Source organism: Taurulus bubalis, assembly GCF_910589615.1.
Source record: "Taurulus bubalis genome assembly, chromosome: 2".
Taxonomy (NCBI): Eukaryota; Metazoa; Chordata; class Actinopteri; order Perciformes; family Cottidae; genus Taurulus; species Taurulus bubalis.
Window position 1 is genome coordinate 15,802,728 of NC_136590.1, and position 60,806 is coordinate 15,863,533.

The 60,806-nt window shown below is 42.8% G+C and overlaps 6 protein-coding genes across 7 annotated transcripts; 3 read left to right on the plus strand and 3 right to left on the minus strand.

The window, feature by feature from the left end:
• The first annotated feature begins 1,833 nt into the window (after positions 1–1,833).
• meiob (meiosis specific with OB-fold) lies at positions 1,834–8,201 on the plus strand. The gene is made up of 13 exons (XM_079214240.1): positions 1,834–1,951; positions 2,157–2,214; positions 2,400–2,531; positions 2,885–2,957; positions 3,145–3,340; positions 5,934–6,034; positions 6,241–6,293; positions 6,481–6,576; positions 6,739–6,831; positions 7,073–7,217; positions 7,414–7,600; positions 7,724–7,810; positions 7,896–8,201. The coding sequence occupies exons 1-13, from the start codon at positions 1,895–1,897 to the stop codon at positions 8,007–8,009; spliced, it is 1,392 nt and encodes a 463-aa protein (XP_079070366.1). The 5' UTR covers positions 1,834–1,894; the 3' UTR covers positions 8,010–8,201.
• Positions 8,202–9,048: 847 nt separating this feature from the next.
• Positions 9,049–11,763, plus strand: mlst8 (MTOR associated protein, LST8 homolog; the record flags this gene model as incomplete). Of its 2 annotated transcripts, none has more annotated exons than XM_079236160.1 (8): positions 9,049–9,177; positions 9,607–9,658; positions 9,766–9,928; positions 10,019–10,094; positions 10,370–10,522; positions 10,609–10,733; positions 10,838–11,001; positions 11,628–11,763. In XM_079236160.1, the coding sequence occupies 8 exons, from the start codon at positions 9,049–9,051 to the stop codon at positions 11,744–11,746; spliced, it is 981 nt and encodes a 326-aa protein (XP_079092286.1). In that variant the 3' UTR covers positions 11,747–11,763. The 2 variants fall into 2 exon arrangements, with proteins under 2 accessions (XP_079092286.1, XP_079092287.1); XM_079236161.1 differs by having other exon boundaries at positions 9,610–9,658.
• A 1,067-nt stretch (positions 11,764–12,830) lies between these two features.
• bricd5 (BRICHOS domain containing 5) lies at positions 12,831–16,164 on the minus strand (the record flags this gene model as incomplete). The annotated part of the gene is made up of 6 exons (XM_079236180.1): positions 16,054–16,164; positions 15,627–15,764; positions 15,398–15,547; positions 15,204–15,311; positions 13,839–13,989; positions 12,831–12,925 (listed from the first exon to the last, which is right to left on the minus strand). The coding sequence occupies exons 1-6, from the start codon at positions 16,105–16,107 to the stop codon at positions 12,831–12,833; spliced, it is 696 nt and encodes a 231-aa protein (XP_079092306.1). The 5' UTR covers positions 16,108–16,164.
• A 544-nt stretch (positions 16,165–16,708) lies between these two features.
• Positions 16,709–19,380, minus strand: pgp (phosphoglycolate phosphatase; the record flags this gene model as incomplete). The annotated part of the gene is made up of 2 exons (XM_079237686.1): positions 16,709–17,754; positions 18,786–19,380. The coding sequence occupies 2 exons, from the start codon at positions 19,378–19,380 to the stop codon at positions 17,429–17,431; spliced, it is 921 nt and encodes a 306-aa protein (XP_079093812.1). The 3' UTR covers positions 16,709–17,428.
• Positions 19,381–20,219: 839 nt separating this feature from the next.
• zdhhc4 (zDHHC palmitoyltransferase 4) lies at positions 20,220–22,895 on the minus strand. The gene is made up of 6 exons (XM_079237696.1): positions 22,561–22,895; positions 22,358–22,431; positions 22,034–22,212; positions 21,107–21,232; positions 20,750–20,994; positions 20,220–20,652 (listed from the first exon to the last, which is right to left on the minus strand). The coding sequence occupies exons 1-6, from the start codon at positions 22,681–22,683 to the stop codon at positions 20,353–20,355; spliced, it is 1,047 nt and encodes a 348-aa protein (XP_079093822.1). The 5' UTR covers positions 22,684–22,895; the 3' UTR covers positions 20,220–20,352.
• Positions 22,896–26,118: 3,223 nt separating this feature from the next.
• Positions 26,119–59,666, plus strand: grid2ipb (glutamate receptor, ionotropic, delta 2 (Grid2) interacting protein, b; the record flags this gene model as incomplete). Its single annotated transcript, XM_079214512.1, has 26 exons — positions 26,119–26,194; positions 27,060–27,313; positions 27,455–27,784; positions 28,364–28,518; positions 39,832–40,110; positions 41,908–41,993; positions 44,080–44,149; positions 45,866–46,018; positions 46,216–46,371; positions 47,238–47,389; positions 47,668–47,802; positions 48,693–48,778; positions 49,053–49,203; positions 49,777–50,078; positions 50,302–50,346; positions 50,864–51,640; positions 52,100–52,252; positions 52,626–52,713; positions 53,267–53,356; positions 56,932–57,128; positions 57,213–57,368; positions 57,446–57,532; positions 57,620–57,749; positions 58,054–58,172; positions 58,809–58,973; positions 59,567–59,666. The coding sequence occupies 26 exons, from the start codon at positions 26,119–26,121 to the stop codon at positions 59,636–59,638; spliced, it is 4,464 nt and encodes a 1,487-aa protein (XP_079070638.1). The 3' UTR covers positions 59,639–59,666.
• Between the last annotated feature and the right edge of the window lie 1,140 nt (positions 59,667–60,806).

The window sequence follows — 60,806 nt, forward strand, 5'->3', positions numbered from 1 at the left end:
TATCTATAACTGTGTCGTTGCTTACAGACATGAGGATTTCCTTCTCTGTGCACATTAACATGAATTAGGCAGTAGGCCAGATTTGTTGGAGTGAGACCTCATGGGGGCCGTCATTGTCATGGTCATTATCATTTTATAATGGCGATTTACTCCTTTACTACCCCCACTTCTGAGCAAACAATGCATATTGGTTCATCAAGTACTGTCATATACTACTCTTTCTTACAATATATAACTTTAATTCATATTGTTTCCTCTGTTATCCTCTCTACCTGTCCCTGTAGTCATGGCCTCCTCATTGCAAATGTCGGGCTCATCATTTTCAGCAGGAGACTTATCTGCTGCTCCGAAGCTACAAAGAAAAATTAAGAGACATTTTACTGCATACTTCAATATCAATATCAATATTATATAGCAATATTTGCAAAGTCTATGGATCGCCATATTTTGGGTGATATAAAAAGGCTAATATTTAATAATTCAATTTAATATTTTGCTTGGGAATAGGTTGACAACGCTACAACGATATTAATCAAGGCTACAACGTTAGCCGAATAGTTACTTTGCTAATCATTAGGCCTTTGTCTCTCTTTTCCAGTTGCCACTTGTGTTTGTCCTCTTGAAAATAAATCGGTAAGCTTGGCACATTTGGCAGCATCCTCCTCTAACGCCTTTCTTTTTTTCAACCTGGCTTGTTCAGCCCCTGCTGCCCTCTTCCTCCCGTCCATCCTCCCTGACGCGTATCGTTGCGGTCGGGCCGGCCCAGCTATCGGTAGCCTATCTGAGAAAACTTTTTGGAAAAGACGAGCTATGGACCGAACCAACTCTATTTGGGAGGGGAGAACTTCCTCGCATGGTACAACCCATGCAGAGGCTGCGGTGTCAGAATGTGGAACGTGTGTAGCCCACTTTAAGAGAAGATTGACTAACGTGACAAATGTCAACAAATAAAATTCTCGACCGGCCCAGAAGTGAAGCGGCCCCCGGGAACTCTCCCGATTCTCCCGATTACCCACCCCAAGCCTGGTCTGGTTTAATTTTACAGAAAGAAAAAAAAAACCTGAGATGCAAATTACTTTATGGTGTGTTATGGTTAATTAATTTCTGCCTGTAAAATATTTACACTACTAGCTCCTAATAAAAGACCAAACGAATCAAAATGATTTTAACCATTTAAATAAAAAACAATAAACTATGTTACAGCGTCTCAATAAGGGCAATTAGTATCATGCTTTTGAATGGGTTTTGACCTTATGCCTGTTAGAATATAATTTCATCTGATCTTTGATAGTAATGACACAACATATAGTATATAGCATTCACAGCATTTTATAACACATATTGCAGTAGGTCCATCATCCTCTATCTATGACATTTTACTTCAATAGCGTTACTTGTTTCTTATCAGCCACGACTTATAATTTAAGTTTTTTCCGATTGTATTTGAAGGCAGCATCTACGTGTCGCGTGCATATACGGTTTTGCCGCGAGAAACCCAACAAAGTGAGGAAAACTGCTGCAGGTAAAAGACAAAACAGATTAAAACAGAACACGTATAAGGTAGTACCTACATTTAATTATATAAATATAATTATAATACTCCCACCATGTTGTCAGTTAGAGGTGTGACAGCAGTGAGAAAGTCAGCTAGCTAAAATTAACATGAGCCTTGTTTCACTATTAACAAGCTAACGTTAACATTAAGACTAATAACAACTTAGCTAGCGTTAGCTACTAATGAAATAACTGTGTATTTTTTTAACCTTTTAACCAGGTGGAATTAAACCCCAACTGTTAACTCTCGTTGTTTTATTTGTCTTGCCTCTTTGGACAGAGTCTGTAAATGCAACAATAACTGGACTATATTATAGGGTGAAAGGAATGAATATAAAAAATGGCTGCTCACACCTTCATTGCCATCTCTGAGCTCCACCCCAACTTCTCCCACCTGGTGAGTTCAGATGATTTCATTTCGTGCTCATTATGGCAATGTGGTATATTTTTGTTCCTGCTTCAGCCCTAAAAACTAAATCAATATCTAACCTAATAGCCAGGAACAATTTTCAGCAATTGTGCAATGTATTGTAACAGCGTTAAGCTGTAAAAATAATAAAATATTAGCTACACACTGTCATTGCCCTTGTAATGTTTTGCAGACAGTGGCAGGTATCATCATTGGGAAAACTGATGTCAAAAGCTTTCCTGACAGAAAAAGTAAGTGATCTTTTTATAGTTGTGCACCTAAAATGTTAGTCAATGCCACATCCTTTTTTACAGCACTGCACTACAGTGTCTTGTACACCAGCCCCCTCTTCTGGAGAACAGATACATATATACATCCTCTAAGCCCCTTATTATTGTAATGCAACATTAATTGATCCCATCCATCTGAATTTCAGATATTGGTGTAGACAGATTCACTTTTAGCTTCACCATTAAGGACTCACCTGACTTCTTCATTAATGTGACGGCCTGGGGAAACGATGGATACATCAACGGGCTGTCCAACAGCTTCAGCACTGGAGACTGTGGTGAGGAAGTCACTCTCAAAGCCCACCTCGAAGCCTTACAAATCATTGAAATTAAACTATATGTATATATGTACATTTATTTATATATATATATATATATATATATATATATATATATATATATATATATATATATATATATATATATATATATATTACTCATTAAAATCAGTAATACTAAATAAAGCTTTAGTCATGTCCAACTCGTGATTATTTCTTTACTTGTAGAATGAAAATCAAGCTTAACTATAAGTTGCAATAATAATATATTTTTTATGTTTCATGACTTTCAATCTATAGCAAAAAAAACATCACTTAATGTCGACGCACAAAACTGTTTCTTATTTTCCCAGTTATCATTGAAAATCCTTTAGTTACCAACAAAGACCCAGAGAAAGGGGACAGATTCTGTCCCACAACACCAAGGTAATTAACACTTTCAATATATATATAGTAGAAAAATTAGTCGCGCTCAGCCTGTTGTGCTTTAAATAGCTGAAGGCTGAAGGATAGTGAGGTTAAATCAATGTAATACTGTGTGAAATATAATATAACACAGTAACGTCAAAGTCTTCGGACTTACTGGTTCAAAGGTCTGTCTCTGCTGTCTCAGCCTCTACAGGCTGCTGGTGTCGGAGGCTCATTCCCAGGTTTGTCTGTGTGCTGACATGAGCACCATCGACAGGCTGCTGCCACTGATCCACCTGCCAGCGAAGGACTCCGGAGATTTCTACTCTCTGGCAGACATTGTGGCCAACGGGCAGAAGCTGGATGGCACAGTGATAAATATACTGGCTGCAGTGAAATCGGTAAGGTCACAGTCTTTCAGTATTTAATAGTACTTTGAGAAGTTTGACTTTGAGTACATTCATGCTTTGCTGCATCAGTTATGTTTTTATTTGTTTAGTGTGACCACATTTCCATCTACTTTCATTTAGGTTAGTTAGTTCTTACATGTCCCAGAATTTTCTCGGTAGATTAGGTTCTGATTTACAATCAAATAATATTGCTTGTTGAATCATTCATGGTTCACACTTGTGATGAAATCATTGATTTTCGAGAGGTATTTTGCAAACAGGGAATGAGTAAAAAATGTATGCTCTCATTGAGAAACCAAAATGTATTTTCACTCACTGGTTTCATTAGATGGTGGTTTCAGAAACTATGGTGGAAAGTAGGCTGTCGGAGTTTCCTGAGCTTTAAAATGACATAAACAAGAGGGAAAGGGTTGTTAAAAAGTGGTTGTACGTAAGTCAGTCTGGAGAATAGCATGGTACCTGTCACAGACTTGCATGGGAAGCCTGATAAGCATGCAGGAGGATGTTGCTGTAGATCAGCGGTTCCCAAACTTTTTAGGCCATGCACCCCCTTCTACATCCCGACCGGGTTCACGCACCCCTAATCCCCCACACCTTAAAAAAAAACGCAACAGAAACTATTTATAGCCGCATACAATCGGACCAATGCAAGAACTGTTTGCTCGCGCGTGGCGTTTGTTACAAGATTTAGTCCGCTGTATACATTTCAGTTACACAAGGCGTCACTTTTAAAGAGCAATAAGGGGCCGTTCACACCAGACGCGACTCTCAAAAATGCGTCGCTAGCAAAACCATTGTTTTCCTATGGTACGGCGCGCCTTTCATGCTCGCTTTTTAAATGCCGCGCGACGCGTTTTTCTAGCGTTTTTTCGGCGCGCTTAAAAGTTGAAATATTCTCAACTTTACGCGCCTTCCGCGGAGTCGCACAGCTCAAACGCACAGCTCAGTCGCACAGCTCCCTGGATGGCGAGGACACACGCACAGGCTCAGAGGCAGATTGCATTTCACATGTATTTACTTAAACACAGTAAGCCACGAAAAGAACAAAGAGTGGCACATGCATAGGCTCATAAACATATATTAATAAAAAAGGAGGAGTCCATATGAGGATGTTCACATGCAGCGCAGCCTGCAGCAAGAGAGATAGAGAGGGAGAGGGAGAAAGTGAGAGACGTTAGTCTCTCACTTTGAGAGACTCACGTGAATGAGACTGCAATTGTTTTTGGCTGTTTTGTAACTCTTCCAATTTGGATCTAAAAAATGTAAGGGGCTTCTGACTTGCACTGGCATGCTTGGTGTTCAGGTGGCGGCGCAAATAAGAGGCTTCAGACAGCTGTTAGCCAGAACCTCACTGCACAACACGCACTGTGGCTTCGGGCAATCTGCATTGCCAATCCAAGTGAAGCCCAGACCCAGATAATTGTCATCATGTTTCCTCTTTTTTTTCCCAGTCTGATGCTCATTCTCGTCTCCTCTTTCTCCGACTCCCGGTCGATTTCTTCTCCCGGTCTCTCCCCAACGCACCTCTCCGTTTCTCTCCCTCCGGTTCCTCACTCTCTCTCTGTCCCTCTCCTCTTTTATTACGGATAGCTTCAGATGTCCCAACTGACAGCTTCCCCGATTTCAGCCAGTTTCACATATTTTCATGAATGTTGCTGAATGAATGAAATGACGTTAGGTGCACAAGCTAGCTAGTGTGTATGTAAAAGACAGTCTGGCGGCCGGACCGGAAGTGCATCTATTTATTAAATTGTACGTTTTTAATTTTAAATTTAAATCTTACAAAGGAACATTTTATAATTAAAAAATCCTACTTAATTTTTTTATTTTTATTATGTTTAATATTAATTATTACACCATTGGACCACCATTATATTTTTCCTCTCGCGCACCCCCTAGAGGCAGCTCGCGCACCACACTTTGGGAATCCCTGCTGTAGATGAACTGCACCTGGCCTGGAAAAAGGACGAGATCAGGGGCCAGTAACAAAGAGCTGTCTTCACAAAAATATTTACAAACTGTTAGATCATTGGATTTGATCTTTTTTATGTCTGTCTTGTGAAGCACTTTGCAATTGCTGTTTGTTTAGATAAGTGTTATATAAATAACATGTATTGCTATGTCAACCACCATGTGTTACTAACAAATGAAACCTTAATTTCACAATATGAGACTTATGGTCTACAATATAGTGTTAAATATTACAATTGCATAGATAATTATGATTTTCTAACAAACGAGCTCTACAAACTGATTGCCTTGATCTTGTGAAGTTGTGGTTGCCAAATCTAACCGGCATGCATTGTGCGATCACTTCTGCACAGGCCTGACTTATCTCTTACGAGCCAAGCGAGTGTGGATGCGGAGCAAATATTTATTTGCTTTCAAAATGTACTGAATTCATATCTTACGAATTGCCTCATGGACTGTCGGCCTGGGACAGTCCAATGCACCCTAACGGCTCTAAAGACTCGCCTCAGTGTTCAGACAGAGGCCAGACCCTGCACTTACTGCCACTACAGTTTTTTTCAGGAAGGGAAGATATTGTGATAGGAACTTCAGAGGATTCTGTTTACATTTTCAGATTGGAGAGCTGAAGCAGTTCACCACTTCAGACAGACGCAACGGGCAGAGGCTGGAAGTGAAGCTCTTTGATGACTCGGTCTCTTCCTTCCCTCTCGTCTGGTGCGTCTTGCTGCTTCGTTCATTCGGAAAATTTAAATGAATTACTTTTGATTACTTTTCATGCATACTTTCTATTCCATCTTATTGGCCCTTTGGATCACTGCTGTGCATCTTTAGGTTCCCACAAATTTACTTTGGTGTCCTGCTGAACTCCATGTGTGTTTGATTTTCACCGAGTAACTCCCCGACCTCTGTTTCTCTCACAGCTGGGACAGAGAAGCCATTCAGCTTGTGCAAACTATGATACCCAAGGAGACTGGTAGGTAATAGTTGCTGCTCATTCTCCGCCACAAAAAAACATCTTTATTTAACTGTTATTCCTGCCTGACACGTCCCGTTAACACACTGTACCGAAGAAAAACATGCAGCTGTACATCTGAGACGTAACTGTGTGTTTATGTTTAAGATGGCTTACTGTTGTTTTAACTTTTATTCCTCATTAAAAGTGCTCTTCATAGCTGATGCAAAGATTAGCTTTGACAGCTTTCGCAACGGCATGACAGCAACCGTTAACTCGAAGACCATTATCACCGTCAATCCTGGTAAGATATCACAGCAACGCATACAAAAAGCATGGGATCTGATATAACTATGTGAGTGCAATTAATCAAAAACAAGGTTTTCAGTCATGGTGTGTACAGTGTTAGGAGGGGAAAAAAGGTATCATCTTACTGCTAGGCAAGTCATTCATCATCTTCCCTCAGACACCAGAGAGGCCAGTCTGCTCTTCAGCTATGCTAAGGAAGTATCCGAGTCCGGTGCTCTGGATCAAGATGAGAAGCCAGAAGACGTGCCAGGTAGGTTATAGCGAAGAATTCTACTCACCGGGTAGAAGTGTCAAGGTAAAACTCAGCTCTTTCTCTTATGTTTGACTTTTCTATCTCTCTTTTAAATGTTCCTCATAAACGCGCCGTTCGCCTTGGTCTTTTCATGGTATTTGTTGACAATAAAAATCAGAATTATCAGATATGACAAAGTGCCACCTGTGTGAAAAGACTGCCGGCATGCATAAGTGTGTTGCTGCTTCTGTGTCCGCAGTGGACTCCATCACTGACGTGTACACAGTGAGCCAGCTGAAGCAGAAGGCCCAGGAGAACCCTGAAGCTTTCTTTGGCATCACATACAGCTTCATGTCCAGGCTGGACCTCGACTCCTCTGTTTCAAAAGTTATCAAGACGCGGTGGTAAGTTCACACAAGTGCATAGAGTTGATGCATTATTAAATAGTTGCTGCTTTTCATTGTTTTTCCCCTTACAACTCTGACATTCTACTTCAAATATTTAAACATGCTGAATAACATTGTTTATTGTGTCTGCTACTCATTATGAGCTACAGCGGATAAACAGATCTTTGATCGATGTGTTTTCTTATCATCTCAGCTCCAGGTGCAAATTTCTGGTGACTGAGGACGCACAGAGCTGCACCAACCTGTTGTGTCCAGGGAGGGATCAGGCTTTTTTAGCCACCACAGGCTTCGACCTGCTGGTGGACTTCACAGACCACACCGGCACCCTGCAGGCCTGCAGCCTCCGGAGCCCAGTGGCAGAAAAGATACTTGGCTGTACGGTCAGTACTGTTTCACAGGAGGGCGATCATTCAAAGTCACACGATTGAAGGGAGATGAATGACCAATACATGTTGAAAGTAATAAGAGTAACACTACGCTACACTATGTTCCATCTGTTGTAGACCGAAGAGTTTACCAGTTTGAATGATGGCGAGCGGACCGCGATGAAGTGGAAATTTCTTTTGGAGAGATGCAAAATATATGTGAAGGTACAGTGGCTTTTAAATGAATGTCTTATGTGCGTTGGCTACAAAAGCAATTCATAAACTGAAAGATTCTTATAATATGTTGTAGATAAGTCCTTCCACAAAACTGAGGTCTGGGACCAGGGGGGTGGTGGTGGCCTGCTCAGTGGCGGACCCAGGAGAGGTAAAACAGCACATGTCTGCCCTGCTGCAGCAGCTGTGATCAAAATGCACACTGACAGAGCAGGAAGGCACATAGAAAGGAAAATCTAATCTAATAATCTAATATGTTGTGATTTACTTGCTGCGTGGTACTGTTCTGAATAAGATGTTAACATGGGTGCTGCATGTGCGGAATTTGTGTTTGGTGAATAGATACATTCTCTGTATTATTTATTTATTTATTTAATGTGGTTAAATATATATTTATATATAATGTGTATAAATATATATAAAAAAATTTAATGCTGGGTTGACTGCTTTTTAAAACTGTTAAATAAACTAATTTTTGTGTTTATTATGTCACGTGTCAAATGCTTCAATCAACCTTTATTTTTCCATGACAAAATGCGTTGATGAACAACCAGGTTTTAAAATATACTCAATTTTTCACAATTCAGTTTACTGACTTCAGTTGGTACTGGTATTTGTTTTATCAATAGGATCATACAGTATCATTTGTGACAGCACAACTAACTACAATGTATTCTGAATAGTTCAAGGAGTCTATGAGTTGAATTGGTCATTTTAAACCTACATGGCTGTGGTCCATTGGTCCTGCTATGATAAAACATGCCAGTAGATGGCAGCAAAGCGCTGGTTGTCAAAGCGGAACATTTGACACATCGTATGTTTCTACGGGACACTTTACGGGGACGTACAGATTTGTCGTCAACACAACAACTCAAGGTAATCCAAAGTTGTCAGATGTATTCTTCTAAGAAGTTGAAATTGTCACACATAGTATCCTATAAATACAAATCTTTACAGTCGCATGTTCTTAGCATTTGAAGTTTAAACGTCAGCCAGTTAACGGTCTGCAGGGCCCTTAAATAGCGAGGCTGCTTTGCTAACGTTAGCCTGCACGTTAACGTCCAGGTGACTTATATTTCCACAATAAATACACGTTAACCCACGTTCCTGTTAAAAGACGACATTTAACTGTCGGTAAACCCGCAGCCGCTGACTGTCTCCTCTGTGCCCGTGCAGTCACTCCTCACGTTACGTGCCTCGCTCCGAGCGGTGACGGACACCAGTCGAGCATGAATGTGAACCAGGGGACGGTTGGCAGCGACCCGGTCATCCTGGCCACGGCTGGATACGACCACACTGTCCGGTTCTGGCAGGCCCACAGCGGGATCTGCACCAGGACAGTGCAGCACCAGGACTCTGTATCCTTACTCCGAATACCAAACAATGCGCTCTGACCAATGAAACCTGGAACATGTGCAAATATTCAACATTCAAATATACATAATATGGAGCTGATAAATTGACAGTAGAGGAAAAGGTGGCAATATGATCTTATACATGGTGTTATTCTGCCAAAAAAGTTTAATGTGAAATATAACTGATCCTGAATCAGAAAATACCCCCAGGTCTCAAATCCGCATGGATGCTGTCAAAGGAGCTGTTGTTTACGTCTTTGGAGCAGCTCCAGGATTTGTCTGTCCTGTGGATGACCTCATCGCTTCGAGTGTGTCCTGCAGCTTTTTAGTAGGAGGAGAGACGTGTTTCAAGCTCACTATTTGAAGCCAAGCTGTACAATATTCTAAGAAATATAACCATAACAATCCACTTCCTTAACATTTTGCTCCCAGCAAGTAAACTCACTTGAGGTCACACCTGACAGGAGTATGATTGCAGCTGCAGGTTGGTTCAGAATGTCTCTTAAATGTTCCCCATTTCCCAGATTGCATGATTTAACTCATAGCGGCCACGCCACATGTCTTCCACTTATTTTCACTCTTGCTTTTTAGGTTATCAGCACATCCGCATGTACGACCTGAACTCCAACAATCCCAACCCGGTGATCAACTACGACGGTGTTAGCAAGAACATCACGTCTGTGGGCTTCCATGAAGATGGACGCTGGATGTACACGGGAGGAGAGGACTGCATGGCTCGCATATGGGACCTCAGGTACCGCAAAGGAAGCTTGCGGCGCTCACTCTCACTCACTTTCACTCTGCGTTCGACGAACCTAACTTTGTTCCCCGCTGCTCCCCCCAGGTCAAGAAATCTACAGTGTCAGAGGATATTCCAGGTCAATGCTCCAATCAACTGCGTATGCTTGCATCCCAACCAGGTGAGACACACACACACACACACACACACACACACACACACACACACACACACACACACACACACTTTGATGTCACTTAGTGCTGTTCCACCTGAGCCTTACAGGGAACCGATCATTACCCGGCTGTATTGATCTCCAGTCATTGATTGGTGCCAATACTACTATTTACTTTTTATTTTAGCAGTTTATATGTGACTGTTTTATTAAGTAATTTCAAGTATATGCCTAGTGTCCAAAAATGTCAGTCAACACACTCAGTTTGGGATGTTTTTCAGGCAGAGCTCATTGTTGGAGACCAGAGTGGAGTGATTCATATATGGGATTTGAAGACTGACCACAACGAACAGCTGATTCCCGAGCCGGAGGTCTCAATCAACTCGGTTCACATTGATCCAGATGCCAGTTACATGGCAGCGGTCAACAGCTCGGTCAGTACCCAAAATGTCTGCTCGTTGGCACGGTAAATTATAAAAAATATTAAAGCATCCTTTAAAAAAAAAAAATGTATTTCCAGGGAAACTGTTATGTGTGGAACCTTGCTGGAGGAATCGGAGATGAGGTGACTCAACTCATCCCAAAGACCAAGATCCCTGCACACAAACGCTATTCCCTCCGCTGCAAGTTTAGTCCTGATTCCACGTGAGTGCCCTTCTCCTCTACACACTATAGAGCTTTCTTTCTGATGTTGTTGCGGTTGATGCAGAGTTTTTGTTGTTGTTGTTGTGTTTGCCCTTCGCGGTCAGTCTGTTGGCCACCTGCTCAGCAGACCAGACTTGTAAGATCTGGAGGACGTCCAATTTCTCCCTGATGACGGAGCTGAGCATCAAGAGTAACAATCCTGGAGAGACATCCAGAGGCTGGATGTGGGACTGTGCTTTCTCTGGAGACTCCCAGTATATCGTCACTGGTCAGTATATGATCCCTGCCAAAGGGGTTATCGTCCCAGCATTGCAATGTCCATATACTTGCATCATAACCATTCTATTATGAGATCCTAAATGATCATGTCTAGATAAGAGAAGTGTTACTTGCAGTTAGACCTGGACACAAGGATCCCAAAGCAGATTTTCTTAGATGTAGCATTTAAAAAAATAAAAAGCATTCCCTGAAACTGCATTAATGCCTGCCTAGGTTTCTGGTGTTATATGCATTAACTGCCCGTAAAGGTGCAATCTATTGATGATGTGCATGAGAGAACAATAATAAATAATAATGGAAGAACAATTAAGGGATGCATCAAATACGATTTTCTGGTTCAGTCAGGATAATTTGGTTTAGGAATACTGTGGGAGTTTAATATATAGATGTATATAAATAATATAAATTTGTAAAGCTTAAAAAAAAAAAGCTATGAAAATGCCTTTCCTATATATTCATCAATCAAGTTGTTTTTCCCCCTCTTAAATACTGCTGTATATTTAGGCACAGATTAAGAGCTTTCTAGAGAGAAGTAGGTAGAGGCTTGGTAGCTTCAGTGTAAATATACCTACGGGGGAATTTCAGGGTCTGACTCTTCTATTCTTCCATCCATAGCCTCTTCAGATAACCTGGCCCGTCTGTGGTGCGTGGAGACTGGGGAGATCAAGAGGGAATACAGCGGCCACCAGAAGGCCGTGGTGTGTCTGGCCTTCAATGACAGTGTACTGGGATGAAGAGGAGGAACAAGGACATAAAAGCAATGGACTCTTTGGAAGATGTGCCTCAATTGGGAATTATGAAAACTGTTCCCAGAAATGATCTTGATCAAGTTGAGGCTTGTGTTTAAACATTACAATGAATCTCAGCTGTGTGTTCCAGGATATCTACAGTGTTCTTCCGTGCCAAATGCAAGTAAGTATTCAGCATGGCAGCAAGGCCGGCCAAAATTAAATTCATAAAGTTAAAAAAATCCATCGTAAAGGGCCAACCACACTATTTTGCACCAAATTCAATCGGTTGTGCGTACCAACAGTGTAGAAACTGGTACGTCTGATTGAACCATGTTAGCCCTCATTAATGAACTATCACTCTGTACACAAAAAGTAGATACTTTCCAACTCTGTTTTTAATCGTGCACCGTATTTATTGTATCAGGACCAGACGTTTCACGTCATCGTGATTTTTATTTCTCATTTGTGGCATGTATAATTAATTTGATGCTCTTTATTCAAAGTTAAATTGCGCTACCCTTAATGATCACGTGGATTAAGAAGTGTCGAGAGAAATGATGTACAGAAAATGATTCTGCTGTAAAGACGCCGTTCAAAGAAGTGAGTTTTGTCATTCTTCTTTTTTTCTATTCTAATGAAGACAAGTTAGCCACAAATACACAACAGTCTTTTATTTAACAGATCAAAAAAAAAATCTTATTTCGACTGGCACGGTTACACATAATTATACTGCTGCAGTGGGTTACAGGAAATACAGTTTGAGGCATGTAAAAAAAGGGGGGCAGGGGGGGGATCTTTCTGCTGTAATCTCTTTAGAGTCCCACCAGAGAGGATATTATACATGAAGAGAGTGACGATGGGGCTTTGGCGATAACCGCGACAGCCTGTCTCCATCTCTTCTCTCTCGGAAGGATGGAAGTGGACTGGGAGGGTTGGCTGCTTCACTGGTTTGCTAACGGCTGTATGGCACAAAGGAAACAGTCAAAGCTGGCTTTTTTTTTTTTTTTTGGGGAGAGTGAGCTAAAAAGACAACTTTGTTTCCCTGATCTTTCGCTGGGAGGAGAGGAAGAAGAAGAAGAACACACAGTCACTCTGGCAGGTAGTAGAAGCACACAGACACGCAGATGTTGCTGGGAAAGCAGATGTCGATGCAGAAGTAGACCAGCCGTTGTTTACCCAGGCCTGAAAACAAGATCCAGACCACGGTGACAAGATACAGATCATCATAGTGGAAACAGTGCGGCATAGTCACACATTTAATGATTAATTGGCAATATCTACAACAGTTTATGGTCTGAAAGCAGCCTGATTAAAGTGTGACACCACCACCTGCAGACTGAGTGAGTATAAGTATAATGTTTTTTTTTGAAAGGTCATTGCTGGACGTCATAGATTAGTTTTAGGTTTCAGCCTGACACATTGGTTCTTTATGGAGTTGCCAGCTGGCTCCCTGTGGGTACTGACAAATGAATCCCCAACTTCTGCTGTGTGTGATATGAGCGTGCATACTTCAATAATATCTAAGATAACATGTCATTAGATACTTTTGTCCAAATGTCAGTATACAACTACCATTTTGCAATTTCCCCTCTGATGTTTGTGTACCCATTTAAAAGAGAAGGTTGGCATTAGTCTATATTTAGCTTATTGTCAGCAAATGCCATTAAAAGACTAAAACCAAAATTCTAAGTACTTTCTGACTTCTCTACCTTGTCTCTAGCAGGCAGCGTGAAGTCCATGTTTTTCTACTAAATACACAAATAAAAAAATATTTAAATATAAATAATATTATTTACAAAGGCTGAAGGAAAAGCTTTTAGCAGACTGTTTAGTACACATTTGGTTCGCTTGTGAATATTTAAAGTACAGCAGCAAGCCAAAATAAACTACAGTGTCTGTGTTGATGGTAACGACGTGACATGTCATCGAGTGCAATGGGTGACATTGTGGAATCACCGATGTGACACAGAAACTCTTTATAGCCAGGGTGGTGTTTAACACTTCCCCCAAACCTGATCCTAGCATTTCATAAAGCTTTTTAATAAAATGACATTTGATTTATTTATTTTTTTCTGTCTAAAATACCAGTTCTCACCCTCGACTCTCCGGGTCCAGTGGATGGAGCTGTCCTGACACAGCGCCTGGAGAGGCTCCCCCAGCATGGATGCATCCACCTGACTGGCCGCCAGCACTCCCAGGAACTCAGTCTGCCTCCGGGTCTCATTCCCGGACAGCTGGAACTGACTCTGCGGAGGACATTAGCGCAACAAATCAACGGGAAGATCCACAACAGGCGAAGAGTTTCTTCTCCTCGTGCGGCGCATGATTGCTGTGCTGTGTCATTTAAGAAGTGTAAGAAATCATATTCAGCTCACAGGAACATTGGGGTCAAAGCAAGGGAGAAAACCGCAAGATTGAAACTGAAGCTGCTTTTTCGCCTGATATCTTTGCTGATGAGGTCATGCACATTTGTGTGTAATTGCGCCACGATTTGCTCCGATAGTGAATCATTTAATGTGTTGTTGTGCTCGAGTGTAACAACCATTTTCCCCCCTCAGCTGCAAAAAGACCAAGAGATCCATTGTGCCGCGTAACAGAGGGACGGAGCACATTTACTCTCCATCCACGAGGGGCCCTTTACCCTCCTATCGTAGATTAAATGACCGCAGTCAGAACCGAGGAGCTGTGTGAGAGATATGTGACACCACGAGACGGACACTGGGGAACTCGATTGAAAGGTGGAAATTGTGCACAAAAAAAAGATGTTAAGGCGAAGAAACAGAAGTCTCATCTCGGTTTACCTGCGAGGTCCCACATCATCGAGGCCATTCAAATTCTCATGTCAAATTACAATTAAGAATCAGACCCACAATAATCATATCTGAAGGCAACAGGGCTCAATTCAGAGCTGACAATGGACATCAATATTAGCCAACCAATGCACCAGGCTGTTTCAATCCAGTCTTAAAAGCTAAAAAGCCCTCACACAGTGTGGCCATTGTACCCGCTCCGGGGCTCAGGCTCGCTGCCTCCTGTAAGAGGATCCTGGGCACGGCGTGGGGCCCCGGAGGGATCAGATGTGCTGAGGAATTCAGCCGTGGAGGCGAGAGAGGGAGACTACACGCCTCTTCATGCGGCCCTGGCTGCCTTACCCCTCGCTCTGTGCGGGGCGGCGGGGAAGTCATGCAAAACCTATATGAAACCCAGCAGGTCCTGGCTCAGCGAGGGCTTCTGGGATTAAGCTGGGAGTCAGGGTCAGGAATGCCAGCTCGCACATTAGCGAGGCGGCGACTTTAGAAAACACTTGGCAGAGGTAAAAGGGCAAACTTTCCTTTTCTTTATTTGCCCAGGTGCATTTTCATCTTAAGTCTCGCATATCCTGAACGCGACGAGGGATAACCGATCATGTTACACGAGCCCGGGCCGGTTCTCACGTGTTGAAATGTCGCGGCCCCGTTACCTTGTGTGTTGACTCGTGGAGGAGGGAGTGCACGTTGTCGTAGTCGGACTTCTCCATCTTTTGTAGGAAGCAGCTCTCCTGCTCGACGGGCTTGTAACATATCAAACCCTGCAACGCGACAGCTGACAATCAGACATCCCACCGCCAACAGTACAGATAACACATGACGTCTCGTGCATATCACCTGGACGCACATGTTTGACGTCAAAGAGCACGGTGGACGTCTGATTCACAGGCGAGGTCACAGAAAAGGTCACCAGGTCCTTCTGCTGGTCCACAACGGCTGACTGGTTGATCAGAGCTCCAGTCTGATCTGGGACTGTGATTCGGACGATCTGTAGAGACTACAAAAGCAGACCGATCAATGTCAGCAATGAAGCGCTCAGGTTGGATTATATGTAGATAATGGAGTCAGGCGCGTACCTCGGTGTGAGGGTGAGAAAGCCCCAGGTGCCCCGTCAAACCCAGCGCAATGACGACCAGGAGCAGGGAGGCCGAGAGGCTGACCCAGAAGGCCTTGTGCGGGAAGTGAGACTGGGTGGACGCAGCAGAGCCCCCATCCTGGACAGGGGTTTCCACACACAAGAACCAGTGACGAATTATTTTACTTGACGTAAACATCAAACTGTAGCAGGCTGGGAAACTGTCTGCTGGCTGAGATTGTATTTAATTTACATAGAGCAAAACCTGGAAGTCCCAACCCATCATGCAACTATCACTTGTTATGGAGCGAAACTGGATTTTGCATATAAGCAAAAAAAACGACATGTCCTGCCTTCATCCCGCAACCAGCAGAAATGCATATATGTCCTCAGTCAGTAGCGGTTTACACTAAAAGCCGTCTGCTTACCGTGCACTGGGCTTCCACCAAACGGGTTTCTGAATGTTTCCAGCACCTCACCATCCTGTGTCCCTTGACGGCTCCTCACTCGGTCTGCTCCCTTCTCGTAGCTACCGGCCTGGAGCTGTGGTCATGACTGAGAGGCAATACACCGGGCCAGCTTCTCTTTGTCCCAGCAACCCCCTCCTCCCCCCTCTTTGCTTCTCCTTCTCCTCTTCCTCCTCCTGTGGTCTCACCGTCTCCCTCCCAAAACAGTCGCCCACAACTCTGAATCTTGCCAAACTCAATTTCCGAGGTCTTGTCTTCCTGCAATTTCCTCCCTTCCTCTTTTCTTTTTACGTCTACTGTGACTTATTATGCGTCTCCAACATTATCCATCTTTCTGATGCACGCGTTCCCCCTCACTCAAAGACACACTTAGATGAGAGGAATGGAATTGGCCGCCCTCCCCAGCCCAGACAATGAACAAAGAGGGTGAGGCAGGTGAGCTTGGAAAGCCTCTCATCAGCTGAGAGGTGATACGCAGTTCTGACTGTTGCAGCATCCAGCCGATGACAATTCAAGGTGACTTTAGGGATGGGACCGAGAGGGATGTTTGCTTTGTTCACGTAGAACTTAAAGCCACAGAGAGCAGACGCTGATTTAGTAAAGATAGTTTGAAGCATTGCTTTTAGTGATTCGGGGAGGCAAGGACAAATCAGAGAAAACAGAAGGAAAAAGGAAGATTGGGGAACCTTTTAAACATGTATGCCATTCTACTAACGGACATGACAGAGCCGGGTAGCATTACACCATACCATGAATACTACAAATGCTTGCATTTTCTGCTGAGGAGTGAAAATACATAAAAAAACTGAACGCTCAGGTCGGACCCGTATAGTGCCTTTTGGCCCCCATCTGTGCCTGTTATTTATAGACTTTAAAACGGCTGTAAACCTAGATACACACACTACAAAACTGTGGACACATTGTGTGTGCTCATTTCCTTTCTCAAGTTTGACTTGCAGTTGCTTAAGGGGGGTGGGGATTGCATCACAGGCTGGGTCTTTTAAAGTACACTCACTTACTCCCTTCCCCAAAAAGGAACATACACATATTTAATTTAAATACTGATAAATCCTTGTTCTTACGTTATTAATAAATCAAATCGTTAATATCATGTTAAATTAATTTTAATAGTGGTTTAGTTAAATATTGGAGTCTTTGTCTCTTCTGTCACGCATCAGCAAGCTGTTCGGCTGTGACTTAGTTAAAGAGATGATTAATCATTTTAATCCAATCACAAATATTCCCTTTAGAAGACAATGTCTGGCATGCGACAGGCGAGACAGATTCCGTTGGTTTAAAGCTGCTCGGCTATCACGTCGCTACACTTGCTGCATTTTCATCCCTGCAGAGCTGGAAGAAGGTCTGCGATGCTGTCCACGTAATAATCCGGCACCATCCCCTGCCTCTCCACGCATCCGCTCTTCTGATGGGCCTCGGCGTCCGCCACCGTGCTGACGCCCGTGAGTGTGAGGAGGGTCTTCAGGCCGCAGTTGAAGCCCAGCATGATGTCCGTGTCCAAGCGGTCGCCCACCATCAGGCAGCGGTCGGGGTCCACGCCGAACTTGGAGGCCACGCAGTCGAACATGAATCGGTTGGGTTTGCCCACCGTCTGGGCCTGCCGCTGGGCTGCTGTCTCCACGGTCTGCAGCAGGCAGCCTGTACCTGGAAGGAGGAGTGAAGGGCAAAAGGTTAGAAGACCTTGAACTAAATTTCCCTTCAGATACCAGCTGTTTCACTTCCCTATGTTATCAATAGGCCCTTTTTACTGCAGCCATTTTGGCGTGACCTTTTCCATTTAGGTTGACCAGGGTCCTGGTATTGTGCGAGCTGGCCCATTGGAATGACTGTGACAAACTAAATTGAATGGGAGCATAATTAACTTAATCAGTTACACCTGTGCTTACCCGCTATGACATGTCAAAATGGCTCCTGTGAAAAGGGCCTTTAAATGGTTCCATTTACTGTCGTGGAGGAAAGTGGTCCACCAAGATAACAATGTTAGTTATCGCTGGGCTTGAACTTTATTACAACTTAATAAAATGGGCGATGCGATGCTTACTTTGCCTTTTGATCTCAGCATCTTCATCAGGTCGGCAGATAAAGGTTCAACTTTAAGATACAAGCTTTGAAACCAATTTGGATTATGGTGCAGACATTTGTCTCATTTGCCTCAACTATGAAAGCCAAGCGTAACATAACAATTCCCCCATACTCCTTGAAAGCACAATGTTTGGGGATAAGGTACGGCCTTGTTTGGTTTTGCAATTAAAGCTAGAATGATGTGTCAACTTTGAGACCATTTCGCATGGGTGGAGCTTGTCGACAGGTAGGTTGCGAAAAAACTCTCTCTCCAGGAAGAAGCCTTGATAGTTATTGTTCATACAGTTCATGCTTCTGACATGTTACAGTTTCCAGCATGCTTTTCGAGTCTGTGCAGGTTTGAGTGATTTTCTAAATAATACGCCTTAGCTTACACACACTAATATATATATATATATATATATATATATATATATATATATATATATATATATATATATATATATATATATATCATAACCTGACAAATCCAACAATGAGGCCTTATATTTCACTAAACAAAACTCATTTGAGTGGTGTAGCCTAAAGTAATGTAGAATCTCCACTAATGAGCCACCTAAATGTGTGTGCGCGCGCAGAGTGAGTATCCCTACCTGGGACGGCCTTGCCGCCCTCCAGGGGCAGCCTGGAGTCCCTGTTGGTCCCCACGAACAGACAGCCCGGCTGGGTCAGGTACTGCATGGCTCTGTTCACTTTCATGTAGCTGAAGTGTTCATCGAAACCGACCACCACCGCCTTCACGTCGGGGTCCAGGGGCACGTTGGCCCAGTCGTTCTGCTTCCCGAAGACGTGGTCCGGTCCCACGCCGGTCTGTTGGATCCCCACCGCCTCCAGCTCCTCTCTCATCGCGTCGCTTCCTATCAGGTACACTTTCCCCTGCAGCTCGCACACAGTCTTCAGGTACATCGCGGAGCAGTACGCCGTGCCGAACACCTCGTCTTCCCTCGCGTTGAACCCCAACGTGGACATTTTGTCGACGTACATCTTCCTCGTCTTGGTGCTGTTGTTGGTGATGAAGAAGACCCGTTTCCCTCTTTCCTTGAGCAGGGTTATGACCTGCGCGGCCCCGGGGACGGCCTGGTCCCCGCGCCAGATGACCCCGTCGCAGTCGAACAGGACGCTGTCCACCGAGTCCAGCACCTGCTTCACCAGCGCTCCGCTCAGCCGGCTGCACTTAGACCCAGACATCGGGGCAGAGTTGAACCGAGCCGTGACGCGCTGTCAGACTAAAAAAAATAAGACTGGTCCCGGACAGCAGCGTTAAGCAACTGTGTTACCGTCACTTCAGGAAGTCCCGTAGAAACAAGCTGTGCCTTTGCCGCCGTTGTTTGGTTAAACAAGCGTAGCTAACTGTTGAAATTCACGGGAGAGGAAAACCCTGACCTTCCACTGAATGTTGCGTCGATTTTGCCGTTACTTCCGTACCGGCTTAAAGAGACAGGAGCCACCGGGGACGTATTTATTATAACGTCGTTTTTAATCCATGGTGACAACACGGTGTCAAGTTCAGTCCCACCGGGTCAAACTTCTGTCACTAACCCCCGTTCACAACCTGTATTCGTCTTTTCAAAGATAAAAGAAGTATACTGCGTAGGTGCATCAGAGCTATTAGCTACTAAAAGCTAAGCGCGCTGTTCTTTTAAGTAATCTTCTTGGCATCAAACTACACCTCCCGTGAGTCTTTAGGGCAAGTGTTCGCCACTCCTACTGTTGGCTTTATTTACCCCCTGACACTGAGTTTTAACTTATGAAATTATTTAATTATGTATTTTAAATCCTCGTCTACCAAAAAAACAATGCCAACCAATAAAAACAAAAAGTACAACATTTTCAAAAGCTGAGTGCCAATGCCATAATCATGTACTGAGCAAACTACAGTGACAAGACATAATGTTCCAGCTTGGGAAGCTTGAGGCTGATGGTTTAATTTAATTAACAAACAATGACTTTATGCAGCAAGGTTTACTTTTGTGTTTGCTGCCAATATTTTCAGAGCTTTTCCATATGTGACACATTATGGGAGATAAACAGCAGAGCCCATATAGAAATACCTAAAGGCAAACTTTATTTCTTCAGTCAACAGCAGTTCTTAGGGACAGCAAACCACAGGCGACGTACAGTAAATGCAGCATAAAGACACAGACGGCAGTATCTTTTTTTTCAGTTGTCTTTCTTCTGAACAGGTTGTCGGGGGAAGAAAATTTCTCCCAGGTTTCGGAGTAGCCCTCTGCCGTAATAGTATCTTTTAGAGTGGTCTGGCGCTGGGCTACAGAGATGGTCTGCTGTTGTAGTTGGGTGGCAGTGCTGACACACGTAACCTCGACTTTTGTACCACTCGTTGGAGGTCTGGTTGACGAGAGCCAGGTAGGAATGAAAAAGGGCATAACCCGCCAGGAGGAAGAAGACGAAGACCAGAAATCCCAGCATGAAGACGATCCGGGGGAAGGTCAGGAACAGATGCTGAAGAGAAAAAGAAAATATTTTTAGATCAACGTGCTGTATTAAATTGGGAATGTAGCATTATGAAACGCAGCATGTCAGCAGTACTGAGGCTCACCTGTACAACAAACAGAGGCCCAGCTGGCTGCTGCTGACCGTACTCGTCTACATAACTGGCCCTCAGAAGCCCTGACCGCAGTACGGCATGAAACAGCATGTCCCCTGTTAGGACAGCAATGTCGCCCGCCATGGCGCACACGCTGAAGAGGTAAAGCAGGAAGTAACGTGTGTTCTGAGCACCTATGCAGTTGTTCACCCAGATGCAGTGGTGGTCAAAACGTTGGACACACCTGTTGCAGACCCCTGAAATACAGACGGCGTTTACAGTGAGCAGAGTATGAGTCTGTGTTCCAATGTGTTTGATAAAATAAGACACAATATTTTCTATGGTACATATTTAATACTATTTACTCACTGCAGTGTTTGGAGCGAGCCGGTTTGATGAGCTGGCAGGTTTCACAAGAGACTCCTGGGTGAAACAGCCTCCTGTCATAAGGATAGATGCTCAGCTGGCCAGCGATTTTCTTCTTCGTCACTGTGCCTGCCAGAGGAGAGAGTTGAGGAAAAAAATACTACAGTGTACTAAAACAAAACACATAGTAGTACTTCAGACCTTGTTTACACAAGGAGAAGTCTGGTGATTTTTTTTTAAATTTTTATTATCTACTTTACTCTGAATTAACTGGAGTTATATAAAGTCTATACGATTTGATACTTAACAAAACAGCTTTTCTGCACGCCCATAGTCTACAAGGGCCTTATAACCAGCAGTAAGGTAGAGCAGCATCCCTCTTCGAGATGCAATTTAATGATCCTTGTTGGGAATGTAGAACCAAATTTAACACACGGATGCAATGCAAACAACATTTTATTTCTAATGTGAAAAGACTGATGATACAAGTTGAGTTTGCTGCCCAGAACTAAAATGTTATTTTACATTCTAGTGGAAATAAGAACAGTGGCTGCATCTGGTATTCCCAAGACATGGACTCATGTGAGGCCTGTTTTATTGTACCATGGGTGATGCTGTCTGTTGATTACCAGACTCACCCAGAAATTTATAGTTTTACCCTACAGGTGACAACGTGAAAATACTGATGTGCATGGGTGATATGCCATTATCACCATCCCTAGTTATTACTCATGAGACTCCAAAATATGCCAGTGTACTGGCAAAGAATAAATCTCAACAGTGTACTGGCAAAGAATAAATCTCAAATGAGGTGTACAAGTGTTACATATCTCGCACTTCAACATGTCAGGGTTCACTTCGCCTTGCCTGACTTGTGAAATATGCTCGAATGATAAGTATGTCTGAATGTACTTCGGGTAACATACTAACCTGGATCTCTCTTGATGCAGCGGTAGAAGAAGAAGGTCTTGATGGCCAGCAGGACGTAAGGCACAGACAGACTGTTCAGAGTGGTGTCCATCTCCCTGCAGAAGCCAAACACCTCATAGGTGAACTCTGCATACACAGCAGCCTCAACCAGGACATGCACATAGATGAAAGTGTTGTTCCTGCAATGAAAAGCACATGAAAGAGACTGAAGACAAAAAAATACAGTGGGATAATTGTTTAGCTCTGGAATTAAAAATACAAAATGAGCCCATATAAACACATAAGTCTGGAACGTGTATTTCTGGGAAAACTTAAACCACAAACCGTTGATGAAACAGCCTGTGCAAGGTCCACTGTGAAAGCTTTTGGAGGCATTTTGGCGTAAACGGTGCAACGACCTGTGATGAGAATTGTCGGCAGCTTTGATGTCAGTGATAATGTTTCCTCTGTATTCTGGTCAAAGTAGTCAAACGGCGCCACGCAGTGTCCATTTGTGGAAGTGCAGTCAAAAAATACTTAATTCTTACCTTTCCTACCGAGTTGAAGAGGACACTAAACGGGGTTTGCTGCTGGCCGGAGTACTTGCAAACGAGGACTATACACGTCAGCACCACTACGACGTAGACCGCGAACAGACTGAGGAAATCCATCTCTCCATGCGGCTTCAGAGAAACACAAAGGCAACAGGTGTTTCCTGCTGTTTTCTGGCACAAACTCGCCGCGTACAAGTAGCAAACTCGACAAGAAGCTACAGCTGCGTTACTGTTAAGCTTCTCCGTTTGTTCTCCGCGACGAGGAAGACTTTTAAATTAAATAATGTGGGGTCCGTCTTCTCAATCTAAATCTCAGGTGAACACATCTACGTTAGCATTTGCTAGCGTAACCTACAGTTCGCTAGCAAACCTGCACATCTATTCCCGCTCTCTTTCCACCTTAAAGCCATTTAACTTAACCACTCATGCCTCCCCCCTGTACCTTCTAGTAGAGGTCACACATAGCTGCCTTTCGGTGTTTTCTCTCACGTCAACATAGCTGTTATTGCTAGCGCGGTGGCCACCCGGCGTCACTCTTGGTGCAGGTCTGTAAACGATGCTACTTCCTTAGCATCGATGGAGCTACATTCCAAGCTAACAGCTGAGAGGTTGTTTCTAACTTGCTGAGGCTGACACTGTTGAGTGGGGGGGGGGGGGGGTCTGTCAATATCTCAATATCTAGCTGCATGTCTATATAAATGTGAAGTTAATCCACTTGTTTTCATTTTACATAATGCTAACACATAATACTAACACTTATAAATACGTTTTCACAATGAATAGCCAGAATGTAATGTTATACATTAGTGTCTTTTTGTGATCACATGTTTATCGATTTTATAGATATACATTAAAAATGTAACAAGTTACAGTGAAGGAAAAGTAATTGAATATATATATATATATATATATATATATATATATATATATATATATATATATATATATATATAAAGCTGCACATAACAATAGACATACAAAAAAAACAACAACAACTCCCATTTGTCTTTCTCCTGATGAAGACCCCTTATTTTCAACATTTCCTTTCCTGTTACTTAGTGTTGTTTTCTCTCTGTCGCTGCCATCCAGTGCTCCACACAATGCCACGAGGCATCACGAGACACCTGCTGGATCTGGTTGCCGACATGGCCCAACACTCATGTTACAGCTCGCAGTCCTGGAGAGGGGAGCATTACTCTGGAGCTCTGCATGGACATGTATGGATGCTGTTTAAACAGGTACACGATGTGTGGATGTGCTGTGTGTTGATACTTTTACATGTTTCTTATGTCAGATATGTCGTCGGTCACAGTGCATAGAGTGTATTTGCCATTCCAGTTTTCATCCTGATAATGTCAGAGTTTTGATTTTCATGAAGACACACTATTTCAGCTACCTTGTTTTGTTTTTTTTATTTAAAAATGTGTCAGAAAAATAATTTATGCTCAAATGTAAAGATGAGGAAGAATTTACTAGTTTTACTGACTGAGTGAAAAGGCTGAGACCATTTTAACAGACTCAGTTGCCTGTGAACTGTCAGCTTTCTGCCTCATCTTGTCACACACACACACACACACACACACACACACACACACACACACACACACACACACACACACACACACACAAGTAACTGTCTTTGCTGTAGTGTAAGAAGAGAGTTTGATTGGTGTGTCTGTCAGGAGAAACAGCCATTTGTGGTTAATTATTTAGTTGGTACCGGACTACCTGTTCGTTATTGATTTATGACAGTTAACCTGCTGGCATCGGGTTATAATCTGCAGGCATCCTCAGTTCTTTCTCTTCAGCTTCAATTTCATTGAATTCAAATTGATAAAACATCCTGTTTTTTTATATCTTCCCCCACTACATAATTGCTGATATTCAAGATGGGAAGTAACTAAGTACATTTACTCTTGTTATAGAGTAGGTTTTGTGTATTTTTACTTTTCGGTCTCAATTTAAAACAATCTGATGGGAACTCAATACTCACAGCTGTTGGCAGTTTCAGTGGGGTTTATTTGAGCTGAGATTCACATCGCATTCACTGCAATTCATGACCAAATAAGAGTAATAAAGGTGGGAGCTCTTCCTACAGCAAGTGCATAAAAAAAAAAAAAAATACCATCAGGCGTCATGTGAGGAGAAACAATAAGTATTCTTTTTTTTTTAAACAGCTGAATGGGTATACAATGGATGGGTAGGGACTTTAAACAAGTCAAATATTTACTCTCCTAGCTCTGTTATGGTCTTCACCAACTCGTGAGAAATACATCTGGGTCTTCAACTGCTAAATCTTTCACCATGGTTACCAGCTTGTTACTAACTTTGCCATTTGTTGTTAATGTTGTAAAACCCCAAAAGTGAGCTCAAAGATGCTAAAATGAAAGGTGCTAAGTTCCCCATAAAGTATAAATATTGATATGTGCCGCTTCAAATAAAATATCAGTGAGGTTAAAGCATTCTGCTTGAGTAAGACAATGTTCCACCACAGCCCCAAATCTCATTGGAACTCACTTCTTTTTCAATTACATGATGATTTTACAGCCACGTGGACATAGCGAGGACTCTACAGCTTTAACCCTTTTAATCCTTATATTTAGACCAGTGTACTATTTGGTCATTTGCAACATTAAAGCCAGAAGGATTTCACATTCTTTACAGATGGCAATGCACACTGCTAGCTACTCACAAATCCAACCCTGGGCTTAAACCAATACGTAGACCATTTGAATGTTTTCACTTCAGCTCTGACCGAAACTCAGCCTCTGATACAGACTGTATCTTCACACTGAGTGTTCTACCTCACACTGACTTATCGCAATAATAATAATAATAATAATAATACATGTCATATGCACAAGTCTAGTATGGTTCCAAGATATTCAGTGTATGTGTTCATTAAGGAAGGGGAGCATGTGTTGCGTCAGTATTAATGACAGGGGGGGTGGAGGAACGCTGAAGATTCAGGTCATAATCCTACTAATCCTACAGGCTAAAGTCTTAAATTGCCCCCACTGCTTCTCGCATCACACATAGACACACAGAATCCCAGGCATGCAGACGCTCCAATTAGTACTCATCAGGCTTCCTTGCATCGACGCAGAGTGATTCTGGGCCAGGAGCGGTCCCTCGGAAAGCCACCTAGCTTTGGAGGAGGAAAAAGACACATTGGTGTATTTATAGAAAATGAGGCCTCACAATACCCTTTTCGGAGAGAGAATTATTAAGGAACAGAGGTGCCCGGGTGCATGCGTCCCAGTTTCCTGATTAACACTGTGCAAGCGGGCCGGTCCAAGGATGAATCGGGGATGAGACGCAAGACTAACTCCTTGACACACTCGCAGAGAGACTGCGCTCGCTTCTCCTGCACACTCACCCTTTTGCTCATGAGGACACCGCGGTGGTTTCAGGGTGGACGAAAGGGTCAATGTTTTGAGTTTGTCGCCCTTCCTGTTTGACTTTGGGTTGGTCCCTATTTTTTTAACAATACATCTGAGGACAGATTGGATATCAGGTCGCCAGCAGGGCGCCTGCTATTTGACATTCAAGATGAAGAAGTTTTTGCAAAACAAAAAAGGCAGATACTCTTTCCGGCGGGGTTCTCGGTATCCATCTAAGGATTTCTGTAAGTGTTATCAGCATTGTCCATGTGTGTAAATGCTGCTGCGCTGTGGCTTTGGAGGCTATGGAGCACATCATTAGCTCCCAGCTGAGCCAGAGGGTTTATACTTGTTTATCTTTAGCAAAAGCAAACCAGTCCATTTTTGTAATTCTGTATTTTTTTTATAGCAGAAATGCTGTTACATGTGGATTAGCTCATTCTTATTTTAATATTTCACTCCAACGTCTGGCCTACATGTGCCTCTCTATTTGCAAATTTACCTCATATGTTTATTTAATGCCACTTTGTATCTCCTCTCTCCTTAGAAATGATCAGTGCAGTCAGTGGTGTGCTCTCTATTGCATAATTACTATTCAACAGAATAGACTTGCATGTGCACTGAGTAAAAAAAAAAGAACTGGAGGAACTTTTGTCTCTCAAGCTAATTAAGGTCACAATCTCTGCGATGCCTTAATTTGATTGGCTGCGTTTGCGAACCAGGTCAGGGACCGCTGAGTGTGTCATGGTTCAGGGTAGAGGGTTACAGAGCCGCACTCGATAGTACAACTTGAGACACTGGAGATGGCAGGCGGGAGAAGAGACGGGGCACGAAGGCTGAGAATTGGAGCTCTTTTCAAACCTGCAGGGGATTATTTGATCCAACGGTGTGTTTGCAATGTCGATAGACTTGAATATATTGGCCACAGTTGGTAAGTGCTTGTGTTTTGAATGAGTATTTATTTCTTCATTTATTAGCATGCAGTCTCATAATCTCACAGATGTTTGTTTGCAGCTCCAAAGAGGAGGACTCTGTGAAGTCCTTGGATTATGAGTGGTTACTTTCTTTTCTCCCACCTCACCATCGTGTCCCATCCTCTCGTCCCTAAAGTCCTCAGCATGCCGTCGTCCAACCAGGGCTGGCCTGACGAGTTTGGCTTCCAGCTGGGCGGCAATGGACCCAGTTACATCCTGTCTGTGGAGGAGGGCAGCAGTGCCCACCTGGCGGGGTTGCAGGCAGGGGACCAGGTTCTGGAGATCGAGGGCCACAATGTGTCGACGATGGGCCCTCAAGCTGTTGCCGCCATCGCCCAGACTCAGAAGAACATCCCTCCCAGTATCGGAGTGGTGTCCCGCATACAGCAGGTCTTACTTACAGCTTTTTAATCCATCACAGCAATAAAGCATACTGTGGTTTGATGTACTTCCAGACTGATACGGAGCCTTTTGGGTGTTGTGTTATCAAATTGAATAAAAAAAAGAAAAAATGTAATTTCTTCATTACAGATGGACATCATCCCAGGTCCGGACGGTCGTTTTGGGTTCACCATCGTTGGAGACTGCCCCCTGCTGGTGGAGGACTGCTCGCCTTGCTCTCCAGCCGGCCGTGCAGGTCTGAGGGCCGGGGATTACGTCATGGAGGTCAATGGCATCCCCGTCAGGCAGCACGAGACGGCCGCGGCACTGATCAAGGCGTCCCAGGGGAGAACGCTCTCTCTCGGGGTGCTGTGTCTCGGCCCGAGGCAGAAACGCAGCATCAGTATAGAGGACAGTCAGATGGGAGGAGAGGGAGCGCGAGTGGACCGTAAACATAAAGCTCTGGAGTTCAACAGGATGGTATGTGTGAATACACAGTGACGGCTAAGTCTGTTAATTCGGTTAAATCACTTTCTTACCTTGAACAATGGAGTCCTTTATGAACAAACCTTTCGGCCAAAGTTAGACCAGTTTGGTTATTTTCGCATTGTGCTCTTAGTGGGCGGGGGTTATTATTATTGCTTATTTAGTCGTGGGTATTTTAATGCCAGATAAATACGTTTGTTAAAAAATAGGTGTTCAAAGGCTTAAAGACCAAAATATAAATCTAAATAAAAGTTATTGCAATGTTTTGTTCTTAATAACGGGGCATACAGTGGCTCTGCTAAATCCTTCAACATCCAAAAATGTATGCGCAGATTTACATACAATGCACAGCTGTAAACCTTGAGATAGTTTATTATTCCATGAAAAAAACAGAGGCCCCCAAAGTTGAAACTTTGGAAAAGAAAATATACAAATATAAAATAAGACCACGATAAACTCATTAAGGCCATATTCTTTTTTTAGATCTGCAGATGAAGGGACAGCATCGACCACAGTACAGACTTCCCCTCAAACTCTTCCCAGTCTCTAACATCATTGTCCTTTCATCATCAGGTCGACCAGATTTTAGGAGACGAACCTGAGGTGAAAGAGAAACTCTTCACCGTGCTGAAGCACTACGCAGCCGAGAAGAGAGTTGAGTGGTTGGCCTCGGTCTTGCCCGACATACTTGCCACCGATGAGCATCGGCAGCTCATCTCCAGCATCAGGTAAGAGCCCGGCGCTTCAGCTCCGGTAGCAACGGATTTCAAAACAGTGTTACGGTGTGCCTAGGGCAGGGGTCGGCAACCCGCGGCTCCGGAGCCGCATGCGGCTCTTTAGCCCGTCTGTTGCGGCTCCCTGAGGCTTTGACAAAAAAAAAAAAAAGGCGTTTTTATTTTATTCTTTTTTTTTTTTGCTCAGTGGAAAAACTTTCAAAGCGAATTCCTCTTATCTTGGAGTTTTAGGTAATATTGGGTCACTAAAAATCAAAATAAAAAATGTTTAAATATTTCTTTAAAAATGTGCGTCACATCCTGTCACGTAGCTGTCAAGCCTCTTTCCCTGCAGGCGGCTACTCGTGATTCAGAGCCCCGCCCTCGCTAAACTATCAACGGATAAATAAAGAAAAAACAAAAGTCACGGAGAAAAGTGGAGCGTTTAATTCTGCGTGGACGTATTAATTTGCTTTCACTGCCAACGATGCTGCTGACCTGTCTGCTTGATATGTGGTGAGAAATTAGCAAAAAACTAAAAATATAATGCTGCTGGTTCTGTGGCCGCTCATGAGACACTGAGGCGTCCGCTAGGAAAGACGGATCCGTCCTCCTCCGTTTGCGGAGTTCACGTAGCAAAAGATATGCGTTTAAAATGTAAAACGCACGTGAAGACAGGGATCAAACCTGCTACCTTGTGATTACAGGGTGAACACTCTACCACATGAGCCACATAGACAGTGTTCAAGGTTTGCGTAGTTGTGCTTTTAATTGATCTCAACGTAGTCGACACATGACTTTTTTGTCTCCCCTCCATAAGAGTTTGATAGTAATAAACAGGTAAAATAGCAATACAATGTCATCAATTGTCTTTATTCTATAATTTCATAAATACAACAAACAATAGTATTTTGTATATATTGTGACTATATAAAACTTCAGAAGCCGTGATAAATAGCTTTTGCGGCTCCAGACACTTGTGTTGAAAAAAGGGCAAAATGGATAGGAAAGGTTGCCGACACCTGGCCTAGGGGTACACAGGCCTAATACACATAAAAAGGGGAAATAGCCTTGGCAAAGGCGGAACAAAGAAAGGAAACGACAAGGCAGGTGAGATGTTCAAGCGGCAATAAATACAGGACTGTCTCAGAAAATTAGAATATTGTGATAAAGTTCTTCATTTTCTGTAATGCAATTAAAAAAACAAATGTCATGCATTCTGGATTCATTACAAATCAACTGAAATATTGCAAGCCTTTTATTGTTTTAATATTGCTGATTATGGCTTACAGCTTAAGAAAACGCAAAAATCCTATCTCAAAAAATTTGAATATTTCCTCAGACCTAGTAAAAAAGAAAAAAATTATAACAGCAAAACAAAATCAAACATTTGAAAATGTCCATTAACGCACTCAGTACTTGGTTGGGCATCCTTTTGCACGGATTACTGCATCAATGCGGCGTGGCATGGAGGCAATCAGTCTGTGGCATTGCTGAGGTTGTATGGATGACCAGGATGCTTCAATAGCGGCCTTTAGCTCATTTGCATTGTTGGGTCTGGTGTCTTTCAGCTTCTTCTTCACAATACCCCACAAATTCTCTATGGGGTTCAGGTCAGGGGAATTGGCAGGCCAATCGAGGACAGTAATGCCATGGTCAGTACACCAGTTACTGGTGGTTTTGGCACTGTGGGCAGGTGCCAGATAATGCTGGAAAATGAAATCCTCATCTCCATAGAGCTTTTCTGCAGACGGAAGCATGTAGTGCTCTAAAATCTCTTGGTACACAGTGGACCAACACCAGCAGCTGACATGGCACCCCAAACCATCACTGACTGTGGGAACTTCACACTGGATTTCAAGCAACTTGGATTTTGTGCCTCTCCGGCCTTTCTCCAGACTCTGGCGCCTTGACTTCCAAATGAAATACAACACTTGCTTTCGTCTGAAAAGAGGACTTTGGACCACTCTGCAACTGTCCAGTGCTTCTTTTCCATAGCCCAAGTCAGACGCTTCTTCCGTTGTCTGGAGTTCAGAAGTGGCTTGACCATGGGAATACGGCTATTGTAGCCCATTTCCCGAACACGTCTGTGAACAGTGGCTTTTGATACCTGGACTCCAGCTTCAGTCCACTGTCTTTGACGCTCCCCCAAATTCTGGAAGCGACTCTTCTTCACAATGCTGTTAAGGCTGCGGGCATCTCTCTTGGTTGTGCAGCGTTTCCTGCCACATTTCCCCCTTCCAACAGACTTTTTGTGGATGTGCTTTGAAACTGCACTCTGAACAGCTTGCTCTTTGAGAAATTTCTTTTTGTGTCTTACCCTCCTGATGGAGGGTGTCAATGATGGTCCTCTGGACAGAAGTCAGATCAGCAGTCTTCCCCATACTTGTGATTTAGTTTACTGAACCAAGCTGAGTGTTTTTCAAGGCTCAGGAAACCCTTGCAGGTGTTTCGACTTAATTAGACGATTCAAGTGATTAGTTGAATACCCTACTAGTATACTTTTTCATGATATTCTAATTTTGAGATAGGATTTGAGTTTTCTTAAACTGTAAACCATAATCAGCAATATTAAAACAATAAAAGGCTTGCAATATTTCAGTTGATTTGTAATGAATCCAGAATGCATGACATTTGTTTTTTTAAATTGCATTACAGAAAATAAAGAACTTTATCACAATATTCTAATTTTCTGAGACAGTCCTGTATAATTTATTGGCAGCTTGTCATTTAGTAAAAAGGTAACTCAACTTAAATGGAAGCAAAAGGCCTCAGGGTCTCAAAGACCAAAACAACAAACAAAAAACCCCACACGAGCTAGAACACAAAGTATTTCTTGCCTATCGTAGAACAAAGGAAAAACAATACTGACCACAAAACGGGAGAAAACAGAAGTGACAACAAAAATGGCAGAGAGCCCCTACACAGCTTCCCCCAAAATGATATCAATAGTAGCCTGCACTCAGGCACCATACAACCCGCAGGTCCGACCGCTCGGAGAGGAAGAGAGCGAGAGCACTGGATCTGGGTGTCTATATCGCCAACCCACTGATTGTCGGATCTCTCTCAGGTGGCGCTGCTCCAGGTGCACCAGATCTGCAACAATTAGACAGCAAGAGGGTGGAGTTAAATCAGGGGGCGTAACACATAGATAGAATAAACCGCTGGAAAAAAAAGTGGAGGAAAGATTTGTGAGATGGCTGCAAATTCAGTGGAGAGCATGACTCTTTAATCCACCCTTGAAACCATTAAGGCCAAGGACAGTTTGTGCTTCTGCAAAGCTTTCAGTGTTGTTCAATTCCTCCTCCCATTTTTTGAAGCACACACACGTTCCCACCTGTCAATTTAAAGCCCCGGTGAAAAAGTAAAATACTCTGCAGGGATTTGAGTCATAATGAGCACATAAACAGGCATTTCCTGTTGCTCATTCTGCAGGATGGATTAGAGAGGGTCTCGACCGCTGCCAGACATTTCCGAGCTACGCTTTAGGTTTAGGTGGGTCCCATCTGCCACCCGGAGTAAATCCACAGTGACCCCTCCACGTCGCTTAAAGTGTCATCAGTGTCCGTGAAACTGAGAAACTAAACGAACATGAAGCGGCCCGGTCCGAGTTTTTAGCTGTAAATGAGGATTGGCAATGAGAACCGAAATTCACATCATGGCGGTGACTGATAATGTGTCACAAACAGATTTAGTGGAGTACTAGCTTTGTGAAAACATAATTTATTACCGGTGGCCATGCCGCTCTGTATCTACAGTTCATTAAAAAAAATTTAGCTGGAGCTACACCCAACAGGTTTCTTGAAGGTAAGTGTTTCCATGAGTTGGACTAAAGCCAGAGAACTAAACGTGAAAACCCAATCAGCTAGCCAGAGTTGTGTGGTTGTCTACGCGCCAAAATGACCAGCACTCCTGCCTTTCTCTAACTCCCCAGACAGTTTGTCCACAGATTGCACTTCTTCCACAAGCAAAGCCAATCAGACCTTTTATTCTCCTACTACGCTGGCTCCCCTCCACTACTCCACCACTCGGAACCCTTTTTAGCGGTATTAATATACCGTCAGAAGGACTTCCAGCAGTATGAGGTCAGTGTTGGGCTACTTTAGCAACCTGAAATGAGTTTAGGCGACTGAATTTGTGTCCCTTAAATATGTCATGAATAATTCAAACATTGAGAACTCCTCATTGGTATTTGTTCAATAAAGAAGCACGAGCACCAATAATAATGATTTGAATGTCATCTCTTTGTGGTTTTTCCCTCCCCCACCGATCTCACAACTCTCTTACCTCCCCTCTCTCTCCCTCTCTCTTGGGAGGGGTTTATGTGTTTTCATCTGATGGATTTTCTCATTATTCTGCTCAGAGCTCGGGCTGTTCCCCCCTCTCTCTTTCTCTCTCTCTCTCTCTCTCTCTCTCTCTCTCTCTCTCTCTCTCTCTCTCTCTCTCTCTCTCTCTCTCTCTCTCTCTGTGTGTGGTGACAGTTTTCCCCTAACACTTGGTAAAGAGCCTCCCGCTTGCACCTTGGTCCCACCGTATCTTTTATCCCCCTCAGAGAGGCAGCACTGATTAGGTGTGTCTGCCATTCTGCTCACTATCACGTAGATGGTGCAACTTAGTTTGTAGTTGAGCTATGGGTGACAGCTAAAGCGATGAATTGTCTGGGGTGAGTACACCTTTCCCATCTTTTCCAATGGAATTGTCTTTGCCACCGGTGTAATTACGTATTTGAAGTGGGAGGTGAGTGAATATTTAATGCAGTCTGATACAGAACAAGTCGATGGCTGCTGTTGATGTTTGATATCTGATGTTTTTAGCTCCGAAATCCTCTATTCCCTTGTTGCTTTCTAAGCCTTCTTCAAGGCAATTTCCGGGCTTTAAATCTATAATTCATGAAGTCAAGCGAGCCGTCAACGGGGTGTTCTCGTAGTTTGATGTGATGGGACCACATTCGGATGGACGCAGTTGTTTGTAACACAGTCGGGACTACAAAGGCATTCTATTGTGCCTGCCTCTTATGTGAGTGAAGTCATTAGGTTGAGTGATGCTCTGCTTTTAGGATGTAATCCCTCGCAAAAGCAATATCTGCCCGTATTATACTGAATGTGTGTGTCTTCCCTGACTATAGCGGGCACATGTTAGCTTTTGTCTACCACATGATGTCTGCTAGTAACTGGTACAGTTCTATCTTTTTTAGCTATGTATAAATCAACTGAAATGTGTGTTACTACAGTGATAGTTGAGCACTTTAATATAATTGGAGTGATTATTGGATGATCATGGGTGAGAATGATCAACACATCTGCATTCATCTGCTCCTCTTGACCCCAGTGCATGTGTGAGAAAGCTTTCTCCTTCGCTAGTGCTGATAATGATAGTGTTTAATCTTAACTGCAGGGGTCAGTGGAGCTTGTTTGCGACTACTGCTGTGCTGCTACACTGCACAAGATGAGAAACATTAGTGGGTCACAAGTGCCAAGTAAACTGTATTTATAAAAACGGCGAAGAGCACAAACAGCGCTAAAGTCAGGACCCCCGTAAGTTGGAGTGGAACAAGTTGTCTTTTTATAGTTGTTGGGCAGATTTTGGAGCTGCTTAAATGTGACCAACTTGTTCAGGAAGAACACTAAAAAAACGGATTGCTTTTTCGCAGAACAGCTCAAGGGAAGCCAATGCCGTCATTACGGCGGTTCAGACCAGTGGTTCTCAATTTTTTTTTTTACTCCTTTGAGAGTACCCCCTGACCAGCTCCAAAACATTTTGGGCAGTCGACAGTTTACAGCAGTTAACGATTTAATTGGAAATTTAAATATTGACTTTGAACTTGCATTTTTTTTATTGAACCTATAACACAATCATTATTTTAGGAATCATACATGGCTGTTGTTGTGTTTTAAATTAAGATTTTTTTATTTTTTATTTCACACACCCCTTGCAGTACTCCAAAGGACACAGATGGGGTAATAGTACCCCCACTGGTCCAGAATGATGTATCTTGACTACTGAATGGATTGCTATTACATTTTTACCAGCCATGGTATAGTCATCGTAGCTACTGACTTTGGATCACAGTCCCAGTGTGTTCATGTTTATTCAGAGGATCAGATATAGCTGACGTTTCTTTTTCTTTTTTACAAGAATCATTTTTAATCATTTACTTTTGACAAGTTCTTGGACACAGACCAGGCACCCAGTGACGCTCACAACGATAATCATATAATTATCTTTTAATTCCACCGGTTTAATCCTTAAATACATGACCCACCACTGTGCCCTTTTGGCAGTGCCCAAGAGACTCAGGACAAACGGATCATGTCAGGCAGATGTTCTTTTCAAAACGTTCTCCATTATTTTTGAGGACACGTGCTGTTCCTCACTCCTTGTGTGTGATAGAACACGGCATCAGTCTCACTTGTTAGCCTCACCCGCACCTTAAAGCCACATCTGGCCACTTGAAATGAAATGAGGTCTCCTCTTTGTAGTCTTGTGCTCGTCAATTTTCCCTTATGAGAAATCCGTCCCTTCCTCCCTGCTTGCTTCCCCCTCACAACCCTTCTTCATATAATTATAGATCTCTGTTCTTCATAAATGAGGTCAAATCAGAGCGCTCATTTTGTTTCTGAGAGTTGACGCGGAAAACTTTTTGTGATGAGGTGACTGTTTCAACGGACGGTTGGATGAACATCTGACTTTATAAAAGCATGGTGCTGATAGCAGCAGCCACACACACACACACACACACACACACACACACACACACACACACACACACACACACACACACACACACATAGATGTAGCCCACTGTATCTGTGTGAGAGACAGGGACATATTATTACAGTGATATGAATAGATGACAAATAGCAGGGAAGCGAAGATAGCAAACAGAGAGGGACCGTGTGGGTTGCTACACCTACATCACTACGGAACATTTATTTATACCTCAGGAGTCTGCTCTTTGTAGCCAGTAGTCTGTGCTATACTGTCTCAGGCTACATGAACACCTCAAACCTGATCAGAATGATGATAAATAAATGATGAGGCAGTGACAGCAGGCTAAGAATATGTTGCCTATCTCTGAAAGATTTGTTAAACGGTGTCAACGACTCTGAAACGAGTGTTGGCATTGAATCAAGGTGAACAGTGTATGCTTTTTAAAGGCACGATGAGTAGGATTTGCCAGTTGCGGTTTGTAAACAAAACATCCAAAGTTGGCCCCTCCTGCCCGGTTTCAACGAGAGTCACGGTGCTCGCCAGCGGGTGAAAGCAAACGCCAGATTCATTCTCACTTTTCTGTTTTGGAACGAGCTTTGTCTGCTTGACTTTTCCCTTTGCTATCGTAGCTTTCCACCATGTATGTATTTCTCTCTCGGATGCGTGGTTGCGATCTGGTACCTAGATCGCTACGTTTTTTTTGTAGAGGTTGATGCCTTGAAATGACCCAAACACAACAAAATAGGAATATACATGCAGGGTCTCTGCAGATACAGAAACCGCCACTCACTTCTAAAGGGCCAGACGTGAGTGTGGATTTTTTTTTTTATAAACCTATAAATAGTTTTGTTTTTTAGATACATCCTATTTGCTTTTAAAAGAGATTTTGTAATTTGATGTCCTTCTAATCTTTCATCCGTGTCTTCTCCCTGGCTAAACTTGGAATATTAGTTGAAGGAAAGACACTTTTGGAACTGCAAGTGTGCACATTTCCAACAAGGGGGAGTGAAGTAGCCTGATGTTGTCAACTCATAAAAACATCAATGATTGATTTAAAAAAAGGCCTGTCAGAGTAATTATAAATCATTTTTTCTTTTTCTTCGATTGTTGCTGTGAAAAGATAGCAAGTATAACCCTATATTACACTCCACTAATTAAAGCAGCAGGTGAGGTTAACTTGTCAAAACTAATAGACTGCTGCTTTGCTGATCTTTTGCCTTGTGTTGTTGTGGTGCTGAAGGGAGAGCTCCTGTAGGGCAGCAGCATGTTGTTACCACAACAGCATGTTGTGTATTTTGTGACTCCACCACTGGAGGGCCCAAAGTCAGAAATGTCTCAATTTTGTCTATGTTCTCTATTCTTTTGAGATAAGGAATGCAGCATTCTCTGCAAGGTACTCTATCTGTATCTGTGTCTTTGTCCCTTCAGCATATGGTGAAAGTGGAATTGCTTGAGCTTAGCTGCAGTGTACTGCGTCAGCTTTTATCACAATTTAAATACATCCTCAGTTTTATGGGGTTTTCATACAGGAAACCACACGTTATGCATGTAAGTGAAACTAAGAAATACCTTTTTATACAATTCTGGAGAACGAAATGAACAGTGCCTCATGTGGGCTGTGAAGTTTCCCTCTCTCCATCGCCTCCTTCGGTGCTATGAGTGTGTCCTAATTGCTTTATTTAGCTGTCGAAATTGTTTTTCTGCAGCTTAATTAGCTTCTCGAGGACATGTGTCGTAGCAGTTGTCTCTATCAGCACGTTTGTTTCTAATTACGCCATCGGTGCTGCTTTTCACGGGTCTGCTTATGGCTGATTCATCTGATCAGCGGTGAATCAGCGAGTCAGAACACAACAGGCTGGTGTAGGTGGGAATCAAAACAGTTTGTGAAAATCTGTGTTGATCTTGATGCCAATGTGAACAAACACGGAATCAAACAATTAACTTCTGACTCACTTCATGCACCAGCTGGGATTCTGGTTCTCTTCCATTTATATTTAACCAGTGTGGTCTAACAATTCATGTAGATGTGGTTTAAAAAAGAAAGAAAGACATGGTGGTAATATATTAGACATGCTGTAGGTTTCCCCCTTTTTATGAGAACATATTTTTGCTTTAGAAACCCTTCAAAATTAGGTGATTTTGGCCAGATTTCACTTCTTTAAGGGGCTAGTTTAGTGGGTTGAAACCAATAATTTGAAATACGCTTTCAGGGTTAGAGAAGAGAAGATTGCTACCACTCCTATACAGGCGAGTGGTAGCAATATTGTCATCTAAAGCTCAGCAAGAAGGCAAATACGATTATTTCCCAAATGGCCAAACTATTCCTTTAACAAACATATGTCAGTGAGATTGTTTAGCCAACAACTGGATGAAAGGTTTCAATATATTTCGAGTCTCTCGCATTCGATTTCATGTTTTTCAGAAAATTATTTGAGAGATAAATTAAGATTTTACACAAAACAACAAAGCTGGGTATTATTTTGAATATATCATTTTTAGTGTGTATATGATACATGTATATGTATAGTATTTTTTTCCAATACCTTCCTCTGAAGACCGCTAAACGTTTTAGTTTTTTCACAATAGAATACAGTTTCAATGTTGAATCCTGTCTAAACACAAGCAGCCATGTGAGATCTTTACTGGAATAAAATCTAAATAGCACAATTATAATCTAAATTAAAAACCATATGATAAAAGAACATTTAAACAGGAAATTGTACTGGTCGGTACAAAACAAGTATTGAGGTTTGACACCAAGCCCAGTAAACAAAATAAAACATGCATTTTGTGCCACAGTAAGCTAGCAAAATGTCAAAAATGACAGTGTGGACTGTACGTTCTTTTTCATGTTGAGGGCTGGCTGTTTTCCAAACAACAGTGTTGACTGAGAACAAAACAAAATGAGTCGTCCCACGCACACGACAGCAGACAACATTTCATTCAAGTGATAAGGACTGCTACCAAGAGACAAGGCAACCACCCACACATGCATGCACACCGGTTTTAATAACACAACCTGTGAGGATGTTCACACTCTACCCCTTCGACAGTAATCTTAATTTGTTCTAAGGCACATAGACCTAATGGATTTTTAGGAGTTTTTGTGGTGGACACACAGTGTAACTAACTGCATTTCCTCTGGGTATTTAGTTTTGTGGTCAGCGGCCTTAATAGACAATATTGCAATGTAGACAAGGTATGATATGATTCTTGAGTAAAGGATTGAAGGTATTTTGTGAAAATAAATCCAGAGCTGAAAACCAACACGATAAATTAAAACATCTGCGATCCATTCGGGATCACAGATGGATGATAGAGTATGAGTATGAGAAGGCACGCTGCTATTTCCCTTTAACCTCATCATCTGTCATGTCACTCCCTTTTATGTAGAAGTTTGACATTTCGAGAAATGTGCATATTCGGTTCCCTACCCAGAGTTAAATGAGAGTCTGCATTGTAAATCTGCAGCTAGCCCCAGCAGCCGGTGAACTTAGCTTAGCATGAAAAATGGAAGCAGGCAGAAACGGATGAATAGCCAGGGCCTAATGAGATACTTTGACAAAGTTGCATTATGGGAACTGTAGGATCCAGCATTGTTGGAGATTGACCCGTACCATGGACTAAAAAGTCTGCATCTCTCCGTCTCTGCTGTACTGATTTTGACCATTCATTTTCAACTTTGTCTCCCAATCGCAAGTGCCCCAACGTTATGGAAGTGTAACACTAAAATCTCTGAGCTACCTCTTTAAGAATATATACGCCAAAGGAGCTTTTAGTTTGGCGTTTGTGATGTTTGTTCCCCTTGTTGTTGTTGGTGCTTAGTGACAAAGCTGAGCTTTTTTTTTATCATGAGATGAAGCTGTCTGTAAAATACTGGACTCTAAATTTAAATGAGAATAATTAATTGAGTTAAAACCTACTACTGCTTTTGATTAGGTTACTTGTACCTCATAAAGCCCCCCAAAAAACTAAACGTTGAGTGTTTTGGTTCATTAAGATGATGACAGCTTCCTGCTTTGTGCTCACACTGACAGACGGAAGTGTAGGAGAGCGAGAGAGTGAGGATGACATAGATTGAGGGGGGAGAGAGAGAGAGAGAGGAGAAATCCCGCGCTCGCTCACTCCCACACCTTTTCCTCTCGCTGTATTCTGGCTCGGGTGCCTCACGCTGCTGCAGTGAGACTCCGGCAAGCAGCAACATTTCCTCGCCGGGCTCTCTCCTCAGAGAAAGATCCCTTGTCTCTGGCTGAAAGGGAGTTCAACTTCTCTTCTGTTCTCGTCTCTGGGGATAGCAGCCGTGTCCAGGGAGAGACGCCTGTCCAGCAAAAGCCTTGAAGGAGGGAGCCTGTTGATTTGATTTAGTCTGGACTTGGATTGTGAAGATTGATTCAGGAACGATCCAGTTGACCGTCACTTTTTTTAGTCTCTGCTCATGCTGGATGTTTGACTTGCTGCTTTTATTTCATTGGAAATCCGAGGTCTCTGGTTCTGGACTTTCAAAATGGATCGAGGTGGATCTGTGATGTAGATCCATCTGCTTTCCGACTCTTTTTCTGAGGACAAAAACTAACATTGCCCCCTTTTATTTCCCTCACATGCCACCATGTTTGCCAGAATCTTCATTCCCAAGAAGCACCGGCAGCGCTTCGACGAGGCCGTGTCCCAGAACGTGATCAACCGACTCTGCCGCAGCAAGAGCATCAGTGAGCCGCAGGGCAGAATCCGGCGCAGTCGGAGCGAGGATCACTCCGACCGCCACCACGGGTCCAAACGGGCCAGCTCAGTGCCCAGGGATGGAGAACCCGGGGGGAGAGGGGAGGCGGAGAGAGACAGGGGCTTAAGAAAGTCTGTCTCTGGGATCCCGCCACATCCTCCCATTGGACCCAATCAGAGGTGAGCACACACATTTGAGATAGTAACCAGGCCACCAACAGTTTCATCTCAAAGCACAATGCAGCATCCAAATATTAGACATTTACAGACAGGATTTCTTGAAAATGTACATGAAACAGAGGACAGCGTGTCTCTTTTTCTATCCTCGCTGTTTTCCTGTCATCTCCAGATTTATCCTTCCTAAAGCTTCTGTTTTCCTCTGAGTCCCGTCACGAAGCTGAACTTAAAAAAAATATCTGTGGTTTAAAAAGATGTTTACAACAGTAAAAGCCCAATATAAGTTGTTTTAATTTAGCCAAACTGAAACTGCAATTTGCTTGTTTGTACCTCATCAATTCAACATGTTAATTAATCCTGCGCTGTTTCAGAGCCCCTGACCATTCAACCTCCACCCACTAGCATGCTGATCACATGATTGTCCAATTAATAACACCACAGTGGACTTAGTGCAGGATTACAGGGGTGGGGGGGCAGTGCACTCCCACACAAAATAACTAACTAAATCCCAAGATCTGTCTCCATCCACATGGGAGTGAAGATGTGCAGCTGATCATCTCAAGTGTTATAATATTGGCAGGTCACGCAACAAGAGGGGGCACACTGAGGGGGCACACTTGTGTTAAATGAGAGAGGTTACATCATGTGCTGCATGCTGGTGCCTTCCCTGAACTGAATAATACCATTCAAGAGTGTTGTGCAACACTGTTGTCTCTACCCAGTAAAAAAAAAACAACCAGATAGATAGATAGATTATACATTGATCATAACTTTTAAGCTGATTAATTTTCAAAAATACAAGGAAAAGATTAGTTTTTCATCTTTCTTATGTGTGGTGTTATGTTATATGTAATATGTTTGGGCTCGATGACTTATCAGTCTAAAGTACAGCTGGTGACTGCACATCTCAAACACCCTGCTCTCTCTCACACACACACACACACACACACACACACACACACACACACACACACACGCACACGGTGCGCACATCTGCATTTAGCTCGTCTTACATAACAGCCAGTAACCACAGCTATCAAAGAACGGATCTGTCTGTTTTGTTCTCCCCTTCCTTCATCTTTTTTTGTCTTACCCCTGTTTACGTATTAAGGCAGTGTTGCCTTGAGTCGTTTCCATGGCAACGTACTGGTGAATCAACACCATAAGTGTCTCATCTTTGAAGAAACGGGAGGTTCCACCGTGTATTCATCCGCTGGGGTGAATGAGAGCAAAGCCACACAATCAGCAAAATGTCAGAGCTTTTTTTCTGCGCTGAGAATATCCTAAATTATTTTTGTTTTGCCGGAAGTTGGAGAATAAAACCCAGTCCAGGCTGCACTAGCCGTCATGCATTAACAAAAGCCTATGTCACAAAGTTCAATTGCAGAAAAATACTGTAAATACAAGCGTCATTAGACTCACGTCAGACTCCCGCCCACAGGATGTGACGGATGAAAAGCACAAACGGCAGCGAGTGAGTCCTCATGACCCAGAGACATCTGTCCATTCACAGAAAGGTTGCTAAGCATCAGCGTCGTTAAATGATTAATGCTGAAATCATAAATGACAACAATTGGAATTACTCATAAATCATTGAATCCATCAAATGCAGAACAGTGTCTAGATCCAGTGTCTCACATGTGAGACTTTGCCACCTCTCTCTGTTTTATATTATTCTAAACTGATTATTATTGGCTTTTGGACTATTGGTTTGACAAATCAAACAATTTGAAAACATTTTGATTGCCATTTTTCACTCTTTCCGACACTTCTCAACTCTCACTTCCTGTCGTTCCTCAGGATCATTCGTGTCTACCGAGGGAAGAAGAACTTTGGCTTCACGCTACGAGGTCACGCCCCCGTCTGCATCGACTCCGTTATTTCAGGTACTTCTTCTTAAGACCCGTGTGTGTGTGTGTGTGTGTGTGTGTGTGTGTGTGTGTGTGTGTGTGTGTGTGTGTGTGTGTGTGTGTGTGTGTGTGTGTGTGTGTGTGTGTGTGTGTGTGTGTGTGAGAGAGTGTGTGAGCATGTGCGTGTGTGTGTGTGTGTGTGTGCGCGTTCTACGTGGGTGAGCCTGTTGTGGTGCCAGCTGCTGGGGGTTAAAAGTGGCCAGGAGGTGTTTGTGTGTGATTGTGACTGTACCAGGAAGCGTATTAGTCTGACTCACCAATGTTAAGAGTAAAGCACTTGAAACAGGCTGTTCTGTACTGTAACAAACACTTAAAGGGGTCAGTCAGTGGTACGCAGTTACATTTGTTTTATTTTTTATGTTCAACACAAATTGTACCAATTGTCACAGTGCATTGTTATGTTGTAGAAATGGATGATTTAGAGAGGCCAATACACAATTCAAACTTCTTACAATAGATAAATAAATGAGATGTTATGTTAACATCCCACTATTTATCCTACTCATCACCTATTGTCATCCTGCACTTCACACACGCTTCATCACAAAGTTATAAACTATTATTTGATTACTTTTCACTTGTGATTTTTCTTCACAGCATCTCACAAAAGCTTCTTAGTTTTCAGACAGACTATCTTTTACTCTTTGAGTTAATCGAAGGGATGCTCAGTAAACCTACACACTCTAATTCACAACAAACAAACCAAGATATGATAGAAGATAAATTGACACTTTTATAATATGCCTGTTCGCTTGCCTTAAATGAATAGATCGACACCACTGTCATGTCTGTCTGGTAAATACGATGCTATGGCCAGCAGCTGGTTAGCTTTGCATAAAGACCTACAAACACTTTCAAAACAAACTAATTAACTCGTTAATGAGTATTTAAATATTTTTTTAAACCATTTGTGGTTTTGTTTTGCTACCTTTGGAGGGAGCCAGGCTAGTTTAGATTAAGAGTGGTATAAATGATCATCTAACTCCAGTTAAAGATGCAAATACACAAAAGTCCCAAAGTGCCAAACTATTCCTTTGAGGTTATTAAGTTGTTGTATTATCTAACTATATATTTTTTTTATAGCATCTGGCATTGATTCAAACATCTTTCCTATATCTATTTACATCCGAACATGACCGCAGGCTTATTTCTTTTTAATTACTAGGGCCTGCAGTTATGCTACTTCCACTGCTCAATTAGTTTTGGGATAAAACTCCAGCAGAGACATTATTGGTAGAAAATGAAACTCCCTGTTAAATATTTGTCTGCGTAAAAGCTTTTGGTAAGCACTTTAATTACTTCCATTTTTGTTTTCAAATTTACAGCAGAAAAAGTTATTTAATTAACTGTTATTGCTTTCCCAAACAAACGTAGCAGACAAGAGAGGCTGTGAAGTTACTGTTGAGGGAATTTGCCAGGTTCCTTGGTGATGAGGGAGGTGTGTGTGTGTGTGTTATGTGTGCGTGTGTTTGATGATGACTGCACTGTTCCCGCCCACCATCATCTCCCACCATCATGTGCTGCAGCGGCCAGAGAGAACTGACTCAGTGGGCCTCATGGAGGTTGGTATGGAGATGGTGGGGGTGGATAGCATGTCTCTCATCGTGATCTCAACACCGATCCGTTACTGAGGGTAAACATCTAAAACTCCAGGCTTACCAGTCTCGTGGCCCGTGAATGTGCGCACCCGACATTATCACATGATGATTTTGTTGTGTCCAAACTTTAGGTAAAAAACAAATGCAAGGACATTTCCCGTGAGGGAAACTCGGCCGTGAGTTGACAGATGAGGAGGCGACGGTGGACGGGTACAGTGCAGGCAGAACAGATTCCACCGGGGACTGTTTTGACAGCACTGTTTCCTTACGTAAGGAGAATTTAGCACGGAGAGCATCTCGCTTGTTGACGGGCTTTGTTGGATGTCAGATTGACAGCATCACATTAGTCACCATCTTTCCCTGCTCTGCCCGTCTGTTCAGCGCACCTTGTTAGCCGGTGAGTTGTGCCAGAATCCCTCTTCAATCTCTGATTTGATTTTTTGCCATCTCTGTCTCCCTCTCAGATAGTCCTGCTGAGGAATGTGGACTGAAAATAGGCGACCGTATCCTCTTCCTCAATGGACTGGACATGAGGTTTGCCTTTAATGGAAAACATTATTATTGTTATTATTAGCAGCAGTAGTAGTAGTTGTAGTAGTATTTTGTCTTTACCTGCAATCCAAGTGTTTGAACTCAGCCATTATATTTAGATACTTGTTTCTCTCCCGGAGAATCCATCTACTGCTATAAAAAACATCTTTCACTGTGCCAGATAACCCATGAAGCTTTTATTTTGGTTATAGCTTCCCTTTAATCAATATTTCATAGTTGCAGAGCGGAGCTGTCTGGCTGCAGCTTCAGGTTAGTCATCCTCAGGGGAAAATGAAAAGTCTCAGCAATGAAATGAAGACCTTCTTAAAATACACAGCTTTACAAAATGTATCTGACCCTCTAGTATTGATCTGAACAAACAAACAAGCGTAATTACACCATAAGCCTAATTGAGAAATCATTTTGAAAAAATTGACAGATGTATTGGACATTTGCTCTATCATTCAACATTTAAAAAAAATACCCATTCACTTTCTGGCACAGAGTTGAATAAGAAGATCTAACTCCCAACTCCCATCTAACTCTTCTTTGAACTATGAATGCCACTGTTTTCTCTTAACATCGGCAGGTACTGTATGTATGCTTGAACCAATGCGCCTGAACACAGCCTGTAAACTTCTCTTGTGGGAGTAGCCGGCGTACTTTACAACTTCTTGACCTCCTGCCTCTGTGGGAGTGAGTATAATAAATCCAGAGTGGATGAAATTGAACTGCACCTATACGAGCTCCACAAATACCGTATATCACCGGATCAATGCACGGTTAATGCACCTGGTGCTGTGTGAAAAAAACAAAACCGCATTACTCATTCTGCCACCCTGATAGTCATGTGAGAGAAGAGCTGTTCCCATGGCTGCCCGATGTACAGATTTGATTGGCGCTGTATAATTTCCCTGCTCTCCCTGATAACACGGTGGTGCTGCAGCAGTAGGAGGTGATCAGGAAAACAGTGGGAGTTGTTCACCAGAGATATGTTGGAGCTGCTCGTGTTTACAGAGGGGGCATATAGTGTATGGTATCTACGAAGACCTATAATAATAATAATAATAATAATAATAATCAAAACATGTAAGTATTCCTTATCAATACAGTATCTAATTTAAAAGAATAAGATGTTCTCACTTTTTGAACATAAAAAAAAGCTTGCGTCTATAAGAACTCGTAGGAGAGTCAGCATGTTACTGGATAAAATAAGTGAATTTCACGGCGTTACTCTTTTTATATGTTTTTGTTAGTGCTTGATAAGAATTTCTCTGGAAAATTTAGATTTTAATTTTGTTTATTAGTGATTGTACAAGATGCTCTGAAAAATTGTTATTTTCTCTAGTTTACTGGTTTTATTTGAGAAAGCTTACTGTCTTTTCTTTATCAATTCAATGAATACAAATTATAATTTATAATTGCAGCACAAATGATTTAAACAGCTTTTCTTCACCGTCTTCATCGGTGAATGCAACTGGCTCAGGTGTCATCATGTGAAGTATGGAACTTGAGCACAATTATACAGTTTAATAACCTTCTTATATAAATAACATGATATCATTAGTTTATAAGAAGTCATGCAACAGATTTCATTACTCCATTAGTCCATGGGCTTTATAGCTCAAAGTCCATCAGCTCTCCATCATTAACTTCTGTCCCTCTCTTTCTTGCTCTCTCTCTCTCTCTCTCTCTCTCTCTCTCTCTCTCTCTTTGTAGGAACTGTTCCCATGAGAAGGTGGTCTCCATGCTGCAGGGCAGCGGGGCGATGCCCACCCTGGTGGTGGAGGAGGGTCCATCTGAGTACTCCTCAGACCAAACCGACCCAGAGGAGTCTTCAAGCCTGGCTCCCACAACACTACCGCGCTCGAGGTCATTAAACACAAACAACAAGCCTGACCTTTTTAATTCAGCAGATCATGGTCCGCAGGGACAAACGCATCAGACCCCTCAAGTTATGCTGTATTATTTTCAATAAGGACACAAAACAAAGGAGAAACTATGCTTTAGTGAGTTAACATGTACGAATTAAAGAACAAGGGGGATCTTCTTCTGTGTCTGCTGTTCAGGTCTCCAGCCCTCAGCTCTCTGCAGTGGGTGGCAGAGATTCTTCCGCCGAGCATCAAAGTCCACGGGCGGACCTTCAGTCAGCAGCTGGAGCACCTGCTGACCATCCAGGAGAGGTACACGGTCTGCAAGTCCCTGGAGACCTTCTTCCAGCACAGGTCAGTGGGATGGAGTCCATGAACGTCATAGACCAGGAGCATGGAGGGATGTATGAGGAGTAAGAAGCATGGAGGTCTGCAGTCTGCAGCAATGCAATATTAAACAGATGGAAGAGAGCTGAGGGAGGAAGTGGGGAGAGAAGCAGCTGCTGGAGTTGTTACAGAGATTTGGGAAAGTAAAATAAATCTTAAAAAATCACGCAGCTTCAGTCGGGAACATCGGTACATTTGGTTGGCAGCTCTAAATGGTTGCAAGAGACAATTGCAAATGATGTAGGTTAAATTAGGTTTTCAGCATTTTTCAAACTATCTTCGTGGCAAGACTCTTAACTAGCGAGCTTACATTGACAGAAACTTAGCTGTTGCCTGGGAGACTGTGTGCCCGATATATCAGGCTGCTGAGGATTCTCTTAATGCAGGCGAAAGAGAGAGATGGAAAAAAGGATGGTGACAGGACAGTGAGAGAAAAGCAGTGGAGAAAAAAATACACATAGCTAAGCAGGAAGTTTAATCTTCCCATTACACACTGATCACATTTCCTGAAGGATGAAGGCTAGAGCACAAGAGATGGATGGAGCTCTGCAGATGATGCAAACATGCGATTCTGCAGGATTATATGCCAAATACCAATAGCATTCTTACAGAATGTGCCTACAGTATAACCCCCCCGGAGGCGTAACTCCTACCATAACTGACATCCCTGTTATCCTCCCACCTATAATCTGCTTCCATCCGGTATTTCACTCTCTTTACAGATGCAAAGAATGTAAATCTAAGCTAGATCCTGACATCATATGGCAATAAATTACCCAGCAGAAAGGGCTTGGTTATATAAAGATGTGTGAGGATGCATTGTGTGTTTGCAGAAATGTGGACACCCTGATCGTAGACGTGTTTCCGGTGTTGGATACTCCGGCCAAACAGCTGATCTGGCAGTTCATCTACCAGCTGCTGACATACGACGAACAGGAGCGCTGCCAGGGAAAGCTGTCGCGCTTCCTTGGTTTCAAGAGCAGTGGTGAGCCAAAACAACGACGTGGAAATTATACACATACAGGATCAGCAGACAGTCAATAAGTTGCTTGTTTGATTAATTATTCCTATCGTGTCCGGTAGAAAACAATGTAATAAAAAAATGGCTGATGTAATTAAAAGTCAAGCTTTTATTATCAACCACCTGGTGTTCGATGTACTGTAAGGCTGTTTCTTTATAATTAACACCGATGCAAACGAGCAGCTGTACATGATAAGCTTGAGATCAACAAAAGCGTGTGCGCGTGCGTCCGTGTTTTGCAGCCGTGTCGGAGCCTGACGTCGGCCCGGAGCACCACCGCCGGAGCAGCTCCATGCGCGTGACGGGCACGTCGTACCGCGGCATCGTTCGGGAGAGGAGCTCTGACGACTGCATCATCGGGACTCACCTGGGAATGGGTACGCTATGCTGCACATGGCGACAGCAAGAGCGAGGAGTTACTGCCCTGTCGCTCCAAATCAGTGTAATCTCTACAGGGTTAAATCAAGGTTTTCAAAAATGTTCCAGCTCCATTCTAGAACAAAATCTTCTCATAAATTAAGACACTCGCAACTGAACAGAGATTTTTTTTAATTTTTTATAATTATTTGTTTCTCTTGAAACCTAGCTGAGTAGCTCTGCTGAGATTCAAACATTCTTACTATATCAACTTAAAAGGTTGTGCTAGTCAGTGTTTTGTTAATCTGAACCTGGAATCTGTTATTCCAGGTTTAACAACGACTGTAAAGTGAGTGTGTTGGGTTACAATCCCCGGACATGCAACGGTAATCTGTGTAGAAATGGTAAATGAGCTTTCTGCAGCAGTTACTGTCCTATTTATATTCCGTTGGTCCTCGAACCCACCAGTCGCTCCAGTTGAACGGCTCAGAGCTTCGTAACCAGGCTGTGTTCGTACTGGTCAGCTCCCAGGTGGGAATCTGTGTGATCGTTAGATTGTTGCTGAAAAAGAGGTGTGCTCAGCAAATCCTCTGTGGATATTTGAAGCTTACATGAGACAAAAATGGCCTTCATACATTCATTTATTAACTCCATATCTCATCTTTGCTTTTCAACGATATCCCCGCGCTATCAGGTTGGAAGCACATACAGTGTTTATTTCCAGTACATTCCATTCATGGTTTCCACTGTTTTCCCTTTGCCATTGCTAACCCCTGCACCAGGAGCTAAGCTTTTGTCTTTTGTTCCTCTCTGCTTCATCCTCTCTGCTTCATCCTCTCTCCTGTCTTGGCTGGAATTGGATGGAAGCAGGAGGCTTATGTGTTCCTCTTCATGCCTTATTGTGCTTTAGGAATTCATGTGGATGAATCTGGGAGCCCGGAGGAGAGGCAATCAGGAGACGGAACCTCCTTCCCTGAGTCCCCTGACCTCAGCCATGTAGGTATAACTGCAGCTTTTCAGCGCCTAGCTTCTCAGCAACTGGCATACTGAATGCTAGTTATGTTATCTGTGCTCTCTAGCCTCACATTATTTGAAGGTCCGCTGGTAATTGCTGCAATTTAACACGTGGCAGTACAATTTAATTCGTTGTTGCGGTTGACCTGTGGTGTGCAAATTGTTCCTAAAAACACGCTTTAAAAGCAACAGACCTTCAAAGCGAATGTGTCGCAGCGATCGTGTGCTAACCAGCTGATCATGCCTCCACCTGTAGATGACAGGGGTGTACACGGAGCTGGAGAATGTGTACGCAGGGAAGAGTGTGTCGCCACTGCAGGGCGGTTGCTCAGCAGAGCCAGAGGGGCCGGGACAGACTGAGGCCTACGGGCGCTCTCTCTCCCCCCTCACTCTGCCCCCTCTCACAGGTACTCTGGGGCTGACACACACGGCTAAACACACACACACACACACACACACACACACACACACACACACACACATTGTGAGCATGGTTTTAGGCACAATGTTTTCATCAGTGGTTCACAACCATGTGCCGTTTAGGTTTGATGCATTTGTAGAGTGAATTATTGATTTAAAATATAGTACAACCTTGAGCCTCAATGGCACATGACTGATGCCATGTTCAAGTCACTCTAGATTTGCTGTAAATACAAGCTGCTGAATGGGGAAACTTTGATGTAAACATATATTAGTAATGGTAACATCTCCTCTCATCTGCAGCCTCGTGTTTCAGTCATTTTCAGTGTTTAAATGACTTTGTTTTACCAATCCGATGTGAACATGGCCTCAGCACCACTGAACATGTTCACGTTAGGACTCTTTTTGTTGCTATGGTAACTCAAAAAGGATCCTTAAGGCGACAACGGGGCCAAGAATGTCGTACATACTAAAGTTCTTTGGACGTAACCTCTGCAGCGTGAGCGCCGCATGTAGCTCAGGTGAACACAACCAACCATCTTTGATTCACTTCTTCGCAGGTAGTCGTAAATCCGGGCTGTCCCTGTCCTGGAAGGAGCCTCTCCCCACTCCCGTGTATGAGATCCACCACCAGAGCAGCGTGGACTCCAACCCCTACGTCAGCCTGGAGAGCCCCCCCGCTTCCCCTCAGCACTTGGACGGCGACCCCAACACGCTGACCCGCCGCAAGAAGCTGTTCACCTTTTCCCGCCCGCCTCGCAGCCGGGACACGGACAAGTTCCTGGACGCTCTGAGCGAGCAGCTGGGCCACCGGGTCACCCTGGTGGATGATTTCGTACCCGGGGAGAACGATTACGAGGAGGTGAGGAAGACCCACCTCAATCTACTGCATCATCTGCTGTAATTATGCACACACTTAAGAGTACATGCTTTGATTTCACACACAATTTTGCTGTTGTGCATTTGTTTATATCAAATAATAAGCAAATTCACATTTGACTGAAGTAATAACATTGTAGTGCTGCATGTTTACATTAGAGCAGCTCTAATGTACGCTACAATGAACACTTGTGTCACATGAACAGATATATCAAGGTGGTTGTCATGGTTTCAGAAGAAGAGGGGTGCCTGTAAGTAAAACATGATACTCAGTTACACCGTAGAGTCTAATTTAATAAAAGGTTACGTTTTTATCTAAAGGTGCTTGCTGACGTAAAAATCATCAAACAAACATTACAGCCGTGTTACTTCTTTGTCAGCGTGTTTGTCGTCAGAAACGGGGAGAGCAGCATTTTGTACACAATTACCTGAGTTCGTAAAACTGATCTTTTTTTATTACTTTTGGTATTTTACAGTTAACACATTATTCTATTGCAGTTCTTGTGTTACTTAAATAGATGGGTTGTGGGTCACTGATAATATATTAAGTGCATGCATTTTAAAATGAGGTTATTTTGTTTTATGTTGTCGTCTTTGATGACTTTTCTGTCCCATTACTAGGTAAAAAGAGAAAGATCCAGATTGATAAGCTAAAGATAAATAAATAAATAAATAAGGCCCAAACAATGCATCTTTTATTTGCATTAGAGTACGTTGAGGTGTGAGTTGTGATTTTCAGGCCTGATGTTGTACTTCTCCTCCCTCCAGATGAGTTTCCAGGAGGACCAGGACTTGGGCTTCATGCCTCGCCAGCTCAGCAGTGGCAGCAGTGAGGACCAGAGTAGCAGCGACGAGGTCTCCTCTCCCACCTACTCCTCAGGATCTGAACCCATCCCGCCTCCTCCCACCCAGAGCCCCCCGCCTCCCCCGCCTTTCCAAGCTCTAATACCGCCCCCTGTCCAATTCACCGACCCCCTGCCGCCGGTCCGCTTCTCCCCTGAGCACGTCCCCCGCAGCCGCATGCCCTTCCAGCCGCACCACCCCATCATCCCTCCTCCCCCGCCCCCTCCGAGGACCATTTTGTCCAGCCGCCCTCCTCTAAACAAAGGGCTCTCTACCAGAGAAGAAGCAGAGAAAACTCACCAGCGCTTTCAGACCACCAAGACGCCCCGCCTCTCGCACAGCCACACTGTCTTGGGTACCACCACCCTACGCTGCTCCCAGCCGTCTCGGCCCTGCTACCTCCCCCGGCAGCTCAGCCAGCCCCAGCCTATCCTGCAGCCCATCCACCAGCCCTCCACACAGCCCTCCCCTCAGGCGCTGAGGCCGAGCCAGCTGGTCCTCCAGAGGCACCACCAGCTCCACCACCAACACAGCTACCAGGGTCCGCTGCCGCCGTCCCTCCAGGAACACGGCTTGTCCCAGTGTCTGAGTCAAGGCCCCGCGGGCTCCTCGCTGCTCTCCAAACATCCGACCTCCCACTCCACCCTCCCCAGTCACACGAAAACCTATGAAACAGCACGACAGGAACACCAGTCACAACAGGTAACATATACATTTGCAGTAGTTTTCAAAACATGGTGATGAATATCACATGCCACAGCAGTGAGCGTCTAGCAACAGAACTTTGAAGGTTTGCTGCAATTTTTGGCATCACACAATGTGTATGCACATGTAAGACCTTGAGATTGACAGAACAAAGACAACGCTGCATCCTTTGGCAAATCCCTTTGTCTTTGGTTCTGTTGCACATTTCCAGAAATCCAAATAAAATCACAAAAACATTTTTTAAAGGAGAAATGTGAGAAAAAGATTGTAAATCTCAAGCAAATTCAGCTTCTGTGGAAATATGGGTGTGCAGTATTGAGTCTGATCTCACCGTTTATGTCTAATGTGAGAGTTTGTTCGATGATTCCAACACCGCTTGAACAAAATGCTACAAAATCTCTTTTATGTCGTATATGTCCTTTAGTAGAAGATTAATATGTAATATAAATCTCCAAGGCACTCCCACCCCCGCCTCCACCCCTTCCTCCATCTTGTGACCCGCCTCCGCTGCCCAAGCCGGGCCACCACGCCTCGGACGCCAACCACATGAGCGTGAAGAGGCTGCGTTGGGAGCAGGTGGAGAACTCTGAGGGAACAATATGGGGTCAGGTGAGTCATTACATTAGTCTTTGATAATGTGTGATGAAAAAAAGAAAAGAAAAGCGAATTTTATTGGCTCTGTCTGAAAGCTCAGATACAGTAAATACAGTAAGATTACGTGTGAATCTTCACACATTGGCTGTGAATATTGTCACTCCTCCATTCCTCTTCTCATATTTGGAAAGACCTACTCATCTTGTCTGTGGTGTCTCTGATGAGTCATGGCAGCATGGAAGCACTAATCTTGTATTTGTAAATAGAATACATTACGTGCTGGATCTTTGGGCTCGCTTTACAACCCTATCGGATGGGAAAGAAAATTGTGTAAAATAAATAAAGCCTTGCCTGTGTCCTCAGACTGTGTCCTTGTGTCTATGTTTAGCTCGGAGAGGACTCAGACTACGACAAGCTCACTGACATGGTGAAGTACTTGGACCTCGATCTGCACTTTGGGACTCAACGCCGATCCAGTAAGTCGTTGTGTACTCGTGGTCACCCGTTCTCATACTGCGCTGTCACCGTCATATATTTATATACATTATGCTTACATTATGTCACACAGTGATGATCCAATTGATTCGCAGAGGAACCCGTTTATAGTGAAAGTAAATATATGTGTTGTATCTATTGACGTCTCCTGTTTTGTTTGTACCTTCACAGTTATGATGTTCTGCATAACCTGTTTTGGAGCTGCTCCATTCACCTGTTCATCAAATCCATTCTCCATAAGGCACCACATAACGGCCCACTCTCCCGTGTTTACAGAGATCCATAATAACGCAGTAATAACACAGCTCTGCCAAAGGAAACACACTCACTGTACTATTACTTATTATAGACCTCCAGATGTTTTGACTTCTAGTGACTCAAAGCAGAGCTGTGTTATTAGCCCATCAACCTGCCACTTCTAGCCACTGTGTGTCTGTGCGTGTGTGTGTGTGTCTGTGTGTGCGAGTCTGTGCGTGTGTGTTGACCCCCTGGTGCCTGGAGAACACATCCTCACACTGTTGTTAATATTATCAGTGTCTCCTCCAGCGCCAGCCTTCTTGCCAGAGAACTTTAAAAAGAAAGACGTGGTGGAGATTCTGTCTCACAAGAAAGCCTACAACGCCTGTGAGTACCATAAAAACAAGGCCGATCGTCACACCTGAAAGGTCGTGTTTCCAGTCCGTGAGACGGCGGCAAAATCACACATGTAACAGTATTTTACGATCGCTTCAAATCATCGCCAAAAAGACTCAATATATTATCCCTTTTGAAAACCAACCTATTTTTAGGCCTTTGCTCGAAAATTGCCAAACTAAAAAGGGTGTATCTTTGCAACCACGAGGGCTATTTAAATAATTTTGGTGTTATAATAAACGGCTACACATGTGAGATTTTGTTCAGATGTGTAAATATCAGTCTATATGATACTGGTTAAGAGCAAATGAAGATGGCACACGGCAAAAATTAAAAGGTTTCAGGTTCGCCTAGAAAAAAAGCACTTTCAGGATGATTATTTCTTTGAAATGATGCAGCTGTAAGGTCCAACTCTAACCCAAATCATAGCACAATATGTGAACATTCTCTCTGCAAAGGTTGACTTTGTTAAAAAGAAGCAGATCAAAGTTAGAGAAGGTTTAGTACAGAGAAAATTCATGTGAGGTCCCCAAAATTTGCATTGGGGCACATTTGCGCACATTTGTGACATTTGAATTTTCTCATGTACCAAACCCTATATTTCACTTGTATATTGCTTATGGTGTTCAATACATCCAAATACAGCAGTTTGGGGCTTTTTTTCCATGAAACAAGCTATGATTTACAGTTTTATATAACAATCGCCTGGGGGGGGTTTAAATGCAAAACACTGAGATCGATTTTCTCAATTGACTTGATGCACTTCACTTGTTTTATGACTGCAAGTGATGGCAAGTAAAATGCATTCACTTAACTTTTCACACACAAGTGTCACGTAGAAACATTGTTTTTCAAAAACATGCAGACCCTGTCCTCAGTGTCGGCTCTCACGACATTCTTAATGTCAATGAAAAGGACAACAGTTGTCATTCTGGATAATGTTGTGTTACATCAGAGTGTAGTGCAGCATGTCAGGAGAGACATCCAACAGCAACAACAATAACGGCCTCTGTTACCCAATAAAAGTGAGACTTTCTTTTGTCAGTTTGGAAAATTTACAAACACTATGCAATTTCCAGTTCAGGTTACACTCATAGGTCTGTGGTGAAGATACGATTAGCTTTGTCTCACAAAGCTTTTCTATTCAAAGTGACAGAAAAACACATTGTAGGTGAAATCTATGACCTAATGTAAATGACGGAGCAGTAAGCAGACATTATATTATGTTTATCACTACTGAAAGACTGCAGGTTTGAATTTGATGCACTGTGTTAAAAAATAAGGTTATTTGTCATTTTTCTGTCTTGAATGAGGAGTTTTTTTTTTTTTATTGCAGTATGTTGTTCTTTAAATGTGTCTTAACTAGTTCAGGCTAACATGCTGTTACCAGGCTTTAATTATCTTCTTAATTCTCATACAATCTTTGGTTCTTTGAGCTCATTTTGAGGATGAAATTGTTAATCATGGAGTTCTCGTCAATAAGCGCTCTTATTTTGAAAAGGAAAACCTGCTCCGTGTTAATATTACTTGCAGTTCGGTGAGGTAGGTGTGTTGGGAAAACGTCCAGCATGTACTGGGGCAATAAATATTTTGTGTGTGTTTCTGCGTTGTTACTGGTGTTATTATCTATCTATTGTGCTGCACAATGTTTCCACACTTTCATCACTGTTAAACAGTTTGATGTTAACAGTTAACCTACGAGTGATGTTGGTGCATGATAGGTGAAGGTTCTAATTGAACATGAAAGAGACTTTTGGTGATAATGAGAAGCATGCTTTTACCATGAAACCTTAGTAAAACAGCTTTGATTGCACAATTCTTCATCTTTCTGCAGTTAATCATTTGCCACGTTTTAGTTATTCTCATTTCGTCAATTCAAATGCCAAATTCTATTTGTAACAGTCAGAATCTTTCAGTTGAGTTTGTGTACTTTTTGCTCACACTATTTCCAACTATATTTTGTTGTGTATTTTTTTTATTATATTTCTGTATTTTTGATCATGTATAGGTAACCCTTTTATTGTGAAAGAATTACAGCTCATCATCAGATCATAATGATTTCTCAATAACCTGCATGTTCTCATCTAAAATCACAATTATTATTAACTCTCTTCCATCATAAATCTAACAAAGAGAGCCATTTGTATCTGTAAATGAGTTAATTTATGGAGTTATTGATCATGATCCAGCTAACTGTCAATAATCTTGTACTTTGTGTTACTGTTGACCTGCTGTATTAGTTTCTGTAAGATGTCTTTCTTGCTGCTGTGTTTCCTTAATTCCATATTAAGAGCGCTGCCACAATACTGACTGCCGTCATCCTTTCATTCTTGTGATTAAGAGAATAAATGTCCATGTTCTCATGATGAAAATGTGTCTTCACTTGGTGATCCAAAAACAACAGGTTCCACTTTATGATTAATAATAATGAACTGTTTGTTCATAGCTCATTAAAAAGTGCCGGGCTCTCTCTGAACATGATCATGCACCAACATCACTCAGAGCCTGATCGCATTCACAGGTAGTTTCTAGGTGTGAAACGGTAATGAAAGTGTGGGAATGTTGTGAAGCACAATGTAGAACAAAGGAACACCAAATGCAGGAGCACATGAAATGACACTTGTGTTGTTACGTTGAATCTATTGCCCCAATGCATGCTGGGTGGCTTCCCAACACACCTCCCTTATTTTACTGCAATCACAGCACTCATAAATGCTATTCATGCTCTCAACTCAAGCCATTTTGCCTTAATTTTAAATAAGAGTGTAATGTTGTCACACGATCAGCACTCAAATCATAGAAACACTGAAGACAGTTTAAATGCTCTACTCATTTAACCTTATTTCAAAATAATAGCACTTATCCAAGATAAGGTCATCCAGGATTGATGCATCAATCCTTAAACTGTGCTCAAAGAAGAAAATGAGATCTGCAATACTTGTTGTATCCTCTTTGAGCAAATAGCCACAGCCAACACTGTATTGATGAAAATGTGTTTACAGCATTACATAGACCATTCTATTTTGAATTGCAACAACTATTAAAATTGAGTAATAAACATCATGCGCTGAAAAAAAGGCTAAACGGTTAAATACAAGTGAAAAGCTAATTTTCTTTAATTTACTTTGGTTTCTGTTAGAGTGAGTTGTATAAAAGTGGTACATATTGATAATATCTTAACTGCCTTGGATGCATGTGTAAATAACATACTGTATACAACAAATGAAAAAGTGAAATTGAAATCAAATTTTGGACAATAAGCATCAAAGTCTCTATTGAAGACAAGCAGATGTGGCCCTGTTACATTATGTAGACTCAACTAAATTATACTGTGGATGAAACCTGTATTACAAGTTAGTTTTTTACTGTTAATTGCCAGCTTTATCGTGGGATTTGGGATTTAATAATACATCTGACACCACAGAAACCTAGTGAGAAATGTGAGTAATACATGATGGAAAATTACACATCATCCGAGGGGGAAGAAAGGTTTGGTTGGAAACATGTTGATCCTCTTCACAATACCTCCTCATCTTCCTCCTCCTCCTCCTCCTCCTCCTCTGCAGCCATCCTCATCGCTCACCTGAAGCTCTCCGCCAGCGAGCTGCGTGAGGTCTTGATGAACATGACCACCGACCGGCTGGAGCCCGCTCACATCAAGCAGCTGCTGCTCTACGCGCCGGACGACGAAGAGGTCAAACAGTACGAGCAGTTTGAACAGGACCCGGCCAAACTGAGTGATCCCGACCAGTTCATTTTCCAGGTACGCAAGCAAAGAACAGCCAGCCCAAGTTGGACCAATTAAGACGGAACGATTTCCAGTGAATGATTGTTTTGTGGGTTCCAGATGCTGATGGTGCCCGAGTATAAAACCCGTCTGCGAAGCCTCCATTTCAAGACCACCCTGCAGGAGCGGACGGAGGAGATGAAGGTCGCGTATGATTACATCTATAAGGCCTCAGTGGAGCTGAAGAGCAGCAAGAAACTTGCCAAAATCCTGGAGGTAAAAAGAAGGGAAAAAGAATGTGAAGCCATCTAGTTTTACATTAATTGTGGTCATTAAGTTGTTTTCTTTTGCAGTTTGTACTCGCAATGGGGAATTACCTAAACAACGGCCAGCCCAAGAGCCACAAGACGACTAGTTTTAAGATCAACTTCCTCACCGAGGTCCAGCAGTAACTTCAGCCACGTTACGTTCATCTTCACTGTGGTTTTTTATTGGGGGTCATTCATTCCTTTCTTTCTATCTCGCAGCTAAGCACAACCAAAACGGTAGACGGGAAATCCACCTTCCTCCACATTCTGGCCAAGTCGCTGTGCCAACACTTCCCTGAGCTGCTCAACTTTTCCAGAGACCTCACAACAGTGCCTCTGGCAGCCAAGGGTACGCTGATGTTACAGCTGCAGCGCTCTTTAACTCTGCTTCTCCTTCCAAAAGAATTTAGCAGCTAAATGCAGTGAAATGCTAATGTCCACAGCAGGGCAGGCACACTTAACTAAAAGCATCCAATGTCCTGGTGATTTATGCAGTTTGTTTAAATGACTCTTGCATGTCTTTATAATAACCTGGTTGTTCAAACTGATTTGCCTAGTTTCTTGCTGCAGTTTTACAATAATTAATGTAGGGTGTTAATAACAGCTACTGTTTTGGTAACTCGTGACCTCATAGTCCATGTCCCTGTGTTCAGTGAATCAGAGGGCCATCACAGCAGAGCTAAGTGACCTTGGCTCCACCATCCTGGACATCAGGAAGGCCTGTCTGAAGATCCCTCCCACCTCTGAGGACCACTTTGCCTCCGTCATGAGCGTACGCTAACTGCTTTAAATATAATACACATAAAACGTAAAGTAGTATATATACTACGTCATGGACTCTACATATTTAACAGAAGAAAATGAGACTGCTATGATGTTTCTCATTGAACTCTCAGAAAGTGTATATGGCACAATGTCTTAACTATTTTTATATCTTTGGATCATTTTCATGCCAAATAATGAACATTATTTTGAAACTGTATTTTCATCAGGATGTAAAAGTCATCATTGGACTCTTAAATATCCTGAAACAAGCTTGTTTTGTAAATTACAGACTTAAGTAAATACAGTTCAGCACATGATGGATGCATTTTTAACATGTGGTGTTCTGGGAATCACGAGAGATGTATTTGAAAAAGAATCGTAAGAATGAAGGAAACCGGCCAATGTATCCTGACTTTTAGTGCCTAGTATAAGCCCCAAAACACTGGATACTCCATTTCCCATAATGCAGTTCACTTACATCTTTTGTTAGATCTCCATGCATGGTACACACATCTTGCCACCACCTCTAGTTTGTATAAAACGGGCTATAGAATACAGTATACGGTTTTCACAGGCTGAGTAGAACTCCTCGTGACACAAGTACATCTGCACTCTTTAATTGTGTGACCCTTCGCACTCACAGAGCTTTTTGGAGAACAGCCATCCTGCCATCCAGTCTCTGGAGTCTCTGCAGACCCAAGCAATGGAGGAGTTCTCCAAGGTGGCTTCCTTCTTCGGAGAGGACAGCAAGTCCGCCAACACGGAGTCCTTCTTCGGCCTCTTTGGCGAGTTCATGTGCAAGTTTGAGGTGAGCTAATGAACTGTACCGTTGTCTTCATCTGTGTCGATAGAAGCCGCGAGGATGTAATAGACTCATATTTTAATATATGCAGCAGGTGTTCGACAGATTCAGACCTCCAGAACAATGAGTTCAGCTGGTGGTCCACACAGACTGACAGCAGCCTGCTATGACCTTTATTCATCATTTTAATGGCATACTATATTGTGACATTTTTTTAATGGAATTTCTGACATACTAAACTATGACATCTTACAACATTTTTTTTAATGACAATTCAGGGTTTCTTGCCAGGCCTATAAGCTTTAGGGAAAATATGTATTTATAAGATTATTTTTAGCTGAAACCTAGAATACTATACTATGATATTTGTTTACAACATACTATACAGTGACTTATTTATCATTCAATGGCTTACCATACTATGAATTTATGTTGACATTTATGTTGCATACCATACTATGTTTTTAATGACACGCCAGCTATAAATTGATTAAGCTGCGGAGTGATGCCGTCTGTGGAATAACCAACTGTGCTCCAAATCTGAAAAATAATACGTGGAAGAGTATAAATCCCAAGCGATTATGGGTTTTGTCTTGCAGAGAGCCCTCACTGAAACCCAGACTCCAGAAAACCCCAGAAGTCCCAGGCTGTCTTCCCCTCTGGCCTGGTGAAGGAAGAAAAGCGTGCAGACGTCCGGCCAAATCGACAGGCCGGTCGGCTCTGATTTCACTCTGCTCTCCACAACCAAAGTGCCAAGATCACACACAGAGACACTCACCCCAACGGGAACAGAGACCACGTCTGCTTTAGCAAACAGAATGAGAACACACAGTATTTATCTGTAGATAAGCACAACAGCTACCGAGTGCTCCGTGCGCTATTTTACTGTTATTTCAGGTGTCAACAGGAACTCACCGCACACTGATGACTCAAACCAGTCTTTACATTATTTACATCTTTAATAAAAACATTACATAGTAGATAGTAAAAAAGGTACATTAGGGAAACCAATAATGCACATGTTGATGGCTCCAGTGCATCTTGATGCTGCATTACAATGAGATGTAAGTAATAACAACAACTGGTCTGGATGTTTAGATTACTTGCTATGTTTAATACATGACAATATAAAGTTTATATTTTCTATCGGATCATATTTGAAAATTGTAAAGATTAAGCGTAGATGTAGACTGACGACGCAAGGTTATTCACAAGTGTAGTTTAATAATTTCAAATAGATTGTATCATTGAAATAATTCCAAATTCAGTGGTATTTCAACTCAACATTCAGTTGAGTTGTATTCAGGAGTGATTCAACCTCACAATCTTCTCTGCTTCTAGAATTTAAATTCTTCTGGCCTCACTTGGCCGTCATTTTCAGCATGAATGACAATAACGAATGTTTATAGAAAAAATAAATTACATTAGCCACCATACTGGTAACCAGTAAAACCAGTGGGCTTCACTGGCCGAGACATGAGGTCATCCACCTTTTATAGTTAGCCTTTTAGACTCCAGTGATCACATGCCGACTGGACTCAATAGTGAAGCAGCCACAGAAATCTGTCCGATCATGTGGGGAACGCTTTGTCATCAGCGTTGCGATTTCGCCTGCATGGACTTGAAAATTCATTGAATAACATTTATTTGCCAAACATTATTCAGGACACCTTCCACAGTGAGGCAACACTAACTACATCAGCACATAGTGAAATCTGGCTAAAAAAAACATCTGTTTCGTAGAAGGTGTTCTCTTCAGGACCGACATGTGAGCGGCAGCTTTGTTGTGATGAGGCTCTTGAGTGTTGGTGAACACGGCCGGGGATCAACAGGCTGTTG

Bases quoted from the DNA above. Each gene is read 5' to 3' on its own strand.
- meiob (XM_079214240.1), top strand. From the start codon at position 1,895: ATGGCTGCTCACACCTTCATTGCCATCTCTGAGCTCCACCCCAACTTC. The intron at 3,341-5,933 runs GTAAGGTCACAG...TTACATTTTCAG, and splicing joins TACTGGCTGCAGTGAAATCG to ATTGGAGAGCTGAAGCAGTT. The intron at 7,811-7,895 runs GTACAGTGGCTT...AATATGTTGTAG, and splicing joins GATGCAAAATATATGTGAAG to ATAAGTCCTTCCACAAAACT.
- zdhhc4 (XM_079237696.1), bottom strand. From the start codon at position 22,683: ATGGATTTCCTCAGTCTGTTCGCGGTCTACGTCGTAGTGGTGCTGACG. The intron at 21,233-22,033 runs GTTAGTATGTTA...CTCCTCTGGCAG, and splicing joins CTGCATCAAGAGAGATCCAG to GCACAGTGACGAAGAAGAAA. The intron at 20,653-20,749 runs GTGAGCCTCAGT...TTTTCTCTTCAG, and splicing joins GGCCTCTGTTTGTTGTACAG to CATCTGTTCCTGACCTTCCC.